Source organism: Adiantum capillus-veneris, chromosome 14 (assembly GCF_014529385.1).
Source record: "Adiantum capillus-veneris isolate H3 chromosome 14, ASM1452938v2, whole genome shotgun sequence".
Lineage (NCBI taxonomy): Eukaryota > Viridiplantae > Streptophyta > Polypodiopsida > Polypodiales > Pteridaceae > Adiantum > Adiantum capillus-veneris.
This window is the reverse complement of record NC_140944.1, coordinates 41,793,478-41,865,566: the sequence shown is the minus strand read 5'-3', so window position 1 is coordinate 41,865,566 and position 72,089 is coordinate 41,793,478. Positions and strand designations below refer to the sequence as shown.

At 42.9% G+C, this 72,089-nt stretch overlaps 1 protein-coding gene and 1 non-coding gene across 3 annotated transcripts; one reads left to right on the top strand and one right to left on the bottom strand.

Annotated features, from left to right (window-relative positions):
- Positions 1–15,799: 15,799 nt before the first annotated feature.
- On the bottom strand, positions 15,800–61,605 carry HOL3 (S-adenosyl-L-methionine-dependent methyltransferases superfamily protein). 2 transcript variants are annotated; one of them, XM_086528492.1, is made up of 8 exons: positions 61,292–61,605; positions 60,674–60,804; positions 59,644–59,730; positions 53,918–54,030; positions 52,722–52,821; positions 52,579–52,625; positions 52,396–52,474; positions 15,800–16,026 (listed from the first exon to the last, which is right to left on the bottom strand). In XM_086528492.1, exons 1-8 carry the CDS (start codon positions 61,587–61,589, stop codon positions 15,979–15,981), a joined length of 903 nt encoding a protein of 300 aa, XP_086384618.1. In that variant the 5' UTR covers positions 61,590–61,605; the 3' UTR covers positions 15,800–15,978. The 2 variants fall into 2 exon arrangements, with proteins under 2 accessions (XP_086384618.1, XP_086384619.1); XM_086528493.1 differs by having other exon boundaries at positions 53,918–54,015; positions 61,292–61,600.
- TRNAE-UUC (transfer RNA glutamic acid (anticodon UUC)) lies at positions 48,064–48,136 on the top strand. The gene has a single exon. It is a non-coding gene; the product is annotated as a tRNA-Glu (tRNA).
- Positions 61,606–72,089: the final 10,484 nt, after the last annotated feature.

The following is a 72,089-nucleotide window of genomic DNA, read 5'->3' as shown; positions in this document are numbered from 1 at the left end:
CATCTATAACATCAAGAAGTTCAATGGCATGTACTTTTTTGTATGGAAAGAGCAGATTCCATATGTCTTGATCCAAAACGGTTAGTTGGAGCCACTGTTTGAGTGCTAAGAGGACATTGTCTACACGAATGCACAATAGAAAGTGCTTGATGCCAAAGCTAGATTCACTATCTATAGATATCGTGCAAAGTCATTGTATTTCACTATCGTTGGTGAAGCTACTTCTAAAGCATTATAGGTGTAGTAGCAAAAGTGCAAGCAATAAAGTCTACTTGATGAAAAAGCTATTTGGGCTTTGTATGAAAGAAGTCAACATAGTTTTGGATACTTAAATGAGTTCAATGTAGTCTTCCATTAATTGATGTCACACAAACTCGATTTTGATAAAGAAGTGTTGTTTATCTTCTTGTTATGCCCTCTACCTGCCTCCTGGGACACTTTTTGCACAATTGTAAGTAGCTCCGCACCGAGTCTTGGTCTACAATGATGTAGTCGATAGTCCTATCGCTGAAGAGATTCACAGGAAATCCATTCAGTCTACCAAAAGTAGTGATTCATGTACTATCGCACAGAAACAATGATGTCTCACTTGCAATCGTGCCAAGTCTAAGGGTCGTAAAAACTCTTGTAGGAAATCTCGTGATTCCATGCACAATGTACAATGCTATTATTGCCATAAAAAAGAACATGTGAAGGATTGTAAATCATGGCACACAGACAAAAAGAAGTCTCAAAACTAAAAGAAGTCTGACAATGACACAACAGACAAAGCTAAGCTTGAGGAGAATAATGTGGTTGAGTCTCTCAAGACCAATGTTTCACATATTTTTATATTCACAACAAATCTTAGCATGGATTCTCTTGTCGCACAGGATGCCACTTTCATGTAGGATTGGGTCATTGATTCTAGTGCAACCTTCCATGTTACACCACATAGAGATTGGTTCTCTAGTTATGCAAAGACTCAAGGCATAGTGAAGCTTCGAGACTCTTATGCACTTGATATAGTTGGTGTTCGAGACATCAAGTTGATGTGGAATAATGGCACATAGTTTATACTACACGATGTCAAAAATGTACCCAAGCTAGCAAAGAGCTTGATATCGGCAAGAAGGGTAGATGATTTTGGATACACTACAATCTTGGGAGATAGACCTCGGATGAAAGAAGGGTAATCTTGTGGTTCTCAAAGATCCTAAGTATGGTACTCTTTACTCATCGCACACACATATCTGCACTCACACTCCTTTCACTAAAAGAGGGGATGCATGTGTCCCATCATGACATTGGCTTTCTCTCAGAAGGATAGAAGTCCCCCTCCCCCTTTGGCGATTCAATAGTAGGAATAGGGAGAGCATCAAAATTCCCTTATTTACCCACATATACAATTTCTTCGTTTGAAATTTATTCCTTTTACAAAACCCCTCTATTGTACACTTTTGTGCCACCATATGGTAACCTTTAAAAAATCCACTTCCCTCTCATCCCCCAAAAAAAACAAAACCCGAGTGACATCGTCACTCTTACTATGCCTCTTGCATTACTGCCATCACCATTGTTGTGTGCCATGTGCTACCTCTACCTTCTAGCGGTGTAGCACTAATCTAAGCTCACTTGGTTGCTCCATTCTTGTAAAAGGAGGTCATAGGAACTCTTGTAGAAGCCTGACTTTGACACGTTTGGTTCGCACTTACATACCACGAATGAGCGAGCAATTACGGCATATTAGACCACACATGATGGAAAAATTGTGCTCTACATTCATGAAGCCAACACAAGGTATAGGATGTTTGTACCACAATAGCATTATTGCATTCATGAGAAATAGGGATACTAGATTAGTATCCATGGCATCTAGCACATGAGCACCATCTTTGCACCGTGGCAATCACATCCATTTCTCTAACTCAATGCTAGCAATATGCAAAAGCCATCACGATTAACCACCACCATAAAAATTGCATTATTCTAGTTATGGAGATCACCATGCACCATGTCATACTAACACTACCCCGTGACCCGCTGTTGATGGGCCCCATTGCCAATGCACCATATGGCAAGGGCATACTCTCTTAAAATAGTGTATCTACCTGCTCTTTCATTTGTAAGTATGAGTATTAGGTTTCTATGGTTTCTTTGCCCTTAGCTCTCTCTCTCTCTCTCTCTCTCTCTCTCTCTCTCTCTCTCTCACACACACACACACACACACACACACACACACACACACACACACACACCAAAAAAAGATGGGCAAATACTATGTATACATAGCAATCCAGGACCCCTTCTGACTAAAATCAAAGTTCTCCCCTTAGGGCATCCACTTAATGTTCATGCGATAAATCCCTTCACTAGAGAGCTTAACCTCTTCTGGTAAAAACTAAGTGTGGGTTTTTACCTACCCTCAAAGGGGCGCATGGCGTATTCTTATGAAAATTTCTTAAGTGGGGACACAATAGATGGAAGCTATATTTTGCAATTAAAGGCAAGGGGAGTATCTTAACGTTTCTCCTTGCTTTCCACAAAATCATTGCAAAACAAATTGGAAAAAGAAGAGTTTCTAGGAAGTCCTAATGTAGATTGTGCATTCCATCTGCAAAAATGTGTTGCCTTTTGTTACACACACACACACACACACACACTTAAGTGCTGATAGTAATTTGAATTCTTAAAATACGAGCTGAGTATAAACTCTATATGCTTTAAACATACGTGGGACATGGCACTTCACATGGAGTGGCACACCCTGCTTATAAAAATAAAGGTGAAATTCCCCCCATAGGGCGCCTGCCATATTTACCACTCTTGCATACTTTGACACTTAGATAATGGGCGAACACTTTACAAAATCTAAACCCCTATAGTGACTTATACATCTGGGTAACCTACGTTATCTACTAAATCCCCATGTGATGGGGTCCTTCACTAGGCGCTTAGCCTCCTCTAGTAAAATCTACGAATAAAATTGTTCCCCCAAATAGGGCACCTGGCTCATTTATGTGACATATTATTACCTACTGCCGTGTGTGGACACTTCATGCCCCACTCCCTATCTCACTCTCAAGAAGCTCTCTCTCTCTGCTATGAATGCGCACCGACTAGGTATAGGGCTCCATCTCTCTCCGCTGAAGTTACCATGGCAACTGCCGCATGATCATAAGCCTCGGGATTATGACTTGTTGATGAACAAATGTGGAATGGATCTTCTTTCTAGCGCTACTGAGTGCATCTATCGGGGGTGCTTCACTATTTAAATGAGGTGAGGGATGCTCTATGCCCCTCACTTAGCCTTGTCTTGTGTGTATCGTCTGTGTTTGTGAGAGAGAGGTTTTTGAGGGCTTTCTCTACCCGACTGCATACTATGTGGCTATGGAGTTGGTGGAACATGGGGGTGCTTCTCAGGTTGGTACCCTATCGGAACTAGCTCGGTTTTTTGATTGACAACATATGATCTGCACCTGCTCGTTGGATGGTTGGTAATATTATGAGTACACTGCCGTTCGTTTCATGAAAGATGCACATATTTGGGCTATACAGAACTTTTAAGGCTTTTTTGATTAAAAGAGTGTTGTTGTCATTATGTGTTAATGGTTATATGAAGGCACCCAACTGGGGCGATTGTAGTTACTAACAACTTTTTTTTTTTCACATTCGATATAGGGCAACATTAGCATACTGCACGTGTTTTTCCAGGCAATGGGCTTGAGATTTTTTTTATTAAGGGTTGAACACCTGGGGCTTACTCTCGAAACTCTTGAAGGATGGTTGTTGTGCCTTGGTAAAAGGCCGATAGATGGCAGTTGATGGTTTCTTTGGTTTTAGGTGTTTTTAACAATTGACCACTAGGGTTTTAAACTATATTTTTGCAGTACTTCAGTCTGAGGAAAAAGATGCTGCCCGAGGGGGGTTATGAGAAAAGCATGTTATACTCCTTGGTTTTTAAGGCAAAACAATGGACTCTTCTCTTTGTATTTTTTAATGCGCATAAGTATGCTTTTAACTATGCCGAGCAAGAGGTAAAAATATTTTTTTTGGTTTTGTCTAAAGAGCTACTCAGTTAATTTCAGCTTTCTCCTTAAAAATTGGGGGAAGGGGATATGATTAATACCTTGATCACCTGCCTGATCTTAATAATTTCTTAGATGGGCTGTGTTGCATTTTGAAAGTTCATAGCAGCATTTGGCCTTTTTTATAAAACCTAAAAGTGCAAAAATGCCATATGGAAGGACTAGTATAAAGGGAACAAAACAATTTGGGTCTGAAATTGGGAGTAAGACACTTGGATCGAGAGGGGTGGTGGCCTTTCGATTAAAATGATATGTATGTAAATATCTATTTAATGTCTTAATAAATCGGGATGTATTATTACCTTATCTATTAAAACTACATGAAATCACTTGTATCTTAAAGGAGTGATGACCTTTTCTTTATTACAAGAATGAACTTAAAAGGAAAAAAAAACACACCTTTTACTTGGCAAAACTAGAATTCATGATTTTTTTGGATGATGTTTTAAGTTGAGAAGGTTGTAAGATAGACATGGATAACAACTAATATAGTCCATTGACACCTGTAGAACGCATTCAAGGCTAACATAGTTGTTGTTTTGTTTGAATGGATGCAGATGAGGACTCTATCCTTTCTTGGATTTTTTTTGGCTTAAAGAAAATGTCTGTCCTTGACATACCAGGCTCTTTCCATTTCATGGAACATACATTTTAAATTGACCATTGTACTTCTACACTAGGATGAGACCTCATTCTTATAGCAATGTACAAATATAATTCTAAGACTGAGTTGTTTTTATACTAATCATTGTCACTTGTCTAAAGTTAGCTATCTTTTGGACTGAAATGCTCATTTATGTTATATTATTTAAGTAAAACAACTACATACACTTCCTATACATAAGGCTTCCCCAGTTCTCTAGGAAACCACGACGCTAGCTTTAGGATTTTGCTTGAATTATAGTGTTAAGTTAGACCCACTGTTTATAATTCCTATGTAGGTTGGCTGGTGTTAGGTTGTCCTTCTTAGACTATAATTTTGGATACCTGCTCATGGCTATCATAGTCGTTTTGCTTTGCCGGTTTAAAGGTTGCATGTCCATCCTACAATACTAGCCTAAACTTTGTATAAAATTTTAGGATCACCCACACTATAAACTGACTGCTCGCATGAGGATAATCCACGACCCAGAGAACAATACAAGAATTTTAGAACAATTTAGATTTTACTTAAAGGACCAAACTCTAAAAAAGCCCTAGCTACTAGAACTAGACCTTTTCTTGCTAGAAAGGCCAAGAGCATTGTAACCTCTTACCCTAAGTAATCTCTTGCTAATCGGGCATTTTGTCTATTGCAGACCCTTGCTCTTTCACAAGGCCTGGAATTAACTTTTGAACCTCTCTTTGTAGCAACCTCCCTTGTCCTCAAATGTATAAGCAGCTTGGATGCTTCTCATCTCTTTATGAATATCTTGTACATGCTGTCTTTCAACGATTGGGTCAAATCTTGGCAGCTTTAGACAAAGACACCAAAGACGGGGTTGCTATGACATTGCCCAACTACCCATACTTTTGTTACAATACCAACAAGAGCTAGCTCAGTTCTCTTCATCAGGGGCTGGATTATCTAACTTTTTCAAGAAGTTATGTGGTCTCAAACCAACTATCATGGATGCCCCAACTACTTCAGCTATCCCTCAAACGGGGGGGCATCTTTTGTAGAGATAGTGCTGCTCTGGAAGCTGTTAGGAATTTCAAAACAACCTCTGCTCCCTTAGCCACTCTAACCTTAATGGTGCCCAAAGTTTCTAAAGGTTTTTCTTTTTTACCAGTTAGACAATATGAACCTGAGTCCTTTGGTGTGGACCATCAACTCTGGGTCCTCCCCAACAAAGCCTTTTTGGCACCAATCCTTAGCGAAACTTGGATTTATTTGGCTACTCTACCAACATCCACGATTGAAGATTTTAGATTTGGAATCTTGAAAGGAGGACAGTTTCTAAACAAAGAAGAACTCATCAAAGCCCCGTTCAACCTTAACTTTGTTGGCCGTTAAGTGCTCCTCTAGTGCAGTGTTATACATTTGTACAAAAGGTAACATGGAGTTTGCTAAAAGAAATCCTGACTTCTACATTGAATCTATCTCGAATGGTTTTCGGCTCTATCTAAAATATGCCTGCAAATTTCTTGACCCCAAAGCCTCTTGTGAGTCCAACATCATGTGGTTCAACCATGCTATTTGGTATATCCTCAACCACCTTGATCAACTCTTCCCTGAGAAACCGGTGGACTTTCATTTATCCCTTATCTGCTCTTAGTTGGGGGGACATGCCAAACAATTGATGGTTGCTTAAATTTCTTTTAACATCTTTCATGGGCTAATGCTTGATATCCTTAGAGAGCTCAAATCTGATGAACCAACAACTTATATAACTACTTATGCCAACTATAAAGGTGTCAAGATCATCACTAGTTTACTCAAGCCCTGTATTGAGGATGATGATTCTCCCTCACTAGAAAGACCTAACTCTTTAACCACCCCCAATAACTCTTTCACATCTTTTTTAACCCCCAACACTTCCTCCAGCTTTAATAGGGAAAAATCACGTAGCTTTACTAGAGGAAGAGGTAGAAATACTCCCATATGGCACCTCTTTGACTTATGATCATCTATACTGTGGAAGTTTCTTTTGGCCCTTGTGGAAGGATGCATCTCACAAAGAAAACTGCTACTTTGGAGTATATCTATTTACATTGTCTTTTCCAAAATGAGCTTTTGAATTGGTTTCCCCCCAAAACAATATTTTGTGAGTGCTTTGATTTACTTTTTGGAAACTATAAGATGCTTGATAATGTCCTTATTGGCTGGAGGTATCAGCAACCTATCAAGAATCGTGTCTACAGTAATGATGTTTTACATCACAACACAATACCAGAATGCGCTTGTGATAAATATAGCACATTTTGTAAAGATTTTGGTGATTTGGGCAAACATGTATGCACTTGTGATCTTAATACAAATTGATGACACCACAGTCCAAAAAATCCTTGCTAAAGGACTGAATCACATCCCTAGTTTTCCAGAAAACCCACATCTTTCCCTATCAGCTTTACTTAGCTGCTTAACTGACCTTGTCAGTCCTCTTCAACTAGAGAAGTCGGTCATATTGGACTTAACTAAATTAGTTTAACAATATTTTTTTCAAAAAATCTCTTTTCTACCATACAAATGGCTGTCCACTAACAGTACTTAGATCACACCGCACCTTGGACTTCAATTTCAAAAAAATCACACATAATTGGTTCGTGGTAGGGCTTGATAAAAGCACCAATTTTCCTACTCTTATGTGCAAAAACTTGGCTTGGAAAGCATCACATTTTTTACTATCTGGAAGGGAATTCACGCTGCTTAGCCATTCCCCTAGTACGATTATTGATAGGATCACTAAGCATCTTAATAATATTGGATATTCTCTTAAGACAACAACCCACATATAAACATCACAAACATAAATTCAGATGGATATACTAAAGATATCAAACTTTTCCTTGACCTTATACTTTTTGAGTTTGAATCTGTGCGTGCAACTAAGCAAAAAATTTGTTCAAACTTCCTCAAGATACACTATAACCCCTTTTGGCTAGTAAGAAACTTCATTGAAGTCACTCTCAACTTACCTAGACAAATATTTCATCTTTTTACTGCAGATATCACTCAATGCTACAAAAATATACTCCTGAACGAGGAATCGGGGCTGAAGAATACTCTAATAAAGATGATTGGATAGCATTTAAGCACGCTAAGGAAAAAGATTTTTTTAACATCTCCCTCACTAATAAACCAAGACGGATTGAGAAATCCCACTCATCTCACAACTTCCACTTTAATAAGAAAAAGCTGGTGTATTGCATTACCTAGATTCTTGACAAATGTTCTATTATCTTCGGAGGCCAATGTTTTAACCAAAGCCTAAGCATCCCTATGGGTTTTTCATGCTCATGTCTTATGTGTAATTTATATAAGGATAACGGTCATAAGCTCTCCCTATTTAAGCGTACTTACAGATACATAGATGGCATTCTAAGCCTCAACAATAGATCTTTTTTAGAGGAGATTAACCTCATTTACCCTAACTACCTTGAAATTGAACTAACTTATGGTAAATGTTTCACTACATCCTCTAGTTTCTTTTCCACCTCTGCTCAATTCCTTAACTCTACAATTATGCTACATAACCCCTATAATGGCGGCTATGAATACCGTTTCACCTGGAAAAGAAATCTTTTGAGTATCTCTTCCATTGAGTTCATCAAAAAGAAAAGTAACCGACCTCATAAAGAAGCTCTTAATACATGCATTAGCCTCCTTTACTTGATCTTGTATTCATCCTCTAACTGCTTCTTAGCTTGGGAAGACATTGGGCTTTTATACACAAATTTTGCCTTAATGGATTTAGGAGGAATGACCTAATTGCTACTATCATCAAAATTATTTCCTAGAATGACTTGCCTAGCTTGCAATTCAGCCGCTCTAATCTCATCTCTTTAATCAGGCAGTAGACCCATGCACAATGGACCTACTACCGACCCATTGTGTATGGTGCTTGGGATAGGGCGGGTACACATACAGACACCTCGACACACACACTTGTTACCTATACAGTAGTTTGATTATATATATAGAAACAAAAAAAATCATGTATTTTCGTACACAAATCCCTGTGGTAATACTTTTTGGAAAAGGAATTAATTGAAAAATGGGGGGTTAACCTTCTTCCTCCCTAACACAACATGGGAACCCACCCATTGGGGGATATTTTGAGGTAGCTACTTTCTTTACCTTAAACCTCATTCCCGTTGGTTGTGTCTGTCTCACTTAATTGCACTGCAACGCATATGATACCCCCTACACGGGATCTCTCTCCCTCTCAACTCCCCGTATGTAAGCAAGAGTGGCCATATAAGCAACTCGGGAAGCAATAGCTACTGAGTACTTGATCGTGGGCATCTTCAACTTGAACTTGCCCGGAGGCACGATATAAGGTGAGGGTGCTTTGGCCCCTTACTTAGTCTATGGGCTTATTTTCCTCTGCGTGTGTTTTTCAACAAGAGGTGTGAGGGTTTTTCTTTTACTAAGCAATTATGGAAGTTGTTGAGCTACCATCTCAGGTTGGTACTCGCCTTGATACCTTGATGAGATATGTTGATGTTTTTTATGCTAAAACGAGCAGTTATTACCAACTAACAGTACCTGGTATTTTTTGATTTTTTTTGCGACTGTATAATTAGGCAATTAAAGATGGCTCAAAATACATTGATGATCATACTGAGTATTGTTTGGTTTCTTGGCCATTGTAGGGGAATTAGTTTCTGCCTTTGTTAGCTTGTACAACGCCTGTAAATCATTTTTTGATAAAGGTGTTTGTTTAACCATATAAATGGTGCTTGTTGTGGCAATATTTGGAAAAGGGAATGGGGGTTCTTATACGGGTTACTGTCGTATGACTAGCCAAGTGTCGGAACTATTTGTCACTTTATCAAATATATGGAAATTTTTGCAATACTACTGCGAAGTAGGAAAGGTCTTGGTTTCTTTTGAGCAAAAGGTTGGGTTTTTTCTGCTTAAACAACACATGTAACTCTTTTTAGATGGTATGGTAACCAATGGAGAACCAATATAGTGGTGCTTTAATGTGGCAGTACTCGGATAGTAAAAAATGGGGGACCTTATACTTGATATTGTCATTTTTTTGGCCTAGAGTTGGGGCTGGTAAGACTCTATATCAGATACATGGTAATTTTTGCATACTACTGGGTAGTGAGAAGGGGCTTGGTTTATTTTGAGCAAAAGGTTGGGGTTGGTTTTTTTCAGCTTGAACAACACTTGTAACTCATTTTAGATGATATGGTAACCAATGCACAACCAATATAGTGGTGCTTTAATGTGATAGTACTCAGACAGTGAAAAATGGGGGATCTTCTACTTGATACTATCATTTTTCTGGCCTGGAGTTGGGGCCGTTGAGACTATGTAGTATCAGATACATGGAAATTTCTGCATACTACTACGTAGTGTAAAGGGGTTTTTTCTCCCTCAGGCCACGTTTGGGTCTGCTACACTTACAAAGGATCTCGCGTAGTAAGTTATATCGCATAAACTTAACAATACTGGTAACATATATGGGTTCTTTCTCCTTATTGATCTTCTTAACTTGGGCTACACTTACAAAGGATCCCGCATAGTAAGTTATATCGCATGAAGTTGAGAATATTGGTAACATATATGGGTTTTTTCTCCTTACTAATCCTCTTAACTTGGGCTCTCTTAGTGGGGTGATTTTTTTTAAAAAAACTCTGGTAGGTTGACAATTATAATGAATATGTGATTGTTAAGACGGCTTGACAAAAGCTGAAAGGGTTTTTTGAAGGTATCTAGAGTTGTTTTTGAGAAACACTTTATGGCTTCATGGTAGTTAGTTAAAGCAGTGAAATCGGAGCCTGAAAAAATTGGCAAGGACGTTTTGGTATCGGTACATATCTCAAGCTGATAAATAGGTTACTTTATGCTTTATGATACTTGAGAATTTGGACCTAAAACAAATTGGCGTAACAGTTTTTCTAAAAACAAACTAACCTATGGGTTAAAATAAGACACTTGGATCAAAAGGGGTAATGGCCTTTTGATCAAAATGATATATATGTTTCAAAGGTCTTTTGAAACATTGGGATATAAAGAGAACATACAATTACTGAAATTTTTTCTGAAAAGAACTAAGAGACATGAACATTTTTTTGACAGTAGTTTTAAGTTAAAAAGGGTTGTAAGTTGGACATGGATAATAAATGATATAGTCCATTGACACCTGTAATACACATCCAAGGCTAACGAATATGTTGTCTTGTTTGGATGAATGCAAGTGAGGACCCTATCCTTTCTTGGAATTTTTTTAAATCTTAAAGCTATTGTCAGTCAAGATAATAGACCTGCTCTTACCACTTGGGAAGTAATTCTATATTGGATCACTATCATTGTATACTAGAATGAGGCTTCATTCTCATATGCCATGAACAAATAGATTCTAAGACTGAGTTGTTTTTGTACTAATTTTTGCCTTTTCTCTGAAGCTAGCAGTCTTTTGGATGTAAAATTTCAATTATGTCTTATTATATAAGTTAAAACAGCTACACACGTACACGCACACGCACACACACACACATATTTAAGTGCTGATATGGTTTTATAGCTCTACACTTGACCAGATCGGCTTACAAACTAAATCTCGCTGCCTGAGAGAGTCGAGGATTTTCCCCCACCGTAAAAAGGACCCTGGAATGGGAAAATACTCTGTATACATAGCAATCGAGGACTGAATAAAATTAAAGTTCTCCCCTTAGGGCATCTACTTAATCTCCATGGGATAAATCTCTTCACTAGAGAGCATGACCTCTTCTGGTAAAAACTAAATGTGGGTTTTTACCTACCCCCAAAGGGGCGCATGGCGTATTCTTATGAAAATTTCTTAAGTGGGGACACAATAGATGGAAGCTATATTTTGAAATTAAAGGCAAGGGGAGTATCTTACCATTGCTCCCTGCTTTCCATAAAATCATTGCATAACAAATCAAAAACAAAATGAGTTTCTAGGAAGTCCTAATGTAAATTGTGCATTCCATCTGCAAAAATGTGTTGCTTTTGTTACACACACACACACACACACACAAGTACTAATATTAATTTGATTTTTTAAAATAGGATCTCAATATAAACTCTATATGCTTTTAAACATACGTTGGACATGGCACTTCACATGGAGTGGATCACCCTTCGGATAAAAATAAAGTTGAAATCCCCCCCCCCCATAGGGTGCCTACCATATTTACCACTCTTGCATACTTTGACACTTAGTTGATGGGCGGACAATTTACAAAATTTAAACCCCTATAGCGACTTATACATCTGGGTAACGCGCGTTATCTACTAAATCCCCATGTGATGGGACCCTTCACCGGCCGCTTAGCCACCTCTAGTAAAATCTGGGTAACGTGCGTTATCTACTAAATCCCTATGTGATGGGACCCTTCACTGGGCGCTTAGCTATCTCTAGCAAAATCTACGAGTAAAATTCTTCCCCCAAATAGAGCGCTTAGCTCATTTATGTGACACATTATTACCTACTGGCGTGTGTGCACACTTCACGCCCCACTCCTTGCCTCACTCTCGAGAAGCTCTCTCTGCTATGCATGCGCATCGACTGGGTATAGGGATCCATCTCTCTCCCACTGGAGTTGTCATGGCAATTGTCACCTGTATTATAAGCCTCGGGATTTTGACTTGCCGATGAACAAACTAGAATGAATTCTCCTTGCTAGCCCTACTGAGTGCATCTATCAGAGGTGCTTCACTATTTAAATGAGGTGAGGGATCCTCTATGCCCCTCACTTAGCCTTGTCTTTTGCGTATTGTGTGTGTTTGTGAGAGAGAGGTATTTGAGGTGCTTTCTCTACTCGACTGCATACTATGTGGCTATGGAGTTGGGAACATGGAGGTGCTTCTCAGGATGGTACCCCATCGGAACTAACTCATTTTTTTTATTGACAACATATGATCTGCACTTGCTCGTTTGGATGGTTGGTAATATTACGAGTACACTGCGGTTTGTTTCATGAAAGATTCACATATTTGGGCTATATAGAACTTTTAAGGGTTTTTTGATTAAAAGAGTGTTGTTGGCATTATGTGTTAATGGTTATATGAAGGCACCCAGCTTGGTCAACTGTAGTTACATACTAACAACTTGTTTTTTTTCATGTTTTCACATTCGATATAGGGCAACTTTACCATACTGCACATGTTTTTCCAGGCAATGGACTTGATATTTTTTTGATTAAGGGGTTAAACACATGGGGCTTACTCTCAAAACTCCCGCAGGATGGTTGTTGTGCCTTGGTAAAAGGCCTATAACTGGTAGTTGATGCCTTTTTTGGTTTTAGGAGTTTTGAACTATTGACCACGGGTTTTAAACTATGTTTTTGCAGTACTTCAATCCAAGAAAAAAGATGCTGCCTGAGAGGGGTTATGAGAAAATCATGTTATACCCCTTGGTTTTTTAGGCAAAACAATGGACTCTTCTCTCTGCATTTTTTTATGTACATAACTATGCTTTTACCTATGCCAAGCAAAAGAATTTTTTGGTTTTGTTTAAAGAGCTACTCAATTGATTTCAGTTTTCTCCTTAAAAACTGGGGAGAGGGGGTAGGATTGATACCTCGATCACCTGCCTAGTCTTAATAATTTTTTAGACTGGTTGTGTTGCATTTTGAAAGTCCATAGCAACATTTGGCCTTTTTTATAAACCTAAAAGTGCAAAAATGCCATATAGAAAGATTAGTATAAAGGGAACAAAACAATTTGGTCTGCAATTGGGAGTAAGACCCTTGGATCGGGAGGGGTGGTGGCCTTCCGATTAAAATGATATGTATGTAAATAGCTATTTAAGGTCTTGATAAATCGGGTTGTATAATTACCTTATCTATTAAAACTACATGAAATCACTTGTATTTTAAAGGATGATGACCTTTTTTATTACAAGAATGAACTTAAAAGGAACAAAAAACACACCTTTTACTTGGCAAAACTGGAATTTATAATTACTCTGGATGATGTTTTAGTCGAGAAGGTTGTAAGATGGACATGGATAACAACTGATATAATCGATTGACACATGTAAAATACATTCAAGGTTAACATAGTTGTTGTCTTGTTTGAATGGATGCACGTGAGGACCCTATCCCTTCTTGGAATTTTTTTGGCTTAAAGCAAATATACATATACCTAGATGAATCCAAGATAAGCCCAGATTCACCCTTGAAGGAAAGTGCAAGGTATAGACCCATGGTAGTCACCCACAAGACAATACAACCATCAGCTCCATCATGCATAGTATTGACTAAATACCACGACATCCCCACTAACGTCGTCAGTGCCCAATAGTGGGTGTAGAACTAGGTACTAACATATGCTCCCCAACACAACACACACCACACGCACACACACACATGAGCATACATCAACACAAAGTTCAACGTGCTGAGTTTCTGTCATGACTCCGGAGATAAAGGGCAGACTCAACCATAATGAAGCCTAGCACTAAAAGAAGCATTAAATTGGAAAAATTAGCACAAAAACAAGGTAGTTGATAGGGCATACGCACCACAAAAGATAGAAAGAATTAGCACAATATCAAATGTATCTTTGACATACCAGGATCTTGTCATTTCGTGGAACATACATTTTAAATCGACCATTGTACTTCTACACTAGGACGAGACTTCATTCTTATAGCAATGTACAAAAATAGTTTTAAGACTGAGTAATTTTTGTACTAATCATGGTCACTTGTCTAAAGCTAGCTGTCTTTTGAATTGAAATGTTCATTTATGTTGTATTATTTAAGTAGAACAACCACACACACACACACACACACCCCATCTTCATTCTTGTAATTTTGTATGCATGGCATGGCTGTGTATGAATCTAATACAACTTTAAAAAAGGAGAGGAATATTCTAGCGTTAATGTTAAAAATCTTAGAGTTGTATTGTCACAACAAAACCCAAGGACACACGCATATTCCTATATATGTGTACGTCTGTGTGATATGTATATATAATATTTATGTATCACACACAACACACACATCTCTTCTTCTGCAATTAATGCCCCCTATGTGGTTGATGTGCAAGAGCCTATTACACCCTAATTGTCTTTCTATCCATTGCACCCAAAATCCCATATTATCAAAACGTCATTTGCACAAAAAAAATCTGAAAGTGCACACAAATCAAGATAAAATGGGGTGGTAATTGCACCACCATTCACAACTTAAGCAAAGGCAATAATATTCACAATTCAATCTTCTATAAACTTCAAGCATGGAGAACAAGCACAAGTTTATAGAAGATTGACTTGTGAATAGTATGCTTATGCACTACAAGTATTATTAAACTGAATTAAGCTAAAATAGAGAACTTATAATGTAGCTAAATAGAAGTCATCTAGTCTTCCTATCCAGGTTCCTTTCGAAACATGGGATAATGCGGCTCTTCTACTTTAAAGATGAGCAAATAGACGTACTCAAGTAAAACTCTGGATATATAGAGGCTTCCAAAATCTATCTTAACCCTAGCATGCTATAGGTGTACAATATGTGTGTGTGTGTGTGTGTGTGTGTGTGTGTGTGTGAGAGAGAGAGAGAGAGAGAGAGAGAGTTTTAAAGAGAGATTCTATCACACGCACATAAGAGGATTCAAATGACCATGCCGAGAGTGCATTAAAAAACCAATATTAAGTGGTCCCAATGTAGAGAGAGAAAGTGATCTAGTGATCCCTAGTGCTAGTTCCGAAGATCAATCAATAGCTATAAGAACCATTTTTTATGCCTGATATAAGGGGTATCCAGATCAATGTTGCACATTAAATCGATCAGTGCTTTTTGCAAGGAGATCAATTATGAATGAGACTAATCTCAGTAATAAAAAAGGAGAGTAGTGAAAGAGACATCATTATTTTTCATAGTAGTGAAAGAGAAGTACATAGAAAAGAACTGTTTTCACCATCAAATAAAGACCAAGGAAAATGTCGAAAAGTGTGTGGATCATTTAGGAGATGCAAAGGGGGCTAGTGATGTAAGATTCGTCTATCATGACGTTGACAATACGCCCCTTTAGGGTCAGAGGTACTACAGAGATTAAGGGGCAATGCAAAAAAAAAACAATGCGCCAACAACAAGAAAGAAACAAACATAATAACAAGCTCCTTGAATGAATATAATGCAGCAAGGCACTTTACAATGTGACAGCTTTCAAAGAGGGTTTGAATAATATTTTGTAGATACAAGTACAAAAAATCAGAAGGAAAAGATTTCAAAAGTTTCTTTCGAAGGGCTGCTGAAAAAATGCTGTATTTTAAAATTTAAAGCTTAGTCGCCACTCTTCTCCATCTTCCCAAAAACTCTCTGCCCTGCTCATCACAGAAATATACACACAATTCACTTGCTTCTCATTAGCTTTGGCACATTTAGTCCAAGTTAATAGTAGAAGTCACACATTTCAAGAAATGTATTGGGGTCAGCTCCTTGACTATATATTGAAGTATTAAGATTGCATGCTCTTTCTTTTTAGGAAAAAGAAGGAGAATTTACCTAGCTTGAAAAAGAAAGGAACTATGACATGCATTAAAACAGCACTTGCAGAAGCAAAAAGTAAAACCTCGCTTTGGGCCTAAGTTACTTCTTGACTACCTCACAAGTCGGAGCCCTGTGAAGAGCTTCTACATTCTGTTTCTTAAAAATAGGATATGCTGTGTTGAATCTCTTGTTGAAGCACCCTACTGGCACTATACTGTGAGTACTACACAGAAGTATGGTACAAAATTTTTTCCCGAGAAAAAGATCCTTCTATTAGTTAATGAAACTGCCCATAGGGCTACAACCACCTCTACTAGAGAGGGCTACAACAATCATACCGGGAGACTCTCCCAACGAAAAAACAGCATATGTACAATTGAGGGCTAAATCAGGAGATGGGAGGAGGGAAAAGCCACACAGGTGTCCTGTAGTGCCATCTGAGCACACCCTGGACCATGGTGAAGAAAGGCCTAGGGTGCCAGAGTCGAAGGAACGCCTCTCTACGCTCCCGCATGCAGTCGGAGCTGCCCTGAAGTCTCTCGAACTGTCCCCTAAGAGTATGGATCAGCTCCAGCCAAAAATCTCGAACAGTCTCCGCTAGTGGCACAAGACGAGCCTCAAAGATGCGGAAGCAGCGGGCCCGCCAGATGAACCAGAGTGTCAGGCCACAGACGAGCTCCTAACACACCTCTCTCTCACTGCACCACTCTTGTGGAGTAAGCTCTGGAGCAGGTTGGAGTGTAGATCAACCCCCCTGTATCACTATCATCCTGCTGGTGGAGGATAGCTCAAACTGTAGTGTAGGGCCCGTGAGAGTAGACCAAGTAGCTGCCTCCCAAGTGTACTCCCGTGCTGGGGAGAGAGCTGGCATCAACCGAAGGACCCGAAGCCAAACCTGTTGTGCCATAGGGCAGTCCCAAAGACAGTGACGCTGACTCTCTAAAGGATGGTCACAAGCTGCTCATGCTGCCGAGAGGCCACTATGTACAAGCCAACTCCCCACTGTTGTAGCTCTATGTGCAACCAACCACTAAAACAACGTGATTCGCCGCGGCTGTCTCGCATCCCACAACCTCACCCAAAAAGCTAACAAGAACTCAGTTGTGAGACCCTCCTCCTGCCAATGAGGCGCTGCAGTAGGACGAGCCTCTCTTTGTGCTGCCAGTATGTGACATCCTAGTCGAACAGTGTACTGAAAGAAAGGGACCCTTGGATGGTCGGCTCATGAGAAAGGGTCCCTCCAAAACCACTCTCCAATGTCCCACTGCACTTGTGCCAGTGGACAACTCTCCCAAGCCCACAGCCTCTAGTGGCCTGTCTCATGACACAAGTCCTCCCACAGATGCCCATAACTCGGATCCTCTGAAAACAACACTCTGCAACCTGTGGGGCCTCTGTTGAGACTGTGTAATTGATCCTCGCCCTGTAGCTCTAAAAACATGGAGGGTACAGTCTCTGAGCAAGCCCAAACTACGATGAGGACCTCCATTCGCATGAAGGCCCCCATCCATTTGGGCGCTGCTGACTCGAGAGGTGTAAGCCACTCAGCTGGTACTACCTCCGTGATGTCCTGACACATGCTCTGCACTCCTCTCATGCCTTGTAGCTGAATGCTCCCAAGAAACATGAGGCCTACTACCAACCAAGTGGCCTCTCTGAGTGCTGACCAAGGGGTTCCAAACAAGGGGCTGTCTCAGGCGCTCCTCCATGCAAGTGGGCTGGTGTTGCTCCAGGCCTCTCCGCAACTGCTCCAAGGAGCGAAGAAGGCTCACATCAAAACGATCCTCCAGTCTCCTGCTCACGCCAACTCTGTGCATCTCTATGAAAATCCATCTGATGGAGGTCTCCAAGGGCCTCCTGCCTGAGGCACTCTAGCTCTAAGCCGCTGAAGCAAAAACTCCTTCCAGGGCTCCTCCCCCGAAGCAGTCCTCTGACAACAAACTTCCCAAGAAGAGCTCCACTCTGCTATGCAGGGTCTATGATCCCCAACCCCCCCTGAGAACAAGGTAGAGTGATCATTGATCACCTGCCGGGCTATTTGAGGGTCACGCCCTGACCAAAGAAAGTTCCTGATCAGCCTCTCTACCTGGCTGATGCAGGAGCTCCAACAAGATGTAATGTACCACATAGTAGCCAACAACACCTGGTTGGCCACTACAACTTTGCCTGCCAAAGAAAGTCGTGCCGAGCTCCAATGTAACAGCTTCCTCCTAATGGACAGGAAGAAAAGAGCAATCTGCTGCTCAGGAAACAAGTCCAAGCCAACGTGACAGCCCTGCAGTCCCTAGGGGGATCCATCTAAAACCCTCACCTGGCAGCCAATCAGGCGTAGGAGCACTGCCAACTTTCTCTCTCCAATTGATTAGTGCGCCCGATGCACAACAAAATGTCTCAAGAGCCTGCTCACACCTGTGTAGGTTGGCCTCCTGGCCCTCCAAGTACAAAGCTGAGTCGTTTGCAAACTCAGCATCCAGTAGCTCATGGCCCCGAATAGGGAGCGCTAAGCCATGTAGACCAACCTGCTGTGAAACCAAAAATCTGCTCCGCCTCGGCATAGAACAGAAAGAGAAAGGGGGTAAGAGGGCAACCCTGTCTGACCGAAGGTGTGAGCATGAAACGGTCTCCTCTACCTCCTGCCGAAAGCACCTGATTGTGTGCACGTCTGTAGAGAGCTGACACACTCTGATCCAAGCATCTGAGAAGCCCACCTTGCGTAGAGTGCCCTCCAAAAAGTCCCAGTCAACTCTATCATAGGCCTTCTCAAAATCGAGAAGAAGTACTAACCTCCTCATTTAAGAAGGTCACCTTTAAGGAACAGATTGAGCGGTTTTGCTGCGGACTCCCTACAGAGATCCGAGACTACTGCCTTGAACAAAAGTCAAATTCTATCCAAGAATTAATGGGTCATGCGAAACGGGGTTTCTCGATACATTTGGGGAATTTGACTTACCCCACTGATGAGATCTTGACTCAAAGAACCCGACAGACCTCCAACAACGAAAGTAGAAAGAAAAAGAGTTCCCAAGAAAAGAAGGATAAGGATACACAACTCCCACTGACTCTTCGAGAAAGGGCCCAAAGAGGGTAAGTGTTTTGGTTGTGGGGAACAAGGGCACATCTCCGCAAAGTGCCCCAAAAAGGCACAACAAGGACAAACTAAAGACAGGCCAGAGAGTTCTAGAGCAGAAGGGAACATGGCAGAAAAGGCAAAACGAAAGCAGGATTGGTACCAGATTGCATGGGTACTGACCCAAGCCTAGTAGATGAAAGTACAGAACTTTGTCGAGCTTGGGGCAAAGTGAAAGATCAACAAGCCCTGATTTTCTTCGTGGAGGAGCCAAGGCCAACTTCATTTCACCTGAATTGGCGGCGCAGCTCGAGATTACACCCGGCAAGATGGGACCATCAGCAGAGGCAATTACAGCGGCACCCGAACGGGACATAGCCACCTGTCATTGGCAAACTTCATTTGCATTGTCAGGGGTATTTAGGGCACGAGGACTTTTACATCATGCCTTTGGAAGGGTGTGACGTCCTCCTAGGAGTTCGTTGGTACCATAAAAACAACACCGTAGTCAACTATCGCGCAAAGAAAGCAACTTTGACTAATGAAAAGGGCCAAAAAATTGTACTTGATGTAAAACTAAAGAGCGATTCTGTCACGTGCACATCTAACCCGATGTGTACGTGGACAAGCTACTTCAGGACAAGGGTTCAGTTCAATTCAGTCAGTCTAGCTTAGAAAGTGTTCTGGCACTTTTGTGAGTCTGTTCGCAGACCGTGCATGTCCAGACACTTAGAGTAGATGCATATCCTCTGGTTGCACACAGCATGACCATCTTAGAACCCATCAGGAGCATTTTTACAGTGCATAGACCTATTTTCCCTATTTTTGACATTTTCCACTTATTATTTTTAAGTGACTTTTGTTGGGAACTGGGTAGGGAAAATTCCCTAAGCAAGTGTATATAGAAACCTAGCGCTAGCACTTTCTTGCAGAAGAGGCAGCAGGAGCTTCGGTTCAACAGGCACCTTCTCATCAGGACCCCCCAACAATGCCTAGCGTTTTTGCAACACGGCAGCAAGGCTAGCGTTTTGCATCCATAGGACAGCCAACGTTTTTGCTCTTGCAAATTCCTGGCGACAGCAGACCAAGCAGGAGCCCCAGCGTTAGCAGATTCTCCACAGCAAGACCAAATCAGCCCAGCGTTTTTGCATCAGCCTGACACCCTCAGCGTTTTTGTAGGTCTTCGCGACAGAATCAGCCCATAGACCAGCGTTTTCAGTTTCCAGCAGTTAGAACCCGCAGAAGAAGTCCCAAACCTCGCAGATCTCACCTTCCCGCAACAGATCCTCGCCGCACGGTCAGATCCCACGAAGTTTGCAGTTTCAGCCCGGAAAACGCAGATTTCAGCATCTGCGTTTTCAGCGCGTCGTCGTCGCATTGTCGCCATTGACATCGTCACTGACATAGAGTCAGAATTCAACAAATAAAGATTTGCACATTTCAGCCATTAGCATTTTCAGATTTCAGCCCGTCTCGTCGTCGTCCTCATCGTCGACAAGTCCAAGCATTGTAGAGACTTGTGCAATCATAAGTAGACCGCTCTCACCATAGAGAGTGGGGCCTTCGGAGGAGAGTTTGACAACATTCTCGTGTCGTATTCTTCTCTCTCTATCTCTCAGTCTCAGCACCTTCATTCACAGTGTTTATCCACTTCATTTGTGTCCATTGCACTCTCTCACTAAAGGAACGGAAGGCTCCTCCTTCTGTAAGTAAAAGGAACCTTGAGCACAGTTCGGAGCACTCATCTTGAGCAAAGTTCAACATTCACTTCCGCTGCACCTTACATTGGTATCAGAGCTTGGCAGTGTTCTGTATCACTCAAGGAAAGAACCACATAATTTTCTTTTGCTTGTTGCGGTCGTACGTAACCGAGTCCACTTGGGCGTGTCGATTTCTAATCGTGTTTTCAGATTTCAGCCATTAGCATTTTCAGATTTCAGCCCGTCTCGTCGTCGTCGGCGAGTCCAAGCATTGTAGAGATTTGTGCAATCATAAGTAGACCGCTCTCGCCATAGAGAGTGGAGCCTTCGGAGGAGGGTTTGACAACATTCTGGTGTCGTATTCTTCTCTCTCTATCTCTCAGTCTTAGCACCGTTATTCACAATGTTTATCCACTTCTTTTGTACCCATTGCACTCTTTTACTAAAGGAATGGAAGGCTCTCCCTTCCGTAAGTAAAAGGAACCTTGAGCACAATTCATCTTGAGCAAAGTTCAACATTCACTTCCGCTGCACCTTACAGATTCCATCCCTATTGTATCGGCTTCGACCATTTCCAAATTAATAAAATTCAGTCTCTTTGTTTACTCGATCTATTTGAAAGAGTTGAATGATGAACACAGAACAAACATGTTTGAACTTGATAAAGAACGCCAAGATTTTCTCCACACACATGCTGATTGTTTCTCTGAGGGCCTGCCAGGCGAGTTACCCCCATCTCGTCCTGAGGATCACACCATTGATCTGATTCCTGGAAGCACACCACCGAGCCAGCCACCTTACCGTGTTAGCTGAGCCCAGAATGAAGAGATCATGAATTAAGTGAAAAACCTCCTGGAAAAGGGTCTTATCCAGCCGAGTACTTCACCCTACTGCTCTCCGCTGTTGTTGGTATTAAAGAAAGATGAATCTTGGAGAATGTGCATTGATTACAGAGCTCTCAATAAAATCACTATCAAAAATAGCTTTCCAATTCCAAGGATCGATGATATTCTTGACCAACTTCAGGGATCCTCTTGTTTTAGTAGGATTGATTTGAAAAGCGGATATCATCATATCAGAATCGCTCTGGGCGATGTCTACAAGACAGCGTTTCGGATAAGTTTCAGTTTGTATGAATTTTTGGTGATGCCTTTTTGCCTTACCAATGCTCCAGCGACTTTCAACCGAATGATGGATTGGATTTTCCGAGAGTATCGATCTTTTGTCGGCACTTTCTTTGATGACATTATAGTCTTCTCCAAGGATGAAGCAGAACATCGACACCATCTGCTACAGGTCGTTCAAGCATTGGGGATCACAAATTAGTCATCAATGCCAAAAAAAAAAAGCGAATTTTTCTTGTCGGAGATACACTTTTTGGGACACATCGTCTCAACAGCAGGAGTACAGATGGACCCGACCAAGGTTAACACTATACGTGATTGGCCAGATTTGAAGAATGTTCATGAACTTAAAAGCTTTTTGGGCTTGTGTCCTTACTATTGGCGTTCATTCAAAAGTTTGCAGAGGTAGCTTCCCCTTTGCACATATTGACGCAGAAAGGAGTCCCTTTCTTGTGGGGACCGACAGAGATGACTGCCTTTCAGACACTTAAAGAAAAACTGACTACTGGACCAATGTTGACTTTGTCGGACTTGCAAAAGTCATTCAAAGTGTATTGTGATGCTTGTGGTCGTAGTTTGGGAGCGGTCTTAATGCAAGAAGGCCATGTGATTGCCTATGAAAGCCGATTGTTTTCAAGGCCAGAATTAACAGCACAGATTTATGAGAGAGCTTTTGGCAGTAATCCATGCTCTTATTCAGTGGCGACATTATCTACTTGGAGCTGATTTCATGGTCTTCACTGATCATCAGAGTTTACGCTACTTCTTGTCACAGAAGCAACTTTTGGAAAAGCAGATGCAGTGGGCTAACATCTTGTCACAGTATCACTTCCAAATTGTCCATGTTCAGTCTTCACTGATCATCAGAGTTTACGCTACTTCTTGTCACAGAAGCAACTTTTGGAAAAGCAGATGCGGTGGGCTAACATCTTGTCACAGTATCACTTCCAGATTGTCCATGTTCAGGGACAGAAAAACTTGGTGGCAGATGCATTGTCTCGAAAGCACCTAGTCTTGGTTATTTCTGCGGTTCATCATAGAAGCTTCGAGGACATGGTTGATCAGTACGCCACAAATCCGGATTTTTTTGATGTATTCACTCGAAGTACAAAATGGGGAGGTAGTAGCGGGATATTCCAAATGGGATGGCTACTCGATGAAGAAAACGATGTTGTGCATCACACAACCATTGAGGGAAAAGGTTTTGACTGAGTGCCATTGTCCACCTTTTACGGGTCACCGCGACATCAACACCACCTTGAAAGATGTGGAGTGTTATTTCTTTTGGCCGAGACTCAAGAAGGATGTGGACAACTTTGTTCGCAATTGTTTAGTAGGCTACAAGGTCAAGTTTGACAGGCATAAGGCACAGGGATCACTACAGCCTTTACCCATTCCCACCCGCCCCTAGGAAAGTATTGCAATGGATTTCAATTTTGATCTCCCGAAGAAACAGAGTGAGCATGATGGCATTTGGACTGTTATCGACAAATTTAGCAAGCAAGCTCACTTCATTCCAGTGAAGAAAACAGTCAAGGCGGATCATTTAGCGAGACTGTTCATTGCACAGATTTTCCCACTACATGGCATGCCTGAGACAATAATCTCCGACAGAGATCCCCGATTCACGAGTTTGTTTTGGAGGACTATTTGGGAGAACATTGGCAAACGGTTGCAGTTCTCATCATCATTCCACCCGCAAACAGATTGGCAATCTGAGATTGCAAATTCAGTTGTTCTGGATTTATTGAAGTCTTACATTTCTGATTAGAAAACTCAATGGGAATTGTTTTTTCCCTTGGTGGAATTTGCCTACAATAACACGATCCACTCTTCGACAAAGAAGGCGCCATTTGAAATCATTGAAGGTGCTCCGAAGGTTCTACCCTTCCTTAGCACTAAAGATAAGATTTTTGAAGCTGACCAGTACACGAGGCACTTGGACATTACTTTTGCCAAGGTCCGGGAGGCTTTAGCGAAATCTCAAGAACGACATAAGAAGGTAGCAGATCGACATCGACGAGATTTGAAATTAAAGGAAGACGATGGGGTGCTCTTACGTTTCGAGAAGGCACGCCTAAAAAAACGAAAAGTAAAGGAGAGGCTTTTTCCAAAGCTCAGCATGAGGTATTATGGCCCTCTCCGGATAAAAGAAAAGATAAATGATGTCTCCTTTACACTCAAGCTACCCGATACTTGGAAGATTCACAATGCATTTCATGTGAGTCTATTGAAGCCTTTTAAAGGCGATGTGCCAGTTGATGGGGAGCCTGACAAGAAACCCGAAGTGGAGGAAAGCGAGGAGATACTCGTTCCATAACAGATTTTGGCACAAGAAGACAGAAAGATAAAAGGTAAAGTTATTAGGTGGTTCTTGGTTAAATTCAAGAACTATCCTGCATTGGATGCGAAGTGGATGGAGGAGGAGGACCTAGCAGATACTCAGATTTTGAAACTTTACCTTGAAGCATTCGGTTTAGCATAGTCTACTCCAATAGAACCCCGAATTCAACGAGAGTGAATCTAGTGCAGGGGGTTTGTACAAGTGGGGAGTTACTCCGCTCCTTTGTCAACAAATTACCCCGATTTTCGAATAAGGTCACTATGTCCCCTTTGGGTTTCAGGGATACTATGGGTTGACTAGTATTTTGTTTTATGACTTTATGACACTGAATTCCCAAAAATAAATATGATTGATTTGTACTCTCTCATGTGACTTGTTTGAGTGTAGGAACTGAAAGACGAAATGACTGCAGCATTTCGGTCTCATAAATCTCTATAGACATGATTGCAATAAGGATTAGTTACTCAGGCATCAGTGAGGTCCGGAATAGATCTAGATCCGATTACTAAATACGTTGCCGATGGTCATGGTCTGAGATTTGGAATGAATTCTTCTATGGTTTGTTATGTGATGTCCTGTGATGTGACTATCGTTTTGTACAAGTGCTAGATGTGACGTGTAGAGTGCGTTGGTACTAACAGTCAGTGTCTACTTAGACAGTTTATGGCCTCTGTATGTTTTGCAGGTGTAATCGAGGACAATTACAGTTCTTTCAAAAGGGGGGTGTGTCACAAACTGATGACGTGGCATGACTATAAAGTTGTTCCAACTTATGGACAACTGCGAAGAATCTGCTGACGTGGCTACTGTACGGACGGCCGCAAAACGCGCCAGCTGTTTATGTGGCCTGACTGTATGGAATTCCGCGATTGCCGCTGGCTGTTTATAGCGCTAGCAGCTTTTGCGACAGTTTGCTTTTGATTTAGATGCTTTTGGGGGCTCTGCTTTTAGCAATCCTTTGTAACTCTTTAAAAGGACCCTGGGGGGCTCTCTTCTCAGAGCATTTGGACGCAGAGTCTAAGAGCGAGCACTCACGGCCTCAATTGTACTTTGCTCAAAGATTAATATCAAAATAAATACCGAAAGGGGCGCCAGTCTTTGGGGCCAATATCTCTTGGTGTAAGGTGGAGCGGAAGTGAATGTTGAACTTTGCTCAACATGAGTGCTTCGAACTGTGCTCAAGGGTTCCTTTTACTTATGGAAGGGAGAGCCTTCCGTTCCTTTAGTGAGAGAGTGCAATGGACACAAACAAAGTGGATGAACACTGTGAATGAAGGTGCTGAGACTGAGAGATAGAGAGAGAAGAATACGACACCAGAATGTTGTCAAAACCCTCCTCCGAAGGCCCCACTCTCTATGGCGAGAGCGTTCTACTTATGATTGCACAAATCTCTACAATGCTTGGACTTGCCGACGATGTCGACGACGATGAGGATGACAACGAGACTGACTGAAATCTGCAAATCTTTATCTGCTGAATTCTGACTCTATGTCGATGACGACGATGCGACGACGACGCACTGAAAACGCAGATGCTGAAATCTGCATTTTCCGGGCTGAATTTGTAAACCTCGCGGAATCTGGCCGTGCGTCGAGGAACTGCTGCAGGAAGGTGAGGTATGCGAGGTTCGGAGGTTCTACTGTGGAGTCTAACTCTTGAAAACTGAAAACGTTCATGCTTGTGGGTGTTCCGCCGTGAAGGTCTGCAAAAACGCTGAAGTGCCTTGCAGATGCAAAAACGCTAGGTCTCTTGGGGGTTCTGCTGAGAAGTTGCCTGTTGAGCGAGTGCTCCTGCTGCCTCTACTGCCAGAAAGTGCTAGCGCTAGGTTTTCTTATATACAACTTTGAAAAATTGCTCTACCTACTTTCCAAGAAAAGTCACTTAAAAATAATAAGTGAAAAATGTCAACAATAGGGAAAATAGGTCTATGCACTGTAAAAAGGCTCCTGATGGGTTCTGACAGTAATCTGATGATCATGTTGTGTGCAACCAGAGGATATGCATCTACTCTAAGTGTCTGGACATGCACGGTCTGCGAACAGACTCACAAAGGTGCGAGATCACTTCCTATTCTAGACTGACTGAACTAAACCCAACCCTGGTCATGTTGTAGCTTGTCCACGGACACACAGGGTTGGATGTGTCACGTGACACCCCTTCTTTTCAAAGTGAGGTACTCGTACCGAACTGTATGGCGTCGAGGGAGATCGCCAATAGCATCAAGAATCCTGGAAGGGACTCTTCGCCGGCCCACTCTGATGTGTGGATCGTGCGATACTTGAACTTCATAAAAGTCTACAACGCTTGCTTCGTTGGGCCGCGCCGAGAGCGACACAAAGTCTTTTGTAGCTCCTCCAATGCTTCAACTTTGTCTATGGACGTAGGTCCAGCTTCAAGAATCTCCGAGGAGGAAAATTCTTGAACCACTTCCATCACAAAAACATGAACATACCCCATTCCATGTAAAGTGACTGGAAAAAATCTCATCTTCGCTAAAGACTGTGCATGCAATGTAGATGAACAAATAGACCGAGTGCCAAACCGTTCACCACACACACGCAAACAATGAGATCGAATCTTGTCATGCTGATCTAAATCAATCAACTATGGTAATTCACAACAGAAATGCCCATGCTTGATGCTCAAACTTTCTTGTGCTCTTTCTACGATTGTGTCGTGCCAAGGAAGAGACATGGAATGTGACTTCCTTGAATGTAGACTTTTCAACTTTTCATGAATAATCTGCATACATCCGTGCTCATTCATGAGCGAAACGTGCTCAACGTACAATATGTCATGCCTAGGAAAAGGGATCACATAAAGACGCTGACTAAAATAAAGGAAATGTCACGAATGAAACACTCGAACAATGCGTGTTGACTAATCATGCGAACACATAGTACTTCCTGTAAGGGTTCTTTGGACCTAGGCTCGAGAGCCAAGATCGGTTCTTCGTGATTGATCGAATCTGCAATGAGGTTAGCTTCACTAGAAACAATATCAACTAACCCATCATTCTTGTGAACAATCACATCATCTTCATGCAAATCATCATGCTCGTGAGAAATCACATCTTGATCATCATGCAAATCATCATGCTTGTCATTCAAATCATCATGCAAATCCTGTGTGTCATGCTTTGGAGAAGAAGGGACGGAGAGAGTCTCCCTCTCCTAATTCTGTTCAAACTGCACCTGCACAATAGAAAAGAGTTGCAAGAACTCTTTCATGTGTTGGTCTCTCTTTCTTTTCTTGCTTTGTTCTTGCGATCAAATTCTGCTTGTCTTGCTTTGTTCTCGCGATCTATGGCTGCCATTCTTTCTGTGTATTTACGCTCTATGGCTGCCCTTCTTTCTTCGTGTTCACGCTCTATTTCTGCTTTTCGTTCTGCATTTCTTGCTTTGCGTTCTAACTTCTTGTCCATCATCATCTTCTCGAAAGCCTCCATAGGAGTCAGTGCAATCCTTGGCGTAGATGGGGAAGGAGAAGGGGGAGGGTCGGAACAACCTCCTGGTGGGGAAAAATCCTCTTCGCCACTCCCATGCTCACCACCTCCATGCGAAGTATCCATTCCGCGTCGGATGATGACCATGCACTTAAAGTCTTGGGTTCGTAAGTTCACGAGGAACTTGGGTTCTTGTGGGTCTTGGGTTCTTGAGGTTCTTGGGGGTCTTGAGGTTCTTGGGTTCTTGAGGTTCTTAGGGGTCTTGAGGTTCTTCTTTTGCTTGCAATCTCTGTTAGAGAAGGATCTTCTCTTCACCCGAGTTCTGCTCTTTTCTGCGGGCGCACCCCTTGGTAGCCTTGCGCTCACACCAAGGTTGCTTTATTCCACCTCATGTCGATTGGCTAGCCGCTAAGTGCACGGTCCGCTCTCAATGAGTGAAAAGAGAAACAAGGGGAGGCTGGACAAGCCCTTCTTTCTTGGGTTTCCTGTCACTCTTCAAAAACACGATTAAGAATCAACACGCCCAAGTGGACTTGGGTTACGTGCGACCGCAACAAGCAAAAAATGTTCTTGTGGTTCTTTCCTTGAGTGATACAGAACACTGCCAAAGCTCTGATACCAATGTAAGGTGCAACGGAAGTGAATGTTGAACTTTGCTCAAGATGAGTACTCTGAACTGTGCTCAAGGGTTCCTTTTACTTACAGAAGGGAGAGCCTTCCGTTCCTTTAGTGAGAGAGTGCAATGGACACAAACAAAGCATCTGCGTTTTCAGCGCGTCGTCGTCGCATCGTCGTCATTGACATCGTCACCGACATAAAGTCAAAATTCAGCAGATAACGATTTGCAGATTTCAGCCCTTAGCATTTTCAGATTTCAGCCCGTCTCGTCGTCGTCGACATCATCGGCAAGTCCAAGCATTGTAGAGATTTGTGCAATTATAAGTAGACCGCTCTTGCCATAGAGAGTGGGGCTTACGGAGGAGGGTTTTGACAACATTCTGGTGTCGTATTCTTCTCTCTCTATCTCTCAGTCTCAGCACCTTCATTCACAATGTTCCGAGATCGCCAGGCTCATCCGCCAAGACCTGACTCAGCTAGATACCAAGAGGACTTGCCGGCACAGGAGCTGAGCACGAAAATAGCTTTCTATAGAGAGCATCTTCTCTAGGTTACTGAGGAGACCCAAATACATGGACACCCACTTATCTCATGGGATACGATGTGCTTATTGGCCAGATGCGCACATATTCACACCAGCTTCGGGTTGAGACTGGTAGATACAGCAGAGTACCAATAGAGGCCAGGACATGTCCCCTGTGTCACATGAAATCTGAGACAGAGTTGCACTACACATGCCACCGCCCAATTTACTATGAGATACGAGGCCGCTTTCGTTGCCTGTTCAGAGAGGGCTTTGGAGCACTCTCTAGAGTCATGGGGTATGAGTACCAGAGATGTCTGGGACTTTTTTTGCTCTAGTTGCACAGACACAGAGAGAGTCTGATGAGAGGAGAGGCTAGCATGTCTCAGAGACGGATCACAGACTTCTTTAGAGTGGACACTGGGCATTTGGAGGAGCAGCTACCACAGCAGAGCTCATTCTCCTCAGCAAAGGCACGTTGATCGATCGAGCGACCGAGCTAGGAAGATCCAGTCGCCCACGACTGCGGAGGACTACACAACATTACATAGGTTGCATCAAAGGACTTTGGCCCAACATGCACGACGCCCAATCAAACTACTGACCATGGAGGAGATTGAATCATTGATGAGATCAGCCAGAGACCGATGATGGATCTCCTGTGATTTAGCTCTTTTTGAGGATACACCCACATTGTGTTGTATTATCCTTCATTCACTAATTTCACTCCCCTACTCATATCCTACTTAGTTCGCATCTAGTAGTTTAGGATTCTATAGTGCCCCTTTTTTCAGTACCTCTTTTATTTTTGGTACTCAGACATTGTATTAGATTCACCAAGTTGTAACTTTTTGGTCTCATAGGTCATTTTGGCCTTTTGAAGACGTTAATATAACATTTCATCTCTCTCTCTCTCTCTCTCTCTCTCTCTCTCTCTCTCTCTCTCTCTCTCTCTAGAGAACTCAGAGATTGACTTCCGACGCCTAGTGCGGCGGAAGAAGAGGGAATTTTTGGCTCACCCCACTATGATGAGCGCGCGGCGGTGTGTGCAAGTGATAGAGCACGCGAAGATGTGCAGGCCTTGAGGCTTGAAGCGGAGGCATTGTCTGCAAAAGGGAAGCGCTAGCAGAACGAAGAAGGAGAGAGAGAGAGAGCTCACGTTTTTTGGGAAAACTCAATAAGTGAGTTTTGGGTTTTCCCACTTTTATTATAAGTGACCTTTAAAAAATGTGTCCAGGTTCAATATGAACCTGATATTGAACCTGAACAAAGTATAAAAATGTACAAAAAAGGGGTTATTTAGGCCTTTAACCCAACAACCTCCCACTTAAAGGCATAAATGATGCCTTTAAGTTAACCAAATCCCACCAGCTGTATGCAATGCTCATGTTGAGCCTTAGCAAGACTCTTGGTGAGAACATTTGCAAGGTTATCCTGTGTATGAATCTTAGTCAAGCTGACTAGACCATCCTCCAATACATGTCGTATGAAGTGGTACCGCACATCTACATGTTTGGTGTTTGGACGCGTATGAAACATGGCATTTTTGGCTAAATAGACAGCACTCTGGCTATCACAACCCAGCACGGGTGTATGAGCATGCATGCCAAGTTCTTTTGCAAGTCTGCCCAACCAAATGGCCTCTTTTGAAGCCTCTGTGGCTGAAATATATTCAGCCTCAGTAGTACTCAATGCCACAATTTTCTGTAACCTAGAACACCAAGAGACTCCACCACCAGCAATGGCAAATATATATCCACTCTAGATTTCTTGGTATCCATGTCACCTGCTATGTTTGCATCACAATATCCCTGCAACTTTAAGTCACTTTTGCCATAACAGATACACTTTGATTGAGTACCTTTCAAATATCTCAGAATGCATTTGACAGCTTCCCAATGCGCTTTGCCAGGATTCGACATGTATCAACTAACAACTCCCACTGCATAAGCAATGTCGGGACGAGTGGCAACCATAGCATACATAAGAGAACCACAAGCTGATGCATAAGGGATTCCCTTCATTACTTTCAATGCCACCTCATCCTTTGGGCAATCTGCTTTGCCAAGCTTAGTGTATGGAGGTAAGGTACTCCAAGAGGCTTAGCATCAGCCATATTAAACCTGTCAACACTTTTGCAATGTACCTTTCTTGAGATAAAAACAGCCATTTCAGCTTTCTATCTCTTTCAATACGCATGCCCAAAATATGCTCTACATCACCCAAATCCTTCATAGCAAATGTTGAATTTAGCTTACGTTTCAGAGCATCAAGACTAGTCTTATGTTTCCCGGCAAGCAGGATGTCATCAACATAGAGAACAAGTATGATGGGACTACCATCTTCATCCCTTTTCGTATACAAACAATGATCTACATGACTGTGTTTAAAGCCTTGAGACAGCATAAAAGTGTCAAACTTCTTATACCACTGCCGTGATGATTGTCTCAAACCATACAGAGCCCTTTTCAGTTTGCATACAAGTTCCTCACGTGTAGGAACTACAAAACCTTCAGGTTGTTTCATGTATATGTCCTCTTCAATGTCACCATGCAAAAACGTTGTCTTTACATCCATTTAATTCAATTCCAAATCAAGCACCGCAACGAGAGCAAAAAGGACACGTAAAGTTGTAAGCTTTACAACGTGAGAAAAGATTTCTTGAAAATCAATTCCTTCTTTCTGTGCATATCCTTTTGCAACCAATCTTGCCTTGTACTTGGGTTTTTCATCCACAATCTTAATCTTGTATACCCATTTGTTAGAAAGAGCCTTTCTCCCTTTAGGCAATGGCACAAGATCCCAAGTATCATTTGCATACAAGGATTTCATTTCCTCTTGCATTGCAAGCTCCCACTTACTGCTTGACTCACATGTCTTTGCCTCTTTATACGTAAGAGGCTCTCCCTCATCTGTCAACATAATGTAATGCAAAGAGGGATCATATCTACTCACAGTCCGTCTTGGACAAGTAGACCGCCTCACCCAATGATCCACATTATCCGGTAATGGGTCTACATCAGGTAGCATAATAAAATCATCAACAATGGGCTGCTGTACATCATTTTCAGCATTGTTTCGTGGCTGCAAATGCCCTTCAGGAGCCTCAATTTGCTGTCCAACATCATCTAGCTCAAACACCACTAGATCATCTACATTTTCAGCCATATGTGGTGCATCCTGAGGGTCAAAAATAGGCCTAACAGGTGGCTGGTCATGCTGAAATTTGACCCTTTTATGGTCATGCTTTGAGGCACAATTGTTTTGAAGTAGCCTTGCCTTATTAAAAACAATATCCCGGCTGCGTACAACCCTTTTGAGCTGAGGTAACCACATCCTGTAACAAATTGTTTTGAAGCAGCCTTGCCTCATTAAAAACAACATCCCGGCTGCGCACAACCCTTTTGAGCTGAGGTAACCAAATCCTGTAACCCATTTCACCTTCTTCACCATATCCCATGAAAAGGCCTTTAATGGATTTGGCATCTAGTTTACTCCTCAACTCGGGTCTGACATGCACAAAAGCCTCGCAACCAAAAATGCGTAAGTGATCATATGAAGCAGGCTTGCCAGACCAAACCTCTTCAGGGATGTCACCTTTCAAAGACATGTGAGGAGATCGATTGCATATATGCACTGCAGTTTTCAAAGCTTCTCCCCAAAATCCATGAGAGAGATTAGCTGTGGACAACATGCATCTCACCCTCTCACAAAGTGTCCTATTGAATCTTTCAACCACACCATTAGAAGAGGGGCTGTATGGCACAGTAAGCTCCCTCTTAATGCCCAAATTTTCACAAAATTTGTTATGTGAAAATTTGTTAAATTAAGGACTTGTGAACTCCCCCCCATTGTCCATACGCAAGCATTTTAGCTTTCTACCTGTTTGGGTGGTCACAAATGCATGAAATCTCTTAAACGCAGCAAAGGCTTCATCCTTAGATTTAAGCAAATAAACCCAAATTTTTCTAGAATGATCATCAACAAAGGAGACAAAATAGCATGCACCTCCCATAGACTTAGTAGGCATGCTACATACATCAGAATGTACAAGATCAAGCACACAAGATTTACGAGAGACACCAGAGTAATAAGAACGCATTACTTGCTTGCCATATTGACATTCATTACAAAAGTCAAGCTTTGTGCCTTTAGCATCAAGCTTGTTCAAAGTACAAAGTTTAGAAAGGCCCTTTCGGCTCATATGGCCAAGCCTCTTGTGCCACAACTCCATGTGAGAGTTAATTTCAGCCAATGCGATAAACTTGCCCAACACGGCCTTTCCATGCATGCAGTAAAGTGTCCTTTTCTTTGTGCCCTTTACAATCAGCCTTGAGCCTTTAGTCATTTTCCATGATCCTCTCTCAAACAAGATGCTGTAACCATGCATATCCATCTGACCAACAGAAAACAGACTCTTCTTGATTCCCGGCACATATCTAACATCATGCAAAACAAGCTCATTTGTGCCATCTATGGAGAGATGCACAGTGCCAATACCCTCAATGGAACATGCATGATTGTTTCCAAGGTATACATGGCCACGCTTGCGTGCATCAAAAGTAGAGAAACACTCCTCGATAGGAGTCACATGAAATGAAGCACCGGAATCAACAATCCAAGTCTGGAATAATGCATCATTGATAGTTATCAAAGCATCAATAAGATCACTCTTGGTGATCTGCATGTCCTGTGAATAACATTAAGAGAGGCATCAATGTCATAAGCATCATCATCTGACAAAGTGGCACACAAGATATCCTCTACATCTGACAGCTCCTCAATCACAACACTAGAAGCCACATTGGCCTTCTCTTTGTCCTTTGAGCTATCCTATGCATCTGTCTTGACTTCCTTCTTCTCTTTCTTTTTGTCTCCGCCATTCTTTTTCCGTTCTAACTCGGCTTTGTAGTACCTGCAATCGGGTTTCTTGTGACCTTTCCTGCCACATTGATAGCAAGTCACATCACCCTTGCCTTTACTGCCATTTCCCCTTTCCTTACTCTTACTCTTACTCCTTTGTGCATAGGCATTCTTCTTTTCTGTCCTGCCTCTAACCATGTTGGCAGAGCTGCCTCCCTCTCCACTTGCTTTCCTCCTGATTTCCTCATTCAAGATAGAACCCCTAACACCATCAAAGGTCAGATTGGGGTTATTGGACAATGAAACCACCAATGTTTCCCATGACTCAGGTAAGGTCATAAGCAAGAAGATAGCTTTCAGCTTATCATCAAAAGGAGGCAAGCCTAAATCCTGTAACTGTGACAAAGTACCTGCGAACAACGACAAGTGCTCTGCAGCGCTCTTGGACTCATCTAGTTGCATGCCAACAAGTTTTCGCATCAAGTGCACCTGGTTGACAGGCATCGTATTCTCATACATTCCCTTTATCTTCTCCCACATATCAAAAGCAGTTGTGAGGCCTTTCACATCAATGACTGTCTCATCGGTCATGGCCATTTTAATGTATGTAACAGCCTTCTTGTTCAGGCTAACCCATGCTTCATCCGTCATATTATGTGGCTTTACCTGTTCAAGTGCCCCTTCACAATCTTTAAGAAATAGGATTCCCTGGATCCTGTCTTTCCAAAGGTCGAAGCCTGTTCCATCGAACCTCCTAATCTCGAAGAGATTCTTCACATCCGAAGAAGATGAGGCCATAGTTGCACGAATAAGAGAGCTAAACGCTGAATTTTTGGGCAAAATGCACAAAAACCGGAATATAGCCTTGCAGAGGTGTGCACTACAGCTCCAAATGGTCACATGAGCAAAATAGGTCGATTTGGACACAAAAATCAATTTCTGAAATTTATGCGCAGAAAATTTCAGAGAGCGAATTTGTGTTTGAAAACCACCTCACAGAACATACATAAGGCTAATACACAGCCTTTAGAAGCATGTAAGAGCAAAAGCCCCAATTTGTAGCATCAAATTGCATGAAATTGAGCCACAATGGTCATACATAACCAAGATTTGTCAAACGTACGTAGATTGCATCAATTTGCACTTTCCCCAATGTAGTCGCATCATGAAAACACTTGCAAAAACCTGCGTAAATCTGAAATTTGCTGAAAACACCTGTTTTTCGGCAATTTCAGTGTTTTCGGGTAGCAAGACTTAGTAAAAGTGTTCCCACACCTTAATACATCATTTGCAAAACCTGTATTTTGCTGTCATAACCTGTGATTTGCTGATTTTGACCTAATTTCAGCCTGTTTTAGGTCAATTTGACTTGACCGGAGCTCTCTAGTGTCCGGGGACGAGTCCTTTGGCGATGAAATTGCAAAATCTCGCGTGAAAGTTGACCTCCTGGGCTGAAAATCAGCGTTTGCAGGTTTGGGAGCAAACCCTAATTGGACTCTGATACCTGTTGATGAGCGCGCGGCAGTGTGTGCAAGTGATAGAGCACGCGAAGATGTGTAGGCCTTGAGGCTTGAAGCGGAGGCACTGTGTTGCAGAAGGGAAGCGCTAGCAGAACGAAGAAGGAGAGAGAGAGAGAGCTCACGTTTTTGGGAGAAACTCAGTAAGTGAGTTTTGGGTTTTCCCACTTTTATTAAAAGTGACCTTTAAAAAATGTGTCCAGGTTCCTGGACAAAGTATAAAAATGTCCAAAAAGGGGTTATTTAGGCCTTCAACCAAACACACTACTGACTTATATAATGCCATGACCCCCCAAATGAGCTCTGTGGGTACTCCCATCTCCTGTAATCTGCGCATCAATCTAGCTTTGGGTACTGTGTCAAATGCTTTGCGGAAGTCCACAAAGCTACAATAGATCCGTCTCTGATGTGATCTGCCCTCCTCAATGATGGCTCTGAGTGTCAAGATATGGTCCAGAGTAGAAAAACCTCTCCTGAACCCTGCCTGCCCGGCTGCGCATATCCTCTCTCTCTCTCTGCTCAGTTGCTGCTCAAGAATGGATGCGTACAACCGTGCCAATGTGTGTCCGATCATGATAGTGCGATAATTCCCAAGCTCCATAGGGTCTCCTGACTTGAAGATAGGTACAATAGTAGATAGGCTCCAAGTATTAGGCAAGCCCTCACACATGGCACGGTTAGACATAACTGCTAGAAGCTCTGCTGGCATGCATCAAGTGCTCAGCCACTAAGCCATCATGATCATATGCTCTCCCATTCCTCATCTTGTCAATGGCCTTCCTCACCATCTCAACGGTGATAAAAGCACATGTGTGGGGACATGGATCGGGGGGGTCGGGAAGGGGCAACTATCCGAGAACTGTGTACGGAGATGACACGTACTGGCCCAGCCCTCTGTAGAGGTAATGACGGGGGGGGGGGGGGGGGGGGGGGGGGGGGGGGGGGGGGGGGGGGGGGATGCTCATGAAAGAGCCGCCATGCCTCACGTGAGTCTTGACTCAAGAATAGGTCCTGCTCTAAGCATGTACACACCTCAAAGGGCTTATCTACAGCAGTTCACTCCACTATTGGGGTGGAGCAGGGTTGCACGCTCTCTCCTACTCTATTTGGTATGTATGTGGATGAGGTTTCTGACTACATTGAGAGAGATGGTGATAGAGGTGCACAGCTGACAGGGACATGGATTCCACTATTGTTATGATATTGTGTTGATCTCCGACTCTCCGGAGGGGATGCAACGTCACTTGGATGCTTTGCATAGGTTCGCCCATGAAAGTGGTTTGTCTGTCAACCTTGGTAAAACCAAGGTCATGGTATTTAATACCACCCCACAGTGGATCAGGAGGTCAGCGCCCGCATTCACATACGGCCAGGAGACAGTGGAGTATACAGATGCTTACACTTACCTTGGAGTGGTTTTCCGTGGACCAGCAATTTCATTGAGGAGAGCAGCAAAGACTAGACTAACCAGAGCCCATGCAGCATGGGGTAGATTGGAGAGGATGTGTTCACATGCTCAGTTTCAGGAGCCTCGGACGAAGCTCTGGCTCTTTGACACTTTGGTGGCTTCTGCATTGCTCTATGGAGCTGAGATTTGGGGACCTTCATTGGACCATCACGGGAGGACAGGTCGCACTGATGGATGGGGGGACATGGAAGCCACTAGTCTCTATGATCTCGCGGCTCATTAGAGCCAAGGCTTCAATACCACGTGCCATTATCCGGGCAGAGCTAGCTGCCCCCCCACTAGTGGTGGAGGTGCTCACCAAATCTATCTCCTTCATACACCGCATGTGGGAACTTCCCAAAGACAGATATGCTCGCCTTGCACTTGAGTCCTCCCGACAGTTAGCCATGCAAGGAGATACAGCACCTGGTATGGGGAGATGACATCATGGTTTCAGGCGCATGGGTTCAGCATAGACAGATTGCCCCCCTTCCAGTACTCACTGGATGCACCCTCTCTGACTCTTACACAGTCCGAGATCACCAGGCTCATCCGCCAAGACCTGACTCAGCTAGACACCAAGAGGACATGGATACAGCCAGCACAGGAGTTGGGCACGAAGATGGCTTTCTACAGAGAGCATCTTCTCCAGCTTACGGAGGACGGTTTTGTGACGAGGCCTTTTGTGACGAGGCCCACATGGACATCCACTTGTCTCATGGGATACAATGTGCTATTGGCCAGATACGCACATCTTCACACCAGCTGCGGATCGAGACTAGGAGATACAGTGGAGTACTGACAGAGGCCAAGACTTGCCTCCCGTGTGACATGGAGCCTGAGACAGAGTTGCACTATACATGCCACTGCCCCGTCTACTCCGAGATACGTAACCGCTTCCATTGCTTGTTCAAAGAGGGCTTCGGACCACTCTCCAAAGTCATGTGGTACGAGGATCAGAGATACTTGGGTCTGTTTTTGCTCGAGCTGCGCAGACACAGAGAGAGCCTGATGAGGGGAGAGCCTAGCCAGTCTCAGAGACGGATCACGGACTTCTTTAGAGCAGACACTGGGCACCCGGAGGAGCTACTACCGCAGGAGAGCTCGTCGCCTCACACCAGAGGCACCTTGATCGACCGAGCGACCGAGCTAGGGAGATCCAGACACCCACGATTGCGGAGGACTACACAGCATCGACGGAGGCTGCATCAGAGGATTCGGATCACTTTGGCCGGACATGCACAACGCCCGGTCACGCTATTGACCATGGAGGAGATTGATAAGATCCGCCAGCGACCGATGCTGGATCTTTTGTGATTTAGCTATCCCACCTAGCTGCTTAGCTCACACCTACCAGTTTAGGATTCCATAGTATTTTATTTTGTCATTTTTGTTACTCTGACTTTGTATCAGATCCACCACATTGTAACTTTCCGATCTCATAGGTCACTTTGGCCTTTTGAAGACGTTAATATAACATTTCATTTCTCTCTCTCTCTCTCTCTCTCTCTCTCTCTCTCTCTCTCTCTCTCTCTCTCTCTCTCTCTCTCTCTAATGTGCAAGACACTCTAGCTACACACGATGAGAAGCTTGCACACGAGTGATAATGCAACAGGAAATATGACCTCCTGGGCACATGTAGTAAGAAGTACCATGCCGCAGACACATGAGACGTATGCAAATGTAGATGACACAGAGTATAATGAGCGAGAGAAACGCAGTATGAATATTGTGATCCGAGGCATATCCGAATCTAACAATTAGAAAGTACTAATGCTGAATGCGGAGATCACGGACCTCCTTGCAAACACATTTGGCATGCAAGATGTAGTGGTGTATGGGGCACACCGTGTGGGTAAGCAGAGGCCTGAGAACAATCGCGCAATTGTATGCACAATGTTGGATGCACGTAAAAGAGCCATCATACTCGAAAATGCTTGCATTTATCTAAGGGACAGCCCAATTTACATCAGTGAAGACACCCGCGAAACAAAAAGAAAGAAGACAGGCATATGAAGAACGAATGAAAAAGAACACCACCTCCACAGGGGCAACACCACCAGAAGCATGACAGGGGGGTTCTACCACAAGCAGACATACTTTTTCTACTTGAAACGTGGGAACAGGACACATGTAGACTGCCAAGTATTCAAGGATATATTACACACTCGGTTTGGTGGCCTGGTACTAAGATGCGCGGGCAAGGGGGTGTGCTATAATGTACAAGGAGGAAATGCAAAATCAGGTTAAGATATGCAAGATAGATGAACACAAACGATACATATGGGTTAAGATATGTACATCTGGGAGATCGATGTTCATTGCGGGATGCTACATCCCACATCGGGAATCCCCGTTCTATGATTTGCATAATCTCTCTATATGCAGATATTGCAACCTACACACCACAGGGGGCAGTGATGATACTCGGGGATCTTAATGCTCGCATAGCCAACATAGAGGTTCAATTGGTTGACTACTCAATCCATCCCACAGACAAAGATGGCGATCTCGTATTAGATGCAATGTGGGATAGATGCTCATGGATCACCTCATGAATGAATAAGGTTCAGCTTTGATATCCATGATGAATTCTATGCAACTTGTAGTCATGAATGGCACCAAGAAATTTGCAAGCTCTGGAACATACACATGCTATACATCAAACCATGGAAGAAGCACTAATGACTATGCGTTAGTTAGCCAAAATGCATTGGATTTAATAGGACACTTTAAAATTGGTGCTCAGTCACCGAACTCGGACCATACTCCAATTCATGTATGTCTAGACCTCCCACACATGCCTACACAACGCATCCAAAAGGCGACAAGTTGGGCATATCGAATGCAAGTCACAAAGAAATTTGATTATGCCACTTTTCTGGACAGCCTATTGAGTAGACAATGCATATCCCAAAACATTTCAGAAAATTGGGCTACCTTTCGTCAAGCAATAGAAGAGGCAGCAGAGGTCACTATGGGGCGATCTAAAAGAAACCACCAACAAGTGAAGGGTCTCCCTCATAACCCATGGTTTGATGAAGAATGTAAAGCAACCAAACACAAGTTAAAGTGCTTCAATAAGTCCACAAAGGAGTGGGAAAATGCAGCCAAGCAATACAAAATGCTGAAAAGGAAAAAGAGAAGGATGCATGAACTTTTGAAGGAGGAGCAAGAGGTGATTCGATTTAAGAAAGAACCCAAGAAAGCATGGCGCAACATGAAAGGAAAAAAGGAGGATATACTCGGAAATTTCAGCATGGACGAAATGTATGTATATGCACAAAAACTCTATGCTCCCACCGATGCTCAAATAATGATGAATGCTGAAATTCAGGTTGACACTAAGGAACCTATAACTTTTGCAGCGGCTTTGAGAGGTTTGAAAAAACTAGCCACTGGGAAAGCCTCTGACATTTTGCACTTCAACTCCGAAATGTTGAAATGGTCGGGTAATGAAGCTAAGAAATGGATACACTGCATGATGAATCAAGCTATCCACCAAGGTATACTTGAAGATTGGCAAGAGAATTGGGTCAAAGCTTTGTTTAAAGGAGGAGACCATAACCTACTTACGAATTACCGCACCATCATGGTGGGCTCTTGAAACCGGCCCGTAGGGCGGTAGGCGTTGGCTTTCACCCGAAATTCTTTACTTAAACACACACACAGAGCACTTTGCAAAGGAGACCTGTAACGAGAATTAACACTTCATCACACACACGGCTCGGAAGCTAGAATGCTCCGAGCAGACGCCGACAACCTGTAGGCCCCAAAATTGACGCCCCTTTCGGTATTTCTTTATTCTTTAGGAGGGTAAATTACAAGGTAAGGTCCTGGGAATCCTTCACGTGTATCCACCTAGATACCATTTGATTTGGCCAAATTTCGGCAACATAACAGCCCCAAAACTTGCGCGAAACCAATTCCCCTGCTGGAACTCGCTTGCACTGTCGTATACCCTCTGATTCCTGTCCAAAAACAGTAAATTCAGCACGCTGTATTTACTGGTTTTTGCCCTGTTTTCAGCCCCAAACAGTCCCCTAACTGTCCTTTGCCAGTGGGGCACGATTCCCAATGATCCTGGCGTCCGTATGGCTGAAAAACAGTCAAATTACAGCGCATACACAGCGCTGATTTTGCACCTGTACGGTGAGGTTATGACCCTCACCAGTGCCTGCTTTGGAGCAGCAGTTAGCTACCCCTGTTCCTGCTCACGGAGGCTCTTGCCTCAGCACAAAAGCATGAACCCACACAACTGTACATCAGTCAAATGAGTAGCCCTCTTGTGGGGCATCACATAACTGCACGTAGGGGAGAAAGAGAGCAGTATGTAGCGTGCGGGGCATCACTCCCGTCACCATACTGTGCATAGAGGGCAAGGTAAGCATTCCATAGCTTCTGTACCTGTTGCAATCCGCCTGTGGCTGAAAATGGCGCCCCCTTTGTTGATATGCAGCTCGTTTTTCCTCCCAGAGTGGCAGAATCGCTCACAAGCTGACACGTCGCCCAGTTTCCGAGTTTGGGCTTTCCCTGCTAAAAATATCTCAACTGGTGCGTCAGTTGACTTCGCGGCAGAGTTGTAAAGTGTTCCCCTAGTCATACCGAAGGTAATGACGCGAACACATTTCGTGGCCCAAAATAGCAGTTCCCTAAATTTTAGGAGATGCTTCCGTTGGGCTCCCACTGGTCTTCTGACCATCTATCCTCATTGGGACCGCATCCAAAAATGCAATGTGGCCCAACTGTCGGATACTTTTTGTTGGTAGTCCCACCTTGACTTTACGCCTTAATTGAGTTCACTTCCTAGTATCCACCAACTTGCTAAGTGCGATGGGGGGACCTATATGATCTTGCTCTGAGCCTAGACATCCTCTTACCATACGAATTCCAGTGCCGACCCCTTCCCGTCTGCGGGTGAATCTACCGTTCACATTGGCCATACAATGTCCGACCGTTTGCTACTTCAAAAAGAGGGTCTTAAACAAATAAAATAAACCCCATTGGAAAGAAACCAACAACCAAGGTTAGCAGTTGCCACATCTCTGTGACATGGTTAATAACTGCCACGTCCTCGTGACATACCCCCCTCTTGAAATCGCAAACGTCCTCGATTGCATACCATAAATACACGCCACTGACGATCTTGTGCTATTAACACTCTTTTATCATCGCATGTATCCGCAAGAAAGGTCGTAACATACATAGATACAAATGACTTAATGAGGCCTTCATACTTTTGCCATTTCCATCTATGGCACTGAATTCATATGTACATTCGATGTACTAGCTCTATCATTACCCCTCCTTTGCATACGTTGGGTTGGGGCATAAGTAGGCTGTAACCCAAAGGCTTCAAGGTAAAGCTGCAATACATTTGGTGACTCTGACAGTTCATGCTCTTCCATCCACTTTGCATCCATAGGCGGATAGTTCTTGAACTTCACCAAATAGCGTCTTGCAACTTGTCCTTTAACTTTTTTGTCCTTATGTGCCAAAACTTGCTCAAGTACCAGGATCTCATCAAGTTCCTCAACTTCTGGCTGATCCTCAACTGGCATATCTTCTGGCACATCACCCACGAAGGGTCTTAGAAGACTCACGTGAAACGCATTATGAATCTTCCACGCATCAGGCAATTTCAGCCTGTAAGCCACATCGCTGATCTTGTCAAGCACTTGAAAAGGCCCATAGTAACGCATGCTGAGCTTAGGAAACAGCTGTTCCTTACCCTTCATCTTCTTTAACCTTGCCTTTTCGAACCTTAAGAGAACCCAATCACCAGGTGATAGTAGCAATTCACGACGGTGACGATCAGCAGCCTTTTTCTGTTTTGCCTGAGTCTTCTCCAAGGCAACTTTAATCTTCTTATACATCTCATCCAAGTTCTCAACATATCGATCTGCCTCAAAAATCTTGTCCTTTGTATGCAAAATGGGAGGAACCTTTTTGCCGCCTTCAACAATTTCAAAAGGTGCTTTGCCAGTAGACGAATGGACTGTATTATTGTACGCATACTCAAGCATAGGCAAATACTGTTCCCACTTGCCCTTATTATCTGACACATAGCATTTCAGCAGATCTAAGACAGTAGAATTGGCCTCTTCTGACTGTCCATCAGTTTGTGGATGAAACGAAGACGAGAACTTGAGCGTAGTACCCATGTTCTCAAACAATCCTCTCCAGAACAAACTGGTCATGCGAGGATCACGATCACTGATAATCGATTGTGGCATACCATGGTACTTAAACACATTGTACATGAACAAGCGTGCCATCTGATCAGATTTTATCTTCTTCCTGACAGGGATAAAATGGGCCTGCTTGCTGAACCTGCAGATAATGGTCCATATACCATCATTCCCTGTTGGCGTCCTTGGAAGATCAAAGATAAAGTCCATAGCAATGCTTTCCCATGGCTTATCCGGAATCGGCAGTGGTTGTAACAACCCTGGTGCCTTTTGCCTGTCAAACTTGACCTTTTGGCAAACTATGCATGCTCGCACAAAGGCATCCACATCTCTCCTCAAGGTAGGCCAATAGAAGAACGTCTCTACCACTTTAACTGTTGCATCAATGCCACGATGCCCTGCATACGGTGGGACATGACTCTCTTCCATGACCTTATGTCGCAGTGGCCTAGTGACACAAAGTCTGCCATGCATCATCATAAAACCATCTCTGAGGAGGTAGTGCTCGTGATGTTGCCCCTCTTGTAACTGTTCAAAGATCCTTGCAAAATCTTCATCAGCAATATACTGTTCCTTCATGTCATCTAACTCATGATGATAAGGAATTGACACAGCTGAAATTTGTGGCTTTCTTGATAACGCATCAGCCACAACATTCTTCTTGCCTTCCACATGCATAATCTGGAAGTGGAACATGGAAAGAATGTTTGCCCATCGCATATGCTTTTCGGATAACTTTGACTGTGTCAAGAAGTATCGCAAGGTCTGATGATCTGTTTGGACAACAAAATCAGCACCTAAGAGGTAGTGCTTCCAGCTAGAAAGCGCATGAATCACGGCCAAGAGCTCTTTCTCATAGACTTGCATAGTCCTCTCTGGCCCTTGCAAAATTCGGCTTTCATAGGCTACTACCCGTCCATCTTGCATTAGCACTGCTCTGATGCTACTGCCACACGCGTCACATTGGACCACAAATGACTTCCTGAGATCTGGCAGAACAATAACTGGATCTGAAGTCAACTTTTCCTTTAAGAGACTAAAAGCTGAAATCTCTTTTTGGGTCCATCTGAAAGTGACCTCTTTCTTTTGCAATGCGTGAAGAGGCGATGCTATCTCTGCAAAATTTCTAATAAACCTTCTATAGTAGGAACACAATCCCAAGAAGCTTCTGACATCGTGCACAGTCTTCAAGTCTGGCCATGTCTTGATAGCTTCGACCTTTGCAGGATCCATTCTTACACCATCCTTTGAGACTATGTGGCCCAGAAAGTGGATCTCTTCGAGGAAGAATTCACTTTTCTTAGGATTGACAAGCAACCTGTGACTGCGCAGCTCTTCGAACACAATGGTCAAGTGACGCCTATGCTCCTCTTCATTCTTCGAATACACAATCATGTCATCGAAGAATGTTCCAACAAACTGTTGATGCGAGCGGAAAATCCGGTCCATCATTCTGTTGAACGTGGCTGGAGCATTTGTTAGCCCAAACGGCATCACCAGAAACTCATAAAGACCAAATGTCGTTCTAAACGCAGTCTTGTGCACATCCTCTGGGCTTATACGAATCTGATGGTACCCACTCTTCAGGTCTATCCTGCTGAAAATTGCAGCACCCTCTAAACGATCGAGAATATCATCAATGCGAGGAATAGGAAACCTATTCTTGATGGTATTCTTATTCAACGCACGGTAATCAATACACATGCGCCATGAGCCATCCTTCTTCTGCACTAGGAGCACTGGGGAGCAAAAGGGTGAAGAACTAGGCTGAATCAGCCCCTTCTCTAATAACTCCTCAACCTGGCCCATAATCTCTTTCTGCTGCGCCGCACTAACCCTGTAGGGAGGTCTATTTGGTGGGCTACACCTTGGCACCAAATCTATCCGATGGTCCTCAGGTCTCTCTGGCGGTAATTGCGACGGTAATGAATCAGAAAAACAGTCACTAAACTTTTGCAAAAATGCTGACCTTTCTTTATCTAACACAGATAAATTTGACTGATCCCTATCTGAGACATCACGTGCAAAAATCAAGTACACAGAAAGATGATTCTTTATTATAGAAGTGATAGCAGAAGCAGATACAATAGGGACTGACTCTCCTTTAAGCTTTACATCCAAGATGTGAGTTTTGCCCCTATGTTGTACAGTGATCTTTTTGTTGTAGGCATCCAAGACTCCATGCACTCGGAACATCCACGGGATCCCCAACAAGGCGTCACAATCTTCCAGCGGCATGATGTAGAACTCTTCAGTGTCCACATACGACTGAATATGCAGACGCAGTTTTCCAATGATGGGAGTAACACACTCTGAGTGGCCAGGACATGCCAACCCTGCCTCTGCGGTGTACCCCATCTCTTCAGCTCTGATGCACAGCTTCATAGCTAACTCTGGTGAGATAAAGTTGGCTTTGGCACCTGGATCAAAGAAGATGAGTGCCGTCTGATCCCTAACTTTACCCCATGCCCTGCATAACTCACTGGCATCTGTGCTGGGCCTGTCACCCACCATGTCTGGCACTAAACCTGCCGTGGGTTTTGGCTTCTTGCCTTTCTGGTCTTCTTTATCCTCTGAGTCAGCTGGCCTTTTCCTTTGTGGACAATTGATAGAAAAGTGACCAGGCTGCTCGCATATAAAGCATTTGTTCTCAGCCATTAGGACCTTCTTTTCCTCGAGCGACTTGCGCACAAAAGGCTTCCTTTTCTGTTTCTTTGCCTGCGCTCCAGAAGTCCCAGCTGAATCCTTATCTTTGGTGGCCTGTTCTGACCCCTGTGACGCATCAGGAGCCGTCTTCACAAAGGGCTTCTTCGCTGAATTTTTCTTCTGCTGCCCTCCTTTATCACTGCTCGGAAATCCACTGTCCTCTCCTTTCAACAGGGCAAGACCAGTGTTCGCAGCTTCCATAAGCTGAGTAAGGGTAGCCACTCTGTTCTTTGTACAGTAATCACGAAGCCCTTTAGGCAGCCCACAACAATACTTCTCTATCTGCTCTGTCAGTGGCACAAATCTGTAGGAGGTCACTGAGAGTAATGCTTTACAAAACCTCCTATTGTACTCCAGCAAGCTCTTGCACGAAGCTGCCGTAAGCTGGTGCCAATCTGTCAAGACATCGGCTTCAAATTCATTTGATAGCCAAGCAGATGCAAACATTTGCTTGAAGTAAACCCAAGTGGCGGGTGCCTGTCCTTGCATTAACAATGTCGTCCACCATGTAAGCGCATTGTCCTTTAAGAAAGTGGCAGCTTTCCTGACCTTCAAGGCCTCTGTAAAATTCCCTCCCGCATAAGCTGTATCAAACTGCTGGAGGAAAGTGAGTGCCTTGGTCTTGTCCTCGAAACCACTGAAGGTACTGAACTTTACTGCTGCACCACCTTCTTTGTAAGCCTTCGGCTTCTCTAGTGCCCCCAAATTGTCATACGGAATGGTCTGCAACATGGGCACTGTACTAGGCATGATCGGCACGTGTTGGCCATTCACATTTTGCGTCAGAGGTGCGATATCTGGCTGCTGTCCAGAAAAACCAGCCATGCCAAAATGACCCTGTGGCACCCCAAACTGGCCCTGGTTGCCGTGGAAACCTTGCTGCATGCCGATAGTACCATACATGGGGTTTGGCATGATGCCTTGCATACCCCCGAACACTGTTCCTGGCATGTACGGCTGACTTCCAGACGCATAACCAGCCATACTTTGGAACACTGATCCACCCCCGAAATACCCAGGATGTACCGTGGGTGGTGGAAAAACTGAGTGCATAGCCTGGTATCCAGCTCCCTGTCCATTCAAGACAGCATGCTGGCTCTGAAAGGTGGCGGGCTGAACTGGCATAACCTGTGGAATAGGCATTCTAGCCACCTGTTCAAGCACGGGAGGAATCTGCTTTGGAGCCCCCGACTCCGCAACATGCGAGTGTTCCCTTTCCTCCTGCGCCTCATGAAGTACCTGGGCTTGAGCTTCAACAAGCTCCGTACGCGGCGTAGGTTGCCTATTTTGCTGTTGCACTGGTGGCGCTTGCAAGAATTCCATAAACCTCGGATTCTGCACCAGCTGCGAAAAGACATTCACCGCGGCAACTAACTGAGTCTTAAACGCATCATCCTCGAGTTGCCCTGTCATAAAGCCCTGTACTACTGGAGGGACATTGACGTTGACAGGAGGTACAGACTGACGTGGCCGTGAGCTCTCGCCAATCTCAAAAACCATAGGAATCTCCTGCCTGTCCTTTGGAGAGGAACCCTCTTCCATAATTCCCTTCCCCTTGTCGGCCATAGTGTAATCCCCGTGTTCTTGCACTGTGTGTCTTTACCCTGAACAATCCAGGCTCACTCTTTGAGGAAAAAGTGATTGATATCCCGGCAATGGAACCATGAAACCGGCCCGTAGGGCGGTAGGCGTTGGCTTTCACCCGAAATTCTTTACTTAAACACACACACAGAGCACTTTGCAAAGGAGACCTGTAACGAGAATTAACACTTCATCACACACACGGCTCGGAAGCTAGAATGCTCCGAGCAGACGCCGACAACCTGTAGGCCCCAAAATTGGCGCCCCTTTCGGTATTTCTTTATTCTTTAGGAGGGTAAATTACAAGGTAAGGTCCTGGGAATCCTTCACGTGTATCCACCTAGATACCATTTGATTTGGCCAAATTTCGGCAGCATAACAACCCCAAAACTTGCGCGAAACCAATTCCCCTGCTGGAACTCGCTTGCACTGTCGTATACCCTCTGATTCCTGTCCAAAAACAGTAAATTCAGCACGCTGTATTTACTGGTTTTTGCCCTGTTTTCAGCCCCAAACAGTCCCCTAACTGTCCTTTGCCAGTGGGGCACGATTCCCAATGATCCTGGCGTCCGTATGGCTGAAAAACAGTCAAATTACAGCGCATACACAGCGCTGATTTTGCACCTGTACGGTGAGGTTATGACCCTCACCAGTGCCTGCTTTGGAGCAGCAGTTAGCTACCCCTGTTCCTGCTCACGGAGGCTCTTGCCTCAGCACAAAAGCATGAACCCACACAACTGTACATCCGTTGTAGTCTAGTTGGTTAAGATATCTGGCTTTCACCCAGACGACCCGGGTTCAAATCCCGGCAATGGAACCATGAAACCGGCCCGTAGGGCGGTAGGCGTTGGCTTTCACCCGAAATTCTTTACTTAAACACACACACAGAGCACTTTGCAAAGGAGACCTGTAACGAGAATTAACACTTCATCACACACACGGCTCGGAAGCTAGAATGCTCCGAGCAGACGCCGACAACCTGTAGGCCCCAAAATTGGCGCCCCTTTCGGTATTTCTTTATTCTTTAGGAGGGTAAATTACAAGGTAAGGTCCTGGGAATCCTTCACGTGTATCCACCTAGATACCATTTGATTTGGCCAAATTTCGGCAACATAACAGCCCCAAAACTTGCGCGAAACCAATTCCCCTGCTGGAACTCGCTTGCATTGTCGTATACCCTCTGATTCCTGTCCAAAAACAGTAAATTCAGCACGCTGTATTTACTGGTTTTTGCCCTGTTTTCAGCCCCAAACAGTCCCCTAACTGTCCTTTGCCAGTGGGGCACGATTCCCAATGATCCTGGCGTCCGTATGGCTGAAAAACAGTCAAATTACAGCGCATACACAGCGCTGATTTTGCACCTGTACGGTGAGGTTATGACCCTCACCAGTGCCTGCTTTGGAGCAGCAGTTAGCTACCCCTGTTCCTGCTCACGGAGGCTCTTGCCTCACCACAAAAGCATGAACCCACACAACTGTACATCCGTTGTATGAGTAGCCCTCTTGTGGGGCATCACATAACTGCACGTAGGGGAGAAAGAGCAGTATGTAGCGTGCGGGGCATCACTCCCGTCACCATACTGTGCATAGAGGGCAAGGTAAGCATTCCATAGCTTCTGTACCTGTTGCAATCCGCCTGTGGCTGAAAATGGCGCCCCCTTTGTTGATATGCAGCTCGTTTTTCCTCCCAGAGTGGCAGAATCGTTCACAAGCTGACACGTCGCCCAGTTTCCGAGTTTGGGCTTTCCCTGCTAAAAATATCTCAACTGGTGCGTCAGTTGACTTCGCGGCAGAGTTGTAAAGTGTTCCCCTAGTCATACTGAAGGTAATGACGCGAACACATTTCGTGGCCCAAAATAGCAGTTCCCTAACTTTTAGGAGATGCTTCCGTTGGGCTCCCACTGGTCTTCTGACCATCTATCCTCATTGGGACCGCATCCAAAAATGCAATGTGGCCCAACTGTCGGATACTTTTTGTTGGTAGTCCCACCTTGACTTTACGCCTTAATTAAGTTCACTTCCTAGTATCCACCAACTTGCTAAGTGCGATGGGGGGACCTATATGATCTTGCTCTGAGCCTAGACATCCTCTTACCATACGAATTCCAGTGCCGACCCCTTCCCGTCTGCGGGTGAATCTACCGTTCACATTGGCCATACAATGTCCGACCGTTTGCTACTTCAAAAAGAGGGTCTTAAACAAATAAAATAAACCCCATTGGAAAGAAACCAACAACCAAGGTTAGCAGTTGCCACATCTCTGTGACATGGTTAATAACTGCCACGTCCTCGTGACAGCTCTTGCATGGCAAAACTTTTTGGGAGTCTGATAGAAAAAGATATTAGCACATGGGCTGAAAATAGTGGAAAGAGGGCTATCAGTCAAGCAGGTTTTAGAGCAAGACATAGTACCATAGACCACTTGATTACAATCCGGATTATGATGGAAGAGGCGCGACTCAAAGGGGAAACTATGTACTGCTGTTTTGTGGACTTTAAGAAAGCGTTTGATACGGTATCTCGTCATGGGTTATGGTCCCGCATGGAGACCATTGGGGTTCCCATACATTTGAGGTTGCGGTGACACGCCTATACCATGCGGTTCGATGTAAACTGAATATGCAAACAGGCTTCTCCAAAGAGTTCTCTAGCACAATAGGAGTCAAACAAGGGTGTCCTTTGTCCCCAACATTATTTGGGCTATGCATAGATGAGCTTGAGGACTTTATATGCCAAACGACGCAAGATAATGGAGATGCACCAAACATAGGCCTCATTACTTTGCTACTCCTCATTTATGCTGATGATGTGGTTCTTTTAGCACATAGCATGTCTCTTTTGCAAAAACTTTTGGATGCGGTGCATGCTTTCTGCGAAGCTACACGACTCTCAATGAATGCCACAAAAACAAAATGTATGGTGACTTGTACACACAAATCAAAGGATCAACCCGCCCTTATGTATGATGGGCAAGAGATTCAAGCAGTGGACAGCTTTAAATACTTAGGCATCATTATACCTTCGAATCATAGATGGGGGCAATGTGCAAAAACAAGAATTGAGGCAGGACAAGCAAGGTATTACGAGTTTGAAAACATGTGCAAACAAAGCGTCACTAGAAGGTGGGAAATAAAGTCCATGGCTTTCAATGCGTGTGTGGTCCAAACGCTATTGTATGGGGACCAAGTATTCCGGCTAGCACATGGAATGACATTGAGAAAATTCAGAAAAAGTTCTTATGTAGACATTTGGGGATAAAAACCACAACACCGTACTCAGTGATGCTATTGGAGACTAGACAAAGACCATTGGAAATGCTTGCTTTGCAAAGAATGCATAGATATCTCTTGAAGATGAAGTTGATGCCTAATAACCATTTGCCTCACATAGCATGGGAGGTAGGATGTAAGCTGCAAAAGAACCAAAAAAGCAAGTTTCTCACCTCTAGCCTTGTTCAGGACATCAGGAAATGGTTCTCTAAATGGAATGTGGGAGCATATGTGGACATGCATGTAGAGGAAGGTACCGAGCATGAGCACGAGCTGAATTTTAAACTACAATTACTTGAGGCCCTTCACAGCAAATGGAAGAATGTAATGCACAGGTCCAAGTTTGAATACTATTGCAAGCACATAAACACGCGATACTGAGAAGAATACAAAACCGGGGAAACCCAAATACATATCAGGACACCCATGTCCTACCATGCGAAACGGGCCATCACCTTGATGCAGACAAGATCACACGTGCTCAAAAGTGAAACGGGAGGATGGCTTAATATTGATGCAAACATGAGGAGATGCACTCAATGCAAGTTGAATTCGTTGGAAAATGAGGCACATGTAACCCTTGAATGTCCGGCATATGCGCACATTCGGGTCGACTTTCCCCAACTTATTCAAGGATGTACTACATTTGAGGAGCTTCTCTCAAGAACACATCCCTCTCCAGTAGCACTAGGCATCTATCTTGCCAGAGTGCTAGAACATCACACCACACTCACAAACAAAATCACCACAGAATCATGACACGTCCCCTCCTTCACATGGGAAGGGGGGAGTCTCATACATGAGATTTTGGGTCCCATGGGTCATTTTGGCCCCCCGAGGACGTAAATACATCATCATCATCATCATCTCTCTCACGTGTTTTGACAGACCTTGGGCTGATCTGCAGATCTGATGTGAGACAAACCAAGGGCTGAATGCTGGCTGCAAAAACACAGATCTGGAACGACAAATTGCAGCAGATCTAACACTTTATGCAGGCTGAAATAATGCAGCTGATGAGGCGGAGATGGGGCAGCAGTGACACGACCCCTAGGGCCAGATGGCGTTACCAGATAGAGGAGGGGGATGAGCTGCCAAAAACGCCAGAGTTGGCTGCAGACAGAGGGGCCGATCTGGCTGAAAACGCAAGAGAAGGACAGGGCAATAAGGGCACAAAATGCTGGAGAGAGGGATCTGCTAGGCGCCCTAGAGAGCTTATCAAAAATCGTGAGGATAGGGCTCTTTTTATAAAGGGTTAGGTCACTCAAGAAGTTGAGCGACTTCTCCCCTGGTGAGAAACCATATAATAATTGAGGAGATTGAATGTAAAAGCCATCATTATAATGTTCACTCAGAGTCATTCAGGGTTAGAGGGAAAAATAGGTTGTTCTCTTCAAGGTTGTTTGAAAGTGATGTGTTTGACCACATACAAGAGAAGGTATGGTAGGCTCTTCTCTTAAGGGCCTAATGGGCGATTGGGTGTGCCACACTAAGTCCAAGAAAGCCCTACATCCCTAATTGCTGCATATGTCCCGGCTACCGCTCTCATTCTAGTTTCATCTAATTGTTCCACGGTGTCTAGTCTCTCCGATAGCTCGTGTCCCGTCCATCCTAATTTTGTTGCGACCCGTAGTATTTTAATTGTTGCACCTCCGTACAAGTCTATCTTCCCTTTGAACAATTGTGTGACTCTTGCATGGTCTCTACTGTGCTTCAAAAGAGCCGTTTTGACACCTGAGAACATACCTAGTACAAATGCTTTGCCACATTATGTCTTTCACGTCCAAAATATTGCAAGAGTAATTTACCTTTCTCTTTCCAACAGCAAGAGCATTCTCCTGAAAGAAGGTGCATCTTAAACCTTGTGGATGAAGGGCGTTCTCATATCTGCAACAAGCAGTTAGAACGTCAGATAATGCATGTCAACTGAAAAGTGAGTATACAACTTGGCTGCAAAACCAGGGATGAGAGAGAAACAGACAAAAGCTTACGCAGCCAAGGAAACTGCATAAGGAGGGCCACCTTCAAAACTATCCATCTATAAAAAATAGAGAAGCCATCAGCTATCAGTCACTGAGTTAGGGGTACTAAGTTGTGGTAAAATTAGACTCGAGCAGATTAGTTCAGCACTTACTGGGAACATGATTGTAATCAGTTCACCTTCAGACGACAGCAAGTCAGCAATTTTGGATCCCCAAAGAGGCCGCATTGATGGTTGTAAGGCGCAGAAGAAACTGCAAAGGCACACAGACTTATAGCCCTTATGTCTTTACCTGAAACTATTCAGACTTGTTAGAAAGGTTTATAAGGCTGACATTTGTTGCATAAAGGCATAAGTATTTGCATACAAGCTATACATGATAGTTAAGGTGAAACATTTAAAGAGTCCTTACAATACACACTGCAACCACTCATGTCTTCTCTTGACTCCTTGGCATGCCACTAACTATATTTGACAGCTTAGTGCATTGTTCTCGTCAGCCCGGCTCAAAATGTGTTGACTTCGTAACTAGCATCAACTGGGTTTGCTATCTTGCAGTTGCAACCCTTAACCTTGACAGCTTTTCCATGGCACATAGGTTTCTTGAAAATGAGTTTCACTAAGTAAAGGTTTGGTATTGTGAGTGAGAGTTCTTGACCCTAATATTCCTGGTATTTCATTTTCAAGTTTACCCTTGCTTTTGAGGGTAGAGAACCTTGACAGGGATTGAGCAAGACCTAGCTACGGGGTTTTGTTTACCATAGTTTTTTTGTAGCCTTGCTAGATGACACACAGTGAATTCTTGGCATTCTGGTTAGTAGGAACTGATGGTGCATTTGGTGTGACAAGATGGAGTAGGTCGAGTTGTAAGTGCTAGTACTTTCTCAAAAAGCTGTCATTCAGATGCTGAGTGGAGGGTAGAATTACCTTGTGACACTCTTCAAGCCCCCAAGTTTAGAAGAGAGCATCTTTTTAAGACTTTGTAGAAACAAACTGTTTCTGTACAATGGAAATACTCCGGGCCCTAGCAAGAGGAGAGAATAAGCACCTCCACAGTGGCTCCTATCAACCGTTTACATGTTCACTCATTTATTTCTTGTCATTTGATGCCTTTGCAGATCTTTTCATGTCATAAGATATGTTCAAAAAGAACACCCCGTCCTCCGAATTTTGCTTCATGGCCATCATATATGCCTGTATAAATAAAGATACCTCGATGGGTGGTAACCACTATCTTGTGCAAAGACCACTAGCTTGCACTTCCATCTATGACCACACCTATTGAAAACTCATGAACAAACTGAAAAGCTACTCAAGCAAGCATCCTTACAAATGGAAAGAAAACTCACGTGTAATCCAAAATGAGGTCAAAGGGAGCCCCTGGCATATAGTTGAAGAAATCCCAACAAACAAACTCAACATTGATGGACTTTGTCCCTGCCCATATCTGTAGAGAAACAGGCTACAAAAAAATGTTAAGATTCTCCATTATACCCAAAAATAAAAACATGAACAAAATAACAGCTTTCATAGTCATTGAGGTAACTGATCTGCGAGCTATGAATGTTCTGAAAGAATAAATTTTTGTTGAAGATGATGAAACAGGAAACAGAAGGAAGACAGCAACTCAGAGTAGGAAGAAGATGGAGAAGGAGAAGACACAGAGCTTGTGTACGAGATCTCTGTAGTCTCTCTCTGTATTGGAATAATAATTGTGTGTACAAACTCAGAGCTACAAAGCTTATATGAAACCCTAAGAGATAAGGTGTCCTTTCACACCGGATGTCCAGGGGGAAAAACCCAGTGGGAGAAAAGTGCCCCTGGTGAAGCGCGTATACACACTAACACTACTACATGTCTACAAATCCCCCCTGTAGTGATAGTGTGAATCCGTACAAGGTAGCAGATCATCATGTGTATGAGAGTAAGCCCAAAGCTTTTCGGAAAGCTTCAAACTTTTCTCGTGATAACGCCTTCGTAAATAGATCTGCAATGTTATCCTGTGTAGGACAGTAAGTTAGTGTGATCTCCCCTGCATGTAGCCTTTCCCTGACATAGTGGTAGTGAACCTCTATGTGCTTTGTTCTTGCATGAAATACTGGATTCCTTGCAACTGCCATAGCACTCTGACTGTCAGTGAAAATGGTAGTGGGTACCTGTTGACACTCACAAAGATCTGCCAATAACCTGCGTATCCATACACAATCAACTGTTGCCGTGAAAGCTGCCCTGTACTCAGCTTCACAAGTTGATGTAGCCACTGTGGGTTGCTTCTTGCTTAGCCAAGATATACATGCATTTCCCAAGAAAAAACAATTGCCACTTGTGGAATGTCGTGTGTCAAAATCACCAGCCCAATCTGAATCGCTGTAACCAAGAAGCTGCATAGAACTGTGCTTTCCATACATATCCCCCCTTGGAAAGAACATGGCAAGATGAGGGGTACCTGAAAGGTAACGAAGTATGCGCTTCACAGCTTGCCAATGATGCATACCTGGGCTGTGCATAAATCTGCTTGCTTGTGAAACCCCAAATTGAATGTCTGGACGAGTGTTGCCTGCCAAATATATCAAGCAACCAACGGCTGCTGCATAAGTATGTACATCAAAAGGTTCTCCAGCATCATGCATGCTCAACTTTAATCCAGTTTCTACGGGTGTAGAGATTGGCTTACAATTTTGCATACCAAACTTGTCCAAAATTTTATGCAAATATTTTGCCTGCAACATGTATATGCCATCTTCTGATTGCACAAACTGAATACCCAAGTAATAATGTAGCAAACCAAGATCAGACATCTCAAAGGTTTTTCTCAAAGCATCTTTAAACGCTTCAATTTCATCTGCATTATTGCCTGTAAGAAGCATATCATCCACATAAAGTGTTAGCATAATGAGAACTCCATCTCTCTTTTTGACATACAAAGTACTTTCTGTTGGACTATTTTGAAATCCCTGGCCAATCAAATAAGTATGTATCTTCTCATACCATGCTCTTGGAGCCTGTTTGAGACCATACAAAGCTTTACGCAATCTACATACCTTTTGCTCTTGACCTTTTACAACAAAACCACTTGGTTGAATTACATAAACTTCTTCCTGCAAATCACCATTCAAAAAAGCAGTTTTGATATCCAACTGATGCACTTTCCAACCATGATGAGCAGCAATTGCAACTAGTGATCTAACTGTGGACGCACGAGAAGTAGGAGCAAAGGTTTCATCATAATCTATGCCTTTCTGTTGCGCATAGCCTTTTGCCACAAGCCTTGCTTTGTACCTGTCAACAGTACCATCTTGTTTCCTTTTTACCTTAAAAACCCACTTTGTACCAATAGGCTTTTTACCTGTAGGCAAGTCCACTAGATCCCATGTATGATTCTTATGAATAGAATCAATTTCTTGCTGCATAGCATCTTTCCACTGAACACACTCTAAAGCTTGTTCAAATGAATCAGGCTCATCTGCATCACAAAGAGTACTAAAGCAAGCCAAATCTACTTGCTCTCTGCCAAAAGTAGTACCAGCACGTGTTTTCCGTGGCAACGGTGCATCCAACTTGCTATCCTGCAAAGTTTTCTGAACCCATTTAGGCAAGGTTCTTTCTTCCCTGAGAACTTCTTGCTCTTCACGCACAATTTCCTCTACATCATGAGGTGTCACATGCTGATCAAAAGATTGATCAAGATTATCAACCTGTTGTGAATCTTGATTTTCCACAAAAGAAGGAAGCAAACCTTCAAATACATCATGTGTCTGCATATGAGGTACATCAAAAGCAACCATAGGTTGAGCAGTAGTTTCTGCAAAAATTACATCACGACTTTCAAAAATCTTGTTTGTAGCAGGATTGTAAAGTCTATAACCTTTACTTCCACTACTGTACCCCACAAATATACATTTGATTGCCTTATCATCAAGCTTCCCACGTAACTGCTGAGGGATGTGAGCATAAGCAAGACAACCAAAAACACGAAGATAACTGACTGAAGGTTTTCTATCATACCAAGCTTCATATGCAGTAATGGTCTTCAAGGCACGAGTAGGACACCTGTTCAAAACATGTGCTGCACAAGCAACTGCCTCCATCCATAGCTTATGAGGCAAACTCTTAGCCTTGAGCATACATCTAGCCGTCTCCATTAAAGACCTGTTCTTCCTTTCTGCAACACCATTCTGTTGTGGTGTGTATGGCATAGTGCATTGGTGTTTAATGCCTTTCTTTCCCAAAAAATCCTTAAATGCACCTGACATGTATTCACCTCCTCGATCAGTACGAAGAGTCTGTACTTTGCAACCTGTTTCATTTTCAACCATGGCGACATAATGTTGAAAAACTGCAAACACGTCTGACTTTGCTTTGAGTGGATACACCCAACAAAACCTGGAAAAGTCATCAATGAAGGTCACAAAATAAAGGCTGTTTCCTATAGATGGCGTCCTCATAGGACCACATACATCACTGTGTACAAGCTGCAACTTTCGTGTCGCTCTAACTGAACCATCCTGCGAAAATGCAAATCTGTGCATCTTTCCAAGAACGCAACCTTCACATACATGTCTTGGTGGCATCTCCAATAAAGACAAATCATGCACCATATTATGACGTTGTAAAGTCATCAAACTGCCATAACCAACATGCCCAAATCTAGCATGCCACAACTCAGCATCCTGCATGGCCTGAGTCTTTGTTTCTGCAATACATACCTGAATCTGCTTTTCATAATGATCTAGCACAAATAGTCCATTTTCCAGCGTACCTGTAGTGATAAGAGAATAACCATTCTCTCGATCTCGTACAACACATCTGTCATCGTCAAAAATGACCCGAAGACCATTTTTTGCAAGAGAGGATACAGACAACAAATTCTTCTTGATCCCTGGAACATATAAGACATCTGGCAAGCATAAATCTGAACCATCTGAAATGGTAATCAAAATCTTACCAACGCCTTTGATTGGATAAGAAGCATTATTTGCACATGTCACCTTCTTTCCTGCTGGAGCTGCATCCAATGAACAAAACAAATCCTTCCTTGAAGTAATATGCCTGGATGCACCACTATCAAAGTACCAAATCATTTGTGTCTTGTCAACACTGTAAGCAGAAAAATTTGAACATACTACAAAAGCATAAGAATCCTGCACAAAGTTTGCAGACTCTTCTTTAGCTGTAGAAGAATCACCAGAAGCTGAAACAACCAAACTTGACTCTTTCTTCTTTTCTTTAGCAATTCGCTTTTTACACTCACTAATGTAGTGACCAGGTTTCTTGCAGTAGTGACATTTACCTTTCTTCTTGGACTTGTCGGAATCACCTTTAGACTTCTCTGAAGATTGTCCTGCACTAGACTTGGAGTAATGAGCACTCTCTTTACCCCTGTTTTTGTTTTGTACAACAAGAGCATGATCCATACCATCCACCTGTAAAGACTTGTTCTTACGTGATTGATCCTCCTGCAATAGCAAAGCCACTAACTCTTCAAAATGAAGAGGGTCAGGATTAGCTCGCAAAGACAGAGTCAAAGAAGTCTGAAAAGTCAAATAAGATGGTGGTAGTGAATTGAGTGTTTTGGAAACCAAGTCCTTCTCTGGAATCACTTCATCAATGCTAAGCAATTGCTCTTTAAGATCCCTGATTTTTGTAAGATGCTCGACAATATTGTCACCTTCGTCCATCTGTATTTTGTCAAGTTGTTTCTTCAAAAACTCTATTCTGGCAGAGTTTCTTCCTCCAAACATAGCTTGCAGAGTGTTCCAAGCATCCTCAGAAGTTCTGCAAGATCTGATATGTGGTGTGATTGTCCTCTTTATGGTTAAGGCAATCACAGCCATAGCCTGTGCATCTTTAGTATCCCATCTCTTTTGCTCTGGAGTGACTTGTGAGGGTCCTGCCCCAACAGCTGCACCACGACCAGGCGTGGCAGGTGCAATGCTACCTGGACGAACTTCATCTCCAGATACATAATCCCACAATCCTTTACCAACCAAAACATTTTTGGCCATAAAAGACCAAAGAGAATAGTTGGTACCATCCAATTTGTCTTCGGATGTAAACGCACCAAAAATCTCTTTCTCCGTAGATTGAGCCATACTGTAGATGCACACAAGAGAGCAAAAGAACCTCCAAGAGATTCACAAATCTCCTCTCCAATCCAAGCAAAACTCTACACAAAATCTCAGCACAAAGCTAAGACAAGCTGCTTCCCAAAAGAACTGTTTACCTGAAGAAAATCTGTCAAAAAGCACACCCTCTTGATCTAAACGCCTCGGAAAAGTAACTTCTGCTACGCTGCTCAGAACGAAATTATGAGGGCTCGAACGGTTTCGAAAGGGGGGTAAAACCCCAGGTCGCCTGTTCAGAATACTCCCGGAACGTCGAGGATGCTCCCACGAACAAATTTTCCGAAAACTGCCTGAAAACTGCGATTGCGCGCGCGGACGCGAAAACGCAAGTAGAGGCTCTGGAAATCACCTTGCTCTGATACCAATTGTTGAAGATGATGAAACAGGAAACAGAAGGAAGACAGCAACTCAGAGTAGGAAGAAGATGGAGAAGGAGAAGACACAGAGCTTGTGTACGAGATCTCTGTAGTCTCTCTCTGTATTGGAATAATAATTGTGTGTACAAACTCAGAGCTACAAAGCTTATATGAAACCCTAAGAGATAAGGTGTCCTTTCACACCGGATGTCCAGGGGGAAAAACCCAGTGGGAGAAAAGTGCCCCTGGTGAAGCGCGTATACACACTAACACTACTACATGTCTACAATTTTCTGTATTTGACTTGCAGTAATCAATAATGAAAAAGTGACAAATTCTGAACTAGCTAATCTGCTAGGAGATTGCAAATATTTCTATTGCTCAATTGCCAAGTAACATACAGAAGCCAACCACACACAAACATTTCTCTTGCTCAATTGACATACAGAAGCCAAGCACACCTGCCTCCTTAAGTAAATCTACTTGGTGTTACTTTACCTTCATGTCTTTACAGCAGATGCAATTATTGCTGAATAAACTTGTACTCTACAATAGGCAGCCTTGACAGAGTCGGTAAAAGTGCATGGTTTTCACCTTTTGAGCATGTTCAACTGCAGTTGCAGATATGTCGAGTCCAATCACATGCCTCGCACGAGATGCCAATGCAACAACATCATAACCCTGAAGGCAATAAATAAACTGAATAGAAATAGACACCATTTTGTTGAAAACCCAAGATAAAGTATAATTCACTGGAAAAATACAACACAAAAAATTATCCCTTGCAAATAACCTACAGCTTCCACAGCCATGCAACCCCCCCCCTTCCCCCCGCCAAAAAGAAAAAAAAAAGGGGGGGGGGGGGGGGGGGGGGGGGGACCCACCCACATTACTCCCAGCCCCAGTGCCACACCCCCACCCCACGTGCCCACACACAGTGCTCAGGATTCTGCTGCTGCCAGTGTGATCCTTTCAAGCAGGGGTGCACATGCGCGTACAAGTGATAGGGAGTGAGGGCTGTTTAGTGGCTGTGCCTGGCAGGAGTGAGGTAGGTTTCTCATGTCGGGATGTGTTTTGTATAATAGGCTTGGACACCCAAGTAAGAAATCAATAGCAGGTTCCAAGGTTGCATAAATCATGAAAGTGTGACGATTGTACTATGTTTCTATATGTCTCTGAACAGCAAACATGCTTTATATTCACATAAAGGTCACACAGATACATGTGCATACATGTTAAACATATACATGGTTTAATGCTTAACATATAATATACAAAGTTGACATTGTACCACAGTGGGCCCCAAGGTCCTCAGCTTCAGGTCCCAAAGTATTCAATCCGCTCTAGAAAATGATGATACAACGAAAGAAGCCATGGGGACACCAACCTGGGTGAATTTCCAGCCCTACAAACAAGGTCTCTAGGCTGAAAAACACGCTCAACCCACACTTAGGAATGTCCAAGAGATGCAGTCCCCTCTTAACCGCATGCACATGATGATGGCTTTAAGTGTAAATAGAGAACTGGAAGCTTTATATCTTTAGACTTTGAGCGATCTCAATGTCAACTTGTCAAGCATGTCAACAGAACATATAGATATTTTGTGAGCATAAGGAAAACATACTGATCCGCAACCAGGAACAAGTGCACGGCCAACAGGCAAGTTATTTCTCTCCACAAGGTCAGCAACAACAGGTGTGACTTTCCCAAGGTCCCAGGGAGTTACATCTTCGACCCAGCATTGCTCCCAAGAATCTGTTCCAAAATTTTGAATGATAATTAGCAACTACAAAAGACGAGAGCTAATATGAAAACCATACTTGTTATATCATACGGCAAATAACAAAGGCTTTAAAGAATACATCCCATATAAGCCGCAATGATCAGTTTGATGCTCAGAGAAAAACCAGATACAATGTTTCAAGTTTAACTTCGACATTTCCAACAACCCAATACGCTCTTACATGTGTGATAGAAAAATTGCATGCGTAGCACAATATTCTCTTACATGTGTGGTAAACAGATTGTAAAGCACATAAATTGATACTAAAATGCACAAACGGGTGTGTGTGTGTTGTGTGTACAATCATGTAGTCACATCTCTAGAGTAAACCAAAATAATTGTCTGCATATGGTACAGGATGTAAAGCAGCGTGCTTTCATGAATTCACACTGTGTAAAACCCTAGAATAACCATGAGTCCCTAGCTCAAAGCAAATTAAAGCACGGGTATCCTACTTACTTGAGGCTTTCAGAATGCTCTGCAAGCTGGTCACCTTCTTCGCATTGAAGTCTTCTCCATCGGTGTTGCTGGAGGGGTTCATGAGGTTTCCGCCTGCAGATAACGCAGAAGAAGAGGCGCGTCTGAGGTTGTCTCGTCTCCAAGCACACGCATTCAGTAATAAAGGACACCTTAACAACACTGCCATGCACCTCGAATCACACAGTATGACCAACTTCTTGTTACGTTGGTTCTCTATAACAATTATCGTTAGGAGTGCGACACCCGTCCTACGGACGAAAAGGGCCTCAGAAGACATCTTTTTGACAACACAGAATCTCTCTCTCTCTCTCTCTCTCTCTCTCTCTCTCTCTCTCTCTCGCGTTGTGCGCACTGTGTTTAGTGAGGCTCTAGAAGTGAAAAGCTCATGCCATGTGTCAAACATATAAAGCTCCCTACTTTTAGGGTGTTCAACGTCCTTTAGTATATAGTAAGATTGAGAGGGCCACCACACACACCTATATGGCACGAACACCATATAAAAGATATGAACTTAGATCGGGACTTAGGCCGGTTCAGACGATGCATCGGGAAAGACCTTCACACGGGCATTCAGTTTGCGTGGAGAAAGCTGGTTGGCTGCAGCGAAACCAATCTTTCCTCCGGCCCTGCCAGATATCTTTCGATCCCCCCCCCCTCCCTACCCCTCGGAACAAGTGCTCACCTCTCTCAACAGCTCTTTTTCTTGCACTCTTTCGCCTATAGGGTTGTTCAGACGATGCGATGGCAGCAGCAAGCAAAGGTGATATACCATCGGGCTCGTCTGGACTCACTCTTAGTAAATTGTTAGTGGGAAGCCGACCACTAATGTCTAGCCAGGGCCTGTAACCAACAAGTTCCCACTTAAGCAAGCTATGGATACATATATAGAGTATGTATTGTCTGAGTTTAACATAAGCACTCTATCATGTGCAAACTTCTTGAAGGTTAGTCCTTTCATAAGAAAATTTGTACGTTATTATCTGTATGAATCTTAGCAAGCACAAAATCTTGTCCTTTAAGCATCTTGTGAGCGAAGTGCTACTTCGCTTTTGTGCTTTCTCTTTGCAAGATGGCTAGATTTTGTGCCAGTGTGGTATCACGCTTAATATCGCATTGAAGACCTACAGCCTTTGCAATAATGGTCGTAGGCCATACAACTTCGTTGTTGGCCTCTAGCATAGCAACACACTTAGCTTTGTGGAAGATTAAGATGCCCAATGTAGCAAACAATATTTCTCCATGAATGCACCATGAGTGATTCTAAAGGGATAGCTTGATTCAGGTCTCAGAACTCCTTTGTACTATTCAAGTATCTCATTGCATGTTTCATTGCCTCCCAATGCTTCTTTCCAAGATGTTTCTCAAATCTGCTATCAACTCCCCTTACAAACGCATTGTCTAATTTTTAACATACATCAAAGAACCAATAACATCTCCATGATTAAGGAACCTCAACTATCTTAGCCCTTTCCTCGTCTAGTTTAAAACAATCCTACTGGCTAAGTTTCAGATGTGGAAGCAATGGAGACACTTGAGCACTCTCCAAATGTGATCTTTTCTAGAAACATAAAGAAGTTTCTTATGCATGTCTTACATAATTTGCAAGCTAACAATATGATTAACTTCACATAATCAAAGTTCTCATGTAGCTTGGACTTCAAAACATTCATATGAAAGCTATTCTTTTTGGCCATAGGCATATCATCTACATGAAGGGTCAAGATCAACAAACTACCATCCATATAACTTTCTAAATGTAGGGATAATGATCAAATTCACTAATTATCTTGCCTTGATAATTCATGAAAGCATCAATTGTGATAGCATTCCCTTGGTGTTTGCTTCCAACCATAAAGAGATCTCTTAGGCTTACGTTACCATTTCTCTATGCATGTAGCAACCAAAAAACTATGGTTGTTGCATGTAAATGTCCTCATCAAGATCATGTTTGGACAAGTCCTCTCTGGCAACCAAAGCAACATAGTGGTTAATTTGAGAATGCAAGAAAAGACCTTGTCAAAATTTATACAGTGGCTCTACTTGAATACTTTGGCAGCCAATCTAGTCTTCTACTTTATTAGAATGACCATCTTTGGGTGTGATCTTCAACTCATGAGCCTGTTTACATGGTAGAGCATTGCAAACATTTTAAGTCCCAAGTCTGAATTTTAGATAAGGAATCCATGAAGACGCTTATACGTCAGCTTTTTAACTCCCAACATAGCTTCACGATAATAAGAGGGCTCTCTACAATGTGTCAACTTAATGCAGTACATGCTTGGTACAATGTTGATGCATGTCAAAAGATATGCACACACAATACAAGAGAAAAGAGGAAACAAGAGGATACATAAAGGTGGGTTGAGCAATAGGAGGCAACATATAGGTGTTTGCTCCTCAATGTCCTATTGGACAACTGAAATATGAATGATGGACTAGTCAAATTTTAGTGGATGGAAACCTAAGAATAAAGGCTAGACCAGTAGGCATATAGGACTTTAACCTCTATGACCTCCCACTTAAAGGCCATTGTGCCTTTTAGGAAGCTATGGACAAGGTATTTATAGTGTAGAGTCCATACCCATTAGCATTGAACAACGTATAAACTTCGTAAACTTTGGACCTTTCAAAAGAAGATTTGTAGGGTTGTCACGTGCATGAAATTTGACAAGCTCAATGGATTATCCTCCATAACCTCAGGGATGGAGTACTTAGCAGCTACCTCGTCCCCCTTGGAAAGCATGCAAGCACTCAGTAAATGTACTCTTTTAGAGGCAAATAAAGAAGTTTCTTAGACATGTCTAACATAACGAGCACGCCAAGAATATATGTCATTTCACCAAAATCTTTCAACTCAAAGCTCTCATGCAACTTTAACTTCAAAGCATCTGCCTCAAAGATTCTACCTCGATTAAAAGCACATGATTTCCATGAAGGATCAAGATAAAAATACTATTATTCATAGGCTTCTTTGTATGGAGACAATGAACAATTTTGCTCCTTATATAGCATTGACACTTCATGATAGCATTATTTTTATTCTTGAAAGGTTGAGGGCTATGCTCAACTCCACTCTTCTATACTCCCTTTGTAGGCCCTTGTCCCTAGTACAAGAGTATAAGACCTAGGAGACTGAGATGCCGGATCCCCCACCTTACCACCCTATATATAGGTTGGTTCCTAGCCCTAGCCATAATACGGATCCCTAGTCCACACTGATCCAATTCGAGCCCCTGGCTCAGGTCCCTTACCCCCTTAGTCGATCCTTGCTCCTTAGGATCCTTGTCCTGACATTGCTCCCCCCTTGGAGAAGCATTTTTGTCCTTGAAAACAAGAGTGGTGATACACTAATGTTTTCCACCGTGGCATCCTTCATGGATCCAGCTGTTTGCTTGACCGAAACACGGTTCAAGAGGAGGTTCAATGAAACCAAGAGTAACATCTTGATTTTCCACATTGTTGTCCATTTGCAACCGTCATGTGTTCCCAGCTCCTATCCAACATAGTGTGTAGACTCCATTTAGAACACATACGAGCATGCCAAACGAGTTATCACAACAAAGATGTACCCAAAAGAGTATCTCTTTTTACTTTCCATGAAAGTAACTGACTAACATAACTTATCGATAAAATATAAGTCCTTGACTTGTTCTCAATTTTCATCAATAAACAACCCCACCATAAGTAGTGTTCAAGGTTGAGAACCTGACTTAAACATGAAGAGACTAAACCTACTCACAAACATGCTTTAACTTATGGTAAGCAAACTCCAGCTAGAGCATTAAATGCTTTCTAATTGGATTGATTGGTGCTAACGTACACACTTCACATATCCTTTAACACGAGATTACACTTTGTAATTTTCCTATCCCCTATACTGATAGTATTGAGATGTGTTTCCCCACAGGTTTATAGACAGTCTTCCAAACAGGGATCACCAATGTCGTACAATATTGCTAAGGAATCAACAATGACATGCATAACCATCTTGGTTAACTTGAAAGATCCACAAGCACCCAAACCGAGCCATGACCTCTATTGGTGATTGGTAGATCCAAAGTAATCTCATACAGATACTACCATAGAGTGCAAAATGTTTCATAAGCAACTAATGTGATGAATATGCATGCCGTTCCAAATCAGCCTTTGCTAATCACTAGGGCCCATAACACCTAATGCATGCAAAAACAGATCCGAACCTGCATATCCATGATCATACTTGTCAGTACTTATGGCGAATGTGATGCTCCTAGCACACATTAAAGAGAAGTGTAAATAGTTCTGAAAAGAAACTAAATACTTTCTGTTGCAATCATTTCCAAGCTTTGCTGAAACTTTGAACCATAATAGAAGGTGAAACATTAATTAGTTCTAGGTACAAACAATAAAACCTTTTCATTAATAACTCATAGGCTTTTTATATGCATAAACAACCATCCGTTAATGTTGTTTAGCTGCACTTGTAACCTTAACAAGTCGTTCTGCATATCCAATAATTTTTGGCCACTAAAATTGTTCCTGATACGACTTGCTAAAAATGGTCTAGAAAACGGATTTGACCAGCACCTAGGGACATCGTCGTGACACATGATTGAAGTAGCGGCACCAGTGTTAGTCCCAAAGACTCATATTCTCCACATGTGGAATATGTCTCAACTAAGGATGTCTAAAATACGAACATCCTTCAAGTACGAAATGTACTAGTGTGTGGAGGTAATTGCAAACACGTGAGAGGGAACTTCATAAATCTTGCTCCACATTGGCTAAAACAAACTCCTTGAGTTCTTAAACCATGTTGTATCCCATGTGAAAACATGTGCCAAATAAAAACCTACAAGTGGGTCCATAGCTTTGTAAGACAAAAATTTATTTTGGACACTACAGCCCAAATTTCTTGGCTCTTAGATGACCTTGTCATCTTGCTGAAGAGCAAAAATGGATGAAAACATAGAAGTTTATGCATCCTACTTGGAAAGGAAACAAAACATAGAAACAAAACCAAATCAGATGCGTACCTGGAGGTTGAACATAGTGTTCACTTTTTTGTAGTGAAAGGCACCTGCCCAAGTTTCCCGCCTGCAAAGGCCTAACAACACTAATTGAAATTTAGTGAAATGCAAGTAGTCTTACACATGTAACCGTGGATGTTGCTTTTGCAATCTAAACCCCTTGGTTGAAATCGACATTGTCAAACCCTTTGGTTAAACTTTGTAGGAAAACTACTCAACTAGCAGCCAGCTCGTGGCCTAGGTCTGTGACCCCTTGGGTTTGCCCTTGGAATTACAGTACTTTTGAAGTTGAAATTGTCCACTACCCTTTGGTAGTTTGTAGACTTCTTTCCTTGATAGTGCAAGTGTGAAGGTTTCAAGAATTAACCATCAACCCTTAATAAGTGATTTAATAATCACGAGCTGGGTCTTACCCCAAAATGTACTCATATAGACACTCTTAGTGCTATAGATAAAATAAGAGATCCACTGGAGTTGGAATCATAGCGCAACTAGATCTTTTTCAGACCCAAAAGTCCATAATCTTGGGTTTTTGTGAACAGTCGTGTTGTCTGAAATGCTGGTTTCATCTATACACCTTGGTAGAGTTAAGCCCTTATGAGTTTTAAAGGTTTAAAAACTCAACTTGATTTTCATACTTAAAGTGTCTAGTGCTAAAATAATGCCCAAAAAATTGCTAATGGCAAGACTCTTGCTTGTCCATTAGAATCGATGGGTACTCAACTGAATAAAATTGTTCGGTCTTGAAAGCTTTCATTGATGGATTACAAACACATGGCTCTTAGCCATTCCAAAATAGGTGGCAATAGATGGCTCTTAGCCCTTCCTGTTACCGTATTGACATAGAAAGATTTCAATAAAATCATGCCTAGTTTCACATTTCCCACGGAGAAGTTGGAAAGAGAGAGAGAAAGAGAGAATGCTGGGATGAGGAAACCCCTTATTCTAATGTGTTGTATGCCCCTTGCATATGCTCTAGTGCAGACCGTGTTTGTGTCATAGCTTATCCTACAAGCGCACAACAGCGTGTGTGTACAACGCTCTTGTAGAGAGTGGTACCATAATTCATATCTGGACCCGCCTAGCATGCATGCGGTCATGACTGTACTAGAGTGACTTAGGTATGGCACTTTGCTTGTGAACAACATTAAAAAAATGTTGTTCATATAAAAAAATGTACACATTAAAAAAATGTGTACCATAATTCATATCTGGACCCGCCTAGCATGCATGCGGTCATGACTGTACTAGAGTGACTTAGGTATGGCACTTTGCTTGTGAACAACTTTGCTCCTTGACAGAGTAGCTAGTGCTATAGCAGAAGCGTAAATAGTAATGAGATGGAATCATGTCAATCTCACTGACATACCATGCACGCAGAGGTGTAAGCCCTTGGAAACATTGACGGCCCAATAGATTGAGCCGATACTAGAAGTGCCTTGCACAATCGAGTATGGACACATCACAATTTGCCGTTGTCTTACGTAAATTGTGAGCTTATATCCGCACGTTGCCGAATGCCCAGAATTGTGTGCCAATGTCGTTGATTTGAAGTCAACTGCAAGATCTTGGCACGGGTTAGAAGCCTTGCTTCTCATAAATGCTTTCAAAGCACTGCTTTGTACAATAGGCAATCTTTGCCAACTTAAAAGTTAAAATGTAGAAAAACAAGAAAACATGTAATTGCTTAACCTGGTTGCGGTGCTGTGGCGAGCTGTCTTGAGTTTTTGAAATAAAAACTCGCTTAAATCTGGCTCATAGCCATATTTGCTACTCGAGTGAGGTAGTGTATGTATCATATACGCCCTCGTGTGATTTAAAAACCTGCAAACATCTTGGCAAGTTTCCCCCCAGTTTGTATGCTAATAACATATTCCAAACTGTGGCAACCGCTATGCCAAATGCCGGAAGGGAAGCCTTGCTTTTCCTAAGTATTTATGGAGTCATGGTACTCATAGTAAACACATACTCTTGCCAATTTACAATAGCAAAGAAAGTCGACCTTGTTGAGCATGCATAGAGAATTGACCTTGTCAAATTGTAGGCAATGGTCAGCCTTGCCTAGGTCCCTGAGCCTCGTTCATCAAGGGTAGTAACAGGCCGTGCCAATCTCCATGAGATTCTCAAGCACTACCATACCTTGACTTTTACTAGGCATCATGTATGCAACAGGCCTTGCCTGAACACTATGACATTTTTCCTTGACAAACATCCCTTGGAACAAGCTCCCCCTCCACCATAAGTCATGGTCTCGAAGCTTGCTTTTACATAACACATTTTTTTTTGCAAAATAATCTCAAAAACAACTAAAATTTAAATAAATATGCATATGAGCGACCTTCTCGACCCACTAAGGTGGTAAAAAGCTTGCATGAATATGTCGTGCTTGCTCGTGAATTGTCTATGGTTGCTCGTAGCTACACCAAACCTGAGGATAACTTTCTGTTTACCTTGCTTTCTTTTGATGCTTGAGGACTACCGTGATGGATAGACTCACCTGTCAACAAAAATATCATGCTTCTCTTACTCTACATCTCATGAAACTGATAACACACAGGCCATCAAAATCTCCCATTCTTATTGCTTGCAGTCGTGAGGATTTACCCGCTAAAGCTCAAGCCTTGCTCAACTTGCTCGACCCAATCACTATGATTTGCAAACTCATAAAATCTTTGCAGTATTTGTGTGCCAATTATCCATATCACTGTTGCAATACGAATGCGGTTTCAATGCCCAGGCTTGATTCCCCTTTATGGATTTTGTGTTGCCTTGGCCTCAACATATGATAACAATGGCCCCGCCTGGCAAAGTTGTGCATGTTGCATGCCATACTAATGTGACCTCTGTAATCATTGTTGCCACCATCCACGGATTGCTTGCTTGCGTGGCCTATCCACCATGGGCCTCAGCCTTTAACGAGAGTGGGTGCCCAAAAATAGGGTGCCCTAAATAAAACTTGATCTTCAAAAGTGTGAACTTCAAGCCCTTGGCCATGGCATATTTTGCAGATAGTGACGTAGGGAGAAAAATGCTTGCATCGTCTTTTGTTGACTCCGAGTGGCCTCGACAAGGAAACAAAATTTGTAGAGTACCATGGGGTGCTCCGTTTTGGTTCTTCTCGTGCCCCCAATTGTGCAGGTCCACCATCATCTTCTCTCGCATGCAAGGGGTTTTCCCCCATGGCCTTTTTCCCCGTCAAACCCTCCACCTTCATGCAAGGGACCGCTCATGCATCCCCTGTTCTATGTCCATCTACAGGACTCCTCACGAGAGAGAGAGAGAGAGAGAGAGAGAGAGAGAGAGAGAGAGAGAGAGAGAGAGAGAGAGAGAGAGAGAGAGAGAGAGGAAAAAATCCATGGCCGACGCCTTCCACACCGCTTCCCTCCTCCTCCATGGATCCTCCTCCATGCCCCTCTCCCCTGAACTTTGATACTAGTATAAGACCTAGGAGATTGAGATGTCGGATCCACCACCCTACCACACTATATATAGGCTGGCTCCTATCCCTAGACATAATACGGATCCCCAGTCCAGAGTGGTCCAGTCTGATCCCTAGCTCAAGTCCCTGACCCCCTAGGTCGAGCCTTTCTCCTTAGGATCCTTGTCCTGACAAAGAGTCCCCTTGACCGCACACTTAGCTTAGGCCTTACGTGTGGTCCTACCATTGGCCTGACTTTACTCCACCCTCAAAGAGCGTTTTTGTCCTTGAAAACAAAAGTAAAGATATCTTATTAAAGACACTAATGTTTCCCTCTAGCTGTCCACTTGAATGATACCATGATAGTCAAGAATACTTCATACGGTTCAGTAGGAGATTTAATGAAGCCAACAAGAACATCTTGATCATCTACATTTTTGTCCTTTTGTAAGCGTTTTTGACATCCAACCACGGTGAATGCAATAGTGTGTAGACTCACTTGAGTATTTTAAACGAGTTACAACAACTAAGAGGTAACTAAATGATGATCAATTTTCAAATTTTTTAAGAATCCCTCTTCTTAACTTTCTTTGAAAGTGACTTGCTGACATATCTCATTAGCAAAACCTGACATGAATATGAAGGGACTAAACCTAGTGTAACATGCTTTGCATCATGATAAGCAAACTCCAAACCAGAGAGGTAATCTTCACAATTGGATTGTTGCTCGCTTACATACGCTCTTAGCATATTCTCTAGCATTAGATTAACACTTGCAAGCTGCCTATCTGTCATTGGATGATTGGCAGTCTTGATATTGAGTTGTGCTACCAACCATTTATAGGTAGTCTACCAAAAATGATAGTTAAACGTGGGTTCACAATGACTCACAATATTGGGGGGCAGTGTATCTAAGCTATATATATTGTCAATAGCCAAGTTGGTTAACTCTAGATGGTTAATAGTGGACTTGGTTGAAATAAACTTAAAGATTTAGTCAATCTAACTATTAACTCTGGATGGTTAATAGTGAACTTGGCTGGAATAAACTTACAGGTTTTAGTCTACCTATCTACAGTTACACATACCAAGCCATGACCATGTATGGTGGTTGGTAGACCCACAAAAAATCCCATAGAGAGACAATTGACACATCAGCTCATATTGCCATGGGTAAGAGAGAGAGGGCTGATTTTTATAAAAAAAACCTGCAATTTTGCTCTATTGTGCAATAGCTTCCATGGTTGCCCAATCTATGTGTGCTGCAATCCCGCCTCTTTGTAATCTTGTATATGAGCTTGTGAGGGAGTGAATTAGGGTTTCCCCTTATCAAAATGGTGTGTGGGATTCAATTTTGAAGCTCATAAATCTCTGCAAGATCAAAAATTTGTCGCCGTGAAGGTGGAATCTCATGCATTCCTTTCAATTGTTTGGTGCTACGAATATGTAATTGGGGGTGAGGCTACATGATACCATGAAAGAGGTTTGGGTTTTGATTGAGATTTGTGCTTGTATGAGCATTGAGGTTTCATGGCTGAAACTTTAGTGTTTTTAAATGGTCTTTTTAAGTGAAATTGAATGTGATTTGATGATCCTCTCATCATTATCTCAACTACGAAAACAAGCAATTTTCAAGCACGATAGGAAAGAGGGTTTGTGACTTTGCTGTCACAACGCTCTTAGATTTTCAGTCAACCTTAGAAAGAGGGTTGGTGGTTCTCCACAAACACTTTCTCACAAAGTGTTTGTGACTCTCATCACGAACTCTCATAGCCAGAGGTTTTGCACCTTCCCAGCTAGACCGCACATATTCCGACACCGCATGCTTAGCTTAGGCTTTGCATGTGGTCCTACCATTGGCCTAACAATGCTACCATTCCCTTGATGCCTAAGTCAAACCATAGATGCTTCTTAATGCTTACACACCCGCTTTTCTTTTCCTTTCTAAAAAAACTTTGATTTATACATGTAAATATCCTCATGCAAACCACCATGTAAGAATGCAAATTTAATGTCCATTTGGACAAGCTCCATGTTTTTTCTAGCACTCAAAACAAGAACAATCCATCGAATAGTAATTTGAACAATGGGAGAAAAGACTTTATCTAATGTTCATACCTTGCTTTTTCTTGAACCCTTTGGACATTGATCTAGCCTTATACATAGGCTTGGTGTGAACTTCAACATGTATTAGCATTTACATAGCCAAACATTCTTCCCTTTTGGTAAAGGTGCTAAATCCCAAGTCTCATTTGTGTACGAAAAATCCATTTCCAGTTGCATAGAACACTTCTACCTATGCTTATCATCCTTCAACATAGCTTCATAATTGTAGGAATCTCCACAAATT

Coding starts and splice junctions, on each gene's coding strand:
- HOL3 (XM_086528492.1), bottom strand. CDS start 61,589: ATGTCTTCTGAGGCCCTTTTCGTCCGTAGGACGGGTGTCGCACTCCTA. Junction 54,031..59,643: donor CAGTTGAACATGCTCAAAAG/GTGAAAACCATG, acceptor ATTTTTTTGTAG/CCTGTTTCTCTACAGATATG. Junction 52,475..52,578: donor TATGCAGTTTCCTTGGCTGC/GTAAGCTTTTGT, acceptor TGCTTGTTGCAG/ATATGAGAACGCCCTTCATC.